At 51.1% G+C, this 63,028-nt stretch overlaps 6 protein-coding genes and 1 long non-coding RNA gene across 14 annotated transcripts; 3 read left to right on the top strand and 4 right to left on the bottom strand.

The window, feature by feature from the left end:
• Positions 1–672: 672 nt before the first annotated feature.
• On the top strand, positions 673–2,529 carry LOC139180612 (uncharacterized). Its single transcript, XR_011564844.1, has 2 exons — positions 673–1,131; positions 2,363–2,529. It is a non-coding gene; the product is annotated as an uncharacterized lncRNA (long non-coding RNA).
• A 399-nt stretch (positions 2,530–2,928) lies between these two features.
• On the bottom strand, positions 2,929–14,327 carry PSMD13 (proteasome 26S subunit, non-ATPase 13). Its single transcript, XM_070782520.1, has 13 exons — positions 14,018–14,327; positions 12,687–12,765; positions 8,050–8,084; positions 7,913–7,968; positions 7,646–7,689; positions 7,376–7,462; positions 6,730–6,901; positions 5,666–5,745; positions 5,464–5,589; positions 5,028–5,090; positions 4,346–4,426; positions 3,988–4,104; positions 2,929–3,418 (listed from the first exon to the last, which is right to left on the bottom strand). Exons 1-13 carry the CDS (start codon positions 14,110–14,112, stop codon positions 3,323–3,325), a joined length of 1,131 nt encoding a protein of 376 aa, XP_070638621.1. The 5' UTR covers positions 14,113–14,327; the 3' UTR covers positions 2,929–3,322.
• A 71-nt stretch (positions 14,328–14,398) lies between these two features.
• On the top strand, positions 14,399–37,564 carry SIRT3 (sirtuin 3). 6 transcript variants are annotated; one of them, XM_070782523.1, is made up of 7 exons: positions 14,399–14,526; positions 21,761–21,949; positions 22,039–22,271; positions 24,752–24,852; positions 34,040–34,201; positions 35,362–35,571; positions 37,066–37,564. In XM_070782523.1, exons 2-7 carry the CDS (start codon positions 21,903–21,905, stop codon positions 37,087–37,089), a joined length of 777 nt encoding a protein of 258 aa, XP_070638624.1. In that variant the 5' UTR covers positions 14,399–14,526; positions 21,761–21,902; the 3' UTR covers positions 37,090–37,564. The 6 variants fall into 6 exon arrangements, with proteins under 6 accessions (XP_070638624.1, XP_070638622.1, XP_070638623.1 ...); XM_070782521.1 differs by lacking the exon at positions 14,399–14,526 and adding an exon at positions 15,012–15,146; XM_070782525.1 differs by lacking the exon at positions 14,399–14,526 and adding an exon at positions 15,030–15,118.
• Positions 37,565–38,104: 540 nt separating this feature from the next.
• On the bottom strand, positions 38,105–43,638 carry RIC8A (RIC8 guanine nucleotide exchange factor A). 2 transcript variants are annotated; one of them, XM_070782519.1, is made up of 10 exons: positions 43,429–43,632; positions 43,087–43,134; positions 42,411–43,001; positions 41,834–41,925; positions 41,213–41,363; positions 40,308–40,403; positions 40,078–40,222; positions 39,860–40,004; positions 39,374–39,493; positions 38,105–38,964 (listed from the first exon to the last, which is right to left on the bottom strand). In XM_070782519.1, exons 1-10 carry the CDS (start codon positions 43,510–43,512, stop codon positions 38,844–38,846), a joined length of 1,593 nt encoding a protein of 530 aa, XP_070638620.1. In that variant the 5' UTR covers positions 43,513–43,632; the 3' UTR covers positions 38,105–38,843. The 2 variants fall into 2 exon arrangements, with proteins under 2 accessions (XP_070638620.1, XP_070638619.1); XM_070782518.1 differs by lacking the exon at positions 43,087–43,134 and having other exon boundaries at positions 43,429–43,638.
• Positions 43,639–43,815: 177 nt separating this feature from the next.
• Positions 43,816–49,598, top strand: BET1L (Bet1 golgi vesicular membrane trafficking protein like). Its single transcript, XM_070782529.1, has 4 exons — positions 43,816–45,345; positions 46,500–46,591; positions 46,831–46,887; positions 47,015–49,598. The coding sequence occupies exons 1-4, from the start codon at positions 45,327–45,329 to the stop codon at positions 47,180–47,182; spliced, it is 336 nt and encodes a 111-aa protein (XP_070638630.1). The 5' UTR covers positions 43,816–45,326; the 3' UTR covers positions 47,183–49,598.
• A 1,058-nt stretch (positions 49,599–50,656) lies between these two features.
• On the bottom strand, positions 50,657–54,253 carry CIMAP1A (ciliary microtubule associated protein 1A). 2 transcript variants are annotated; one of them, XM_070782527.1, is made up of 7 exons: positions 54,071–54,252; positions 53,548–53,664; positions 53,167–53,367; positions 52,606–52,707; positions 52,307–52,428; positions 51,387–51,527; positions 50,659–51,000 (listed from the first exon to the last, which is right to left on the bottom strand). In XM_070782527.1, exons 2-7 carry the CDS (start codon positions 53,654–53,656, stop codon positions 50,911–50,913), a joined length of 765 nt encoding a protein of 254 aa, XP_070638628.1. In that variant the 5' UTR covers positions 53,657–53,664; positions 54,071–54,252; the 3' UTR covers positions 50,659–50,910. The 2 variants fall into 2 exon arrangements, with proteins under 2 accessions (XP_070638629.1, XP_070638628.1); XM_070782528.1 differs by lacking the exon at positions 53,167–53,367 and having other exon boundaries at positions 50,657–51,000; positions 53,548–54,253.
• An 832-nt stretch (positions 54,254–55,085) lies between these two features.
• Positions 55,086–56,613, bottom strand: SCGB1C1 (secretoglobin family 1C member 1). Its single transcript, XM_070782530.1, has 3 exons — positions 56,519–56,613; positions 55,685–55,884; positions 55,086–55,250 (listed from the first exon to the last, which is right to left on the bottom strand). The coding sequence occupies exons 1-3, from the start codon at positions 56,571–56,573 to the stop codon at positions 55,218–55,220; spliced, it is 288 nt and encodes a 95-aa protein (XP_070638631.1). The 5' UTR covers positions 56,574–56,613; the 3' UTR covers positions 55,086–55,217.
• Positions 56,614–63,028: the final 6,415 nt, after the last annotated feature.

The raw sequence follows: 63,028 nt of genomic DNA on the forward strand, positions 1-63,028 counted from the left end.
GGGAGGGCAGGCGTGGGTTCAGTGGGTTAAGCACTCAGAGCCCCAGGCCAGGACAGATGACACCTTTGGCCTCTGGCAGAAGGCAGTCTGACGGCACAGGCTAACTGGGCCCCACAGATGGCTCTCTGCTCTCCAGAGGACACTGACGGGCCAGGCAGCGGTCTCCTCTGGCCACTTCCATTCTCTCAGGGAAATTAGCACAGGGTTTTCACTGCAGCGGGTGAGGGGTTGTTGCACAGAAGGAATGTGGAAGACTCTCAGCGTGAAAACAAACTCACTAAGCAGCGTTTGGTGTGGGAGGGGATGAATAGCTCATCGCCTGCAGAAGAGAAAGAGGCTTCAGCTCACACGCAGTGACCGGCAGCGCTACAGCGACCTCCCGGGGCCAGCAGGTGGTGCCGACCCAGGGCATTCAGCCCTGAGCACCTGTCCCCGCACGTGGGCCTGGAGGCAGATCCTCGAAGTGTCTTGTCTGCTCAACTTCCCCTCTGCTCCCCCGCAGCCCAGCCGCTGAGGAACAGCGGCCTCTGGGCTAGACCCGGGCTGTGCCCAGGGTAGAGCGGGGCTGCCCAGCATGTTCAGGTAGAGAAGGCCTGACCATTCAACCAGAATTCCAGCGTCAGAGAACTTCACAGCAGCTCCACAGTGCACTGCCTGCTGACTTCCCAGATATTTAGGGTTAGCTCTTAAATTATGTCACTTTTCCCTCTTGCCTTCTCAAACCAACTTCTCTGGTCCTGCTCTTTTGTTGAGCTCCTTCCCCACAAAGAAGTGAACGTCCTTTCCAGAGGGGCTAAGGCCCCCTCGGGAGCCATAGCAGGGGCTGGGCCTGGAGTTGCTGGTCTGAGGCCCTTTCTCTCACAGTTCCAAGCAGGCTTCCCTCTGCCAAGCCCTGTGACAGGAGGGGACAGCTGCAGCTGCTTCCGTGAGCTATAAAAAGCTCCAGCAACCAAGTGAGCAGAGGGCACACCGCGTGCACACCCGGAACTTCACTAGACTAAGGAGCTCAGCCCTACAACTATGCTGAGGTTGGCCCCCACCGTCAGGCTGCTACAAGCCCCGCTGAGGGGCTGGGCGGTCCCTAAGGCACACATCACTGCCAAGCCAGCCAAAACACCCACTTCTCCAAAGGTAGGTCCCACCAGGGCAGTGGGGAGTGGGGGGTGAGGGGTGGGGACCCCTACCCCAGGCAGGGCGAGTGGGTGGTCCTGAGATGTTTTCAGGATGAGGTGGGTTTGGGGCAGGAGGCAGAGGGGAGAGGGGCTTCCTTCAGGCCTGCTTACAGAGGGGATCCTGGTGCTCAGTCTCAGGAGCACCAGGCTGGAAGTGTCCCAAGTTTCCAAATGGGGTCCCTGCAGCCATCACCCGCAGGCCAGGCTCCCAAAGCTGCAGTCAGTCGGTGGGCAGGGGCCCTCTGCTCTCAGGCCCCGCTTGTAAACAACACTGCTGCCGGCCGAGGTCGGGGGGTGCCCAGGGCACCTCGCTTTACCACCTATTAAAAGCAGAGTGGGCTGCTTTGAGGGTCTGTGAGAGCCCAGGTGAAAATGCAAACCTGCGACCCTGGGGCTCCAGGACAGTCAACAACCTATCTCTATTTTAAGCATAAATAAGCCAAGGTCACTGCCCAAGGTCATAGGACTAGATCTGAACCCAGCCTTCAGTCCCTATTCTGGGCCAACATTGCTTAAATCTCTGGGGGTGAAAAGTCAGTAAGGAAGGATTGGTCTCAAACCTGGCGTCGTGATTCACTCTGGGGAGGGGTGGGGCGACTAGTCTGGGCTGTCTCAGGAGGAAACAATGAAGGTGAAATATAGCTGGTGCTTTGGAACTGGGCTCCAAGGGTGCAGCCGCTGAGAACACAGGGTGCCAGGTGGCGTGGCCTCTACGTATGTGTATGCATGCGCGTGCGCACACACGTATAGGGAATCCCACCCAGGCTTCTGAACAGGACCACCACTCAGAGAAAGGGCCCTGGACTTGTTCCAGGCAACCTGACAGCACACCTGACGTGCACAAGTCCGCAGGTAACCAGGAGGGAGGGCGCACATCACGCTCGGTGGGAAGCAGTTCAAGGTCAAGGACAGGCCAGGCTCTCAGGCAGAGGGTGGGGCTGTGATAGAAGGCCCCACCCAGAGAACAGAGGCCAGTAGGCTGTCCTCCGTTACCATGGCAGTGCTCACTGCTCACATCTTGCAGATTAGGCTATCTGGGGCAGATGGAGCGAACACTGCTGGGCCCAGGGTCCAGTGGGAGCCAAGGGGCAGGGCCGCGTGTCTAGCTCTTCACCCTGCTCTGGTTAAGCCCCAGGGGCAGAGGCAGTGGGCCTGGGCCAAGTGGGCTCATGTGTGTCTTCTCGACCCAGGAGCAGGCCATTGGGCTCTCTGTGACGTTCCTCAGCTTCCTGCTTCCTGCCGGCTGGGTCCTGTACCACCTGGATAACTACAAGAAGAGCTCAGCAGCATGAAGGCTCTGCGGGCCCCACACCTGGCACAGACAGGAAGATCAGATTAAAGCCCTCCTCTTTCCTCACGTCTCTGGTGATTCTCTGTATGTGCATCAGGCACCTCCCCCACTCCCCCTGGATGCCCAGGACTGGGCTGTCGGAAAGCTGGTTCCTATCAGCATCGGGGTACTCGGGCCACAGAAGCTGCTGGCTCAGTGGCAATGGGAAGACGCATATTAGAAGGAAACAGACACCACGTCTCCCTGAGCAACAATACAGGCAGGACTTGCTTCCTTGGCTGCTGTGCCCACCACCCTCTGTTCTGGCTCTGCCCCATGGCCAGTGTGGTCAGGGATGCCTTCTTCTCAGAGTAGACAGTGAGAACCAAAGCCAAATTTCCACCAGGTTCCATCTCCTGCTTTTTAACCACTTCAGGCATAGGCTTGACCTGGGAGCTAAGCCTAAGGAAACAGAACCATAAAAAGGACAGAGCAAGGCATTTATTACAGAAACGTCCTCAAGCTGCATTGGAGAAGCCATTCACACATGTGGGTGCAGTGGAGGCCAGTGCGGGAATGGGTGCCCTCCACCTGTGAGGGGTTTTCTTCCCCATTCCTGGAGGTACCCACACATTCCCGCTGCCTCACCTGAGCCCCAGTGACCCTTCTCCACTGAGGGCTACAGCAGCATCCACAAAGGAGGCTTTTGCCTATGGCTGGCTCCGTCGTCAATGACAGTCCTCCGTGGCAATTGGCCCAGGAAGAACAGTCCATATTCCAAACTGACTCCCACCCCCACCCCCGATTAAACGCAGGTCTTCCTGCTGCCTGGGCCACCCGCCACGCAACACCTCTCCACGGACGGGCTGAGGCCCGGGGCCTAGGTGAGGATGTCGTGGGCCTGGTGCTCCACCAGCATCTCCATGCTTTTCACGTCGGTGCACCAGAACTCCAGGCGGTCCTTCATCCCCTTGATCTGTGTGCAAGCCAGGACACACGCGTGTTAAGGCACTTGGGAATCATAGCAGCTGATGGGGCAGTCCTAAATGCCCATCTAATTCTTTAGGGCAGCATTATTAAAAAGGACATCTGAGCTGGGGGAGCTGGGTGTGTGAGATGGGATTGTCCCAGTCAATTTTTACCAGAAGGACATTAAAAAAAACTTGCATGAAAGAAAACAGGCGAGAATGGAGGAAATCCAGAGGATTAAATTTCCAGAAAATATAAATAAGACAGATTTTAGCTCAAATCACAGATCCAGAAGAATATTTAATCAGAGTACCAATTTTAAGATTAAAAGCCATCATCAGGCACAACTAGCACCGCTATCACAGTAAGCTTTGAACGCAGGGTTCAGATCTCAAGCTGGCATTCAATTAGATTCTTTGAAAAGCCCTTAGTCCATAGAGCAGTAATTCATTCTCTGAAATCTCTCATCTAACCATGCTTTATTCCTAAATGGCTTCCATCCAAATGAAACTAAAGACAGCACAGACACAACCCCAAACACCCAGGAAGGTGAACTCTGTATTTCAAGCACATTACCTGCTGCAAATCCAGCACGCGGGGCTGCACCCAGGTCATGTGAACCCGCTTATCCACCTCGTCAATACTGCCTTTCACCAGCCCCACCGAGAGGGCCTTCATTACCAGCAACTCCACCTGCGCATAGAGGGGCTTGTGTAAGACACTCTGGCGCCAACACGCACATCCCCGTGGACCCCGCCAGCTGTGAAACACGAGGGGAGTCCAGCTCAGTGTCTCTGTGACCTGAGCCTAGGGGCGGCGAGCTCACACCGCAGTCCAGAGCCCAGGAAGCAGCTCTGCTGCAGCCCCGAGTCTAAGCCACATACCTCGTTCACAGTGAAGCTCTGGGCTGCAGCCCCGAGTCTAAGCCACATACCTCGTTCACGGTGATTTTAGCGCTTCTGGCAATTTCTTCAAAAGTGAGTTGCCTATGATTGGCAGGTCGTGTAAAAGTCATCTGAAAAAAGTTTTTCGTGTGTCAGAGAACTGATAAAGATATTTTTGTCAATACTTGCTCTGAAAACATAGACCTTATCAGTACTCCAGATACTAAAATTTTCTTAGTATTAGTCACATATCTTATCTTAACTCAGACTAAGCTTCCCATTCTTAGACAAAAAGGTGCAATAGGCTTTATGGTCACTTTCTGGAACAGTCATTGATCATTTCCTGCACGAGTACTTGAGGCTGCCACGTGCCAGGGCTGGATGTGGAGCGGGCAACCCTGCAACGAGCCAGAAACACCAAGTGCCTGTGGTCCAGAAGCTTACGTTCCAGGGCAGGACAGAGGGCGGGCAGACCAGCAAAGGCAGGCCGCAGTTCTCTCAGCACAGGTGGACGGGGAGTCCCACCCTGAGCAGGGGTCACCCAAGCTAAGGCTCAAATACAAACTAAAAAAGCAAGTGGTGGCAGAGGAAGAGCAGAGGTGGCTGGGGGGCGGGGCAGGAGAACCACCACCACCACAGCTTAAGCTGCACCCCGAGGGCCTTGAGCGTCTGCAGGGCCCCACGGCTCCCGGCAGGGTCTTAGGTCACCACGTAGGCCCTGGGTCTGCTTACCTCCATGAGGCACAGTAACTGAATCTTCCTGAGAAGCTGGGCTTCGTTGGCTGCTAGATCAGGCTGTAAAGCAACGCAACATCGGTTACCTAGCCTGGGTTTGAAACTCTTTCTACAGTCGTCAACAGAGAAAAAGAAACTGGGCAGCCCCAATATTTCCCACTTTAGATCACTGAGGCTCATTATTAGCTTCAAGTGATTCGAACTTCACTTTTCTCAGGAAATTATTACAAGAGTGCTTAGCTGAAGACCCAGGATTTTCCAAGACAAAGAATTCACAAAGTAAGATTTGTGCCACTGTCACGAACACCAGGGGGCAGGACCACAAGGCGTATGCTGGTGTTTCGAGAGGACTCTCGGCACAAGCAAAGGCAGGAAGGGTGAGGGTTAGACAGCAAAGTGACCCCAGGCGCACAGCCAATCCCAGGGGACTGACCTGCTGGCCCCAGGCGGTCTTCAGGGTCTGGAATCGCTCCACGTTGCCGCTGTTGAAGGCATAGAGGGTGTCGATCAGCCACTGCCGGTCCGTGTCCCTCAGCGACTCCAGCACGGGGTGCATGAGCTGCGAGGACAGACATGGTCGGCGACAGCAGCTCAGCCTCCCCGGGCTCAGGAAGCTGTGCCCCCGGTCCACGTACCAGCTCGCCAAAGTTGAAAACTCCGTCGCCAAGAAGTCCCGCCAGTCCCAGCGTGAAAGCTCTCTCCTGCTGCTCAGACACTACGGCGGCAACACAGCTCCAGTCACACTCCAGGCCTAAGACTCAGTTCTGTTTTGCGCAGAATTCTCCCATAAAAAACAAACTGTTTTCTGTAATGGTTATATTACAAAGCCGTAACATCAGTTATCTCGTTTTAAGTACTGGACTGACTCAGACTGTACCTGGAACCATATATACAGCTTTGGTAGGAAAGGCATTCGTTGCTTATTTTTACCTAACTGTATGTGAATCTACTTGTGTTTTCATTATATCTTCTTCCTGGGGGGGTGTGCTCCTCACCCCGCTTGCCTGCTGTGGAAGCAGCACGGTTTCTTATCCAGCTTAGAGCCACCACGTTTAGCCTCTTTTGACTAGAATTAACCTACATTTTGTCCCCTTATTCTTTTGACCATATTAGTTGCTTTTTCCAATACAGTTTTCTTGAAATGTAGCAATTAAAACTGCACTAACAATTTTAGGAGCTGCTGAGCTCCTTAGCTTCAATGGTATACTGTGCAGCATCTAATGCATGTTAAAATAGGGTAGAAGTTCTCTTGTAAACACGTGTTTCTTGCACTATCCCCAAAGTCGCTGGTCAGTTTTCTTCCACCCCCAAACCCTTGGGAGACGTCTGCGATTTGCTGCCCTGGGTGCAGCACTTCTGCTTCATGACTAAAGTCCCAGGTTCAGGGCCATCACGGCGCCTTGCCGGGGTCAAGGCGTCCACATCACTCTGCCTCTCCCTGACGCAAACCACAGAAAGGAGCAGTTCCGGAGCAGGGACAGTGAAGGGGCTGTGAGGGTCGGCCTCCCTGTCAACGAATTAAAGGCTGAAAACAAATGCGAAAACTAAGGCTCAAACAACGCTTCCGAGCACATGGGCTTTCTTCTAGAAGAAATGCACACATTTGGGTAATTTCTGAGATCAGGTGCCTCAGGCATGTCACAACTGCTAGGTCATGTGAGCGAGCTCCTCATGTGACACAGCCCTTTGGTCATGTTACCTGGCAGATCCTTGATGTCCACACAGCCCAGAAACCGCAGAGCGTCTTTGTAGTAGGACGCGTGGTTTCCAATCGTTTGATAGTATTTACTGGAGAGGTCGTAGAAACGACTGTGAACGGATGTCACCCCAGGGAGGTTGCTGAGCATTTCCTCAACATCTTCGATAGTTTCCTATACACAGGAAGCAAGAATGCTTTCTAACTTAAACGTTTATCAAGTGACGTATGACAAGGTGAAAAGCATAAGCCACAAAGACTGATAAATTTGGCTACATTAAAATGTAAAACTTCAGTTCATCCTGTGTGGTATCCTGCTGGACGTACGTGCTCACAAGGGAGAGAACTCTGTTTAAGGGTAACAGGCATCATATTAGCAACTTATTCTTAAGCGGCTTTGGAAAAAAAAAAAAAAAGAACCTACAAGCACACACACACAGCACAGACACACACACACACACAGCACAGAATGGCGGGGCAAAGAGGAGCGATGTGAACAGCAACCTGAGGTGAGGGCAAAGGAGGGTCTTCTGTGCTATTTTGCAACTTTCCTGTAACTTAAAATTATTTAAAAATAAACGAAGAGGAGCATTAGGATTCCCCCCTTACAGTTTTAAACGACCATCAATCTGTACTGTGGCAACCTCACCTTTGTAACCTGCAGGTCACCGATGTTCAGCTTCAGAGCTCCAATCGCGGTTTTGCACAGGATCACCGCCTCGTCACTACTTTTCACCTAAAGACATCAGAAATGAGGGACCTCAGAAGTGTGGGCAGTGGAGTAACAAGGAAGGTGTCTGCACACTGACTTAACGTGCATGACTACGGACACACTGGTCTCCAGAGTGGTGAACAGTGGGCACAGACACAGGCTGTAATTCACATGTTTTAAAAGATCTGGCTCAGACGTCACGTTTACCTTCTCACGAGTCTTTTCCAGAAAACTAAGAGCCACGTTAGGATCTAGAAAAGAAAGACCAAAGTCAGAAGCATCGCCAACAGAGTGTCTTGTTGAACCTGTAAAGTATCCATCTTTACAGGTGGGATAACCTTTAGGCTTAGACCATAAAATACAAAACTCAGAATTTTATGTCTATTGAAATCCAAAAGCTCAATTAACTTATACTTTGAGATCATTTTAATTATCATTAGAATCTGCTCCTTTATGAAACAAAGTGAGACTCACCAGTCATCTGTCTAACTACATGTAGAATGATCTCTACCAGGGACAAAGGATTCACCCTGAAATAAAAACCCAGTCTTTGAACGTCAACAAATCAATGTCTTCATTTTCAAAAACAAAAACAAACAAAAGAATTTTACCTGTGTTCAAATTCACTGATGAAGTTTTCATAAAGCTGTGGAACCAAAACATGGAGAGTAATTATAGGATGTCTTTCATTCTGCAAAATCAAGACTTCAGACACTAGCATGATACCCATCACACAGCAGGCACTGCCTAAGTATGTGCTGAGTAACAGAAGACCCAAATTGGGGCTTATTAAGCTCACATAAATGATCACCACTAGGGACTTCCCTGGTGGTCGAGGCATTAAGAATCCACCTTGCAACGCAGGGGTTATGGGTTCAACCTCTGGTTGGGGAACTAAGATCCCACATGCAGCAGAGCAATTAAGCCCATGTGTTGCAACAACTGAGCTTGTGCCACAACTAGAGAGCCTGTGTTCCTAAACAAAGATTCTTCAGGACTCTAGAAAGACTCTGAGTGCCACAACTAAGACCCGACACAGCCAAATAGATAAAAGATTTTAAAACGATCACCAGTGAACTACTGAAAAAAGCTAGAGTTTTTTTTTTTTTCCCTAGCGTTTAGAATTAGAACCTTGTCCCATGAGACTCTCCCAAGGACCAACTCATCTATTTGTCCTCCAAAGTACTCTGAATAAAACAGACTATCAGTTTGAAAGGCTCACTAACTAAACAGAAGTCAGAAAGTTGCAGGCTAATTATGTCCCATTATCCAGTATCACAGTCACTCAGCAAACACTTGAGCACTTAACTGAGACTGTTTACTAAGTACTACAGCACAGAATGTGTCAGACGAAAACCGAACTTCTGAGGAGCTTCTGGCCTAGTGGAGAAGCCAGACTTGGAAACAAATGGCAACACTGTGAGTTACAAAGCAAGGAAAAAAAGCACACAGCTGGATTAGCCCATGAAAGAGATTGCCAAGGTTATTTCAGAAACTGATAGTTGAGCCTTAAGGAATGAAGAGCAGTAAGAGGTGGACAAATTTGATGTGACGGGGTAGTTGGGACACCATTCCAGACAGGAACAAACATACGCAAAAGCGCCAAAGAAATTACTGCATTATGTTTCAGAAGCGCTTCAGAGGGACGCAGAGACTGGGCCTCGGTCTCTATCCTAAAGTCAAAGCTATACCAGTCTGCATTATGTTTCAGAAGCGCTTCAGAGGGACGCAGAGACTGGGCCTCGGTCTCTATCCGAAAGTCAAAGCTATACCAGTGGACACGTACAACCACATTTGTATTTTATACACATGGCTGGATGCAAAGAGGACGGGAAGGAAAAGGACTGAGGAAACAGAACAGCTTGAGGCCATGAGTAGTCATGACAGAAGAGACAGGAGCAAAGGCAGTGAGGATGACAGAGTGTCTGAGAAATCTGCAAGTGAACTGCAGACCTGCTCAGTGTGGGCAGGTCACACAGAGGGGAGCTGCTGACAACCTCTGAGCTCACAGCTGGGCAACAGGGTGGCAAAGGGAGTGCCTCGTATGGGCAAAGCTGGGAGAGGGAACCTTCAGACAAGTCAACTTTGGCTAAGGAGCATTTAAAGTTCCCCTGGGTATGAAGACTGAAAAATGGAAATGTCTCTGTGAAACAAAATGTGGTTAATACATATACACAATGGGATATCACTCAGCCTAAAAAATGAAAGTCCTGCCATCTATGACAACGCAAATGAACCTTGAGGGCATTACGTGAAGTGAAATAAGTCAGAGAAAGACAAGTACTATTTAACCTCACTTACACGTGGAACCTAAGAAGCTAACTCATACAGAAAGCAGAATGGTGGCTGCCAGAAGCAGGGGTGGAGGTGGAACAGGTCAGTGCGCAAACTCCTGTCTATAAGATACCTAAGTCCTGGGGAGTGCAGCGCACAGCACGGCGACGACAGCTAACCGCTCTGCACCGTACACCTGAAGGTTGCTAGGAGAGTGGATTTCACAAGTTCTCATCACAAGAAAAACAAATCAGGAACAATGTGAGGTGATATGCTAACTAGATTCACTGTGGTGGTCATTTTGCATACATATGTACATCAGATCATTACACTGGACACCTTAAACTAAAACAAAGTTCAGTTCAGTCGCTCAGTCGTGTGTGACTCTGTGACCCCATGAACTGCAGCACGGCAGGCCTCCCTGTCCATACCAACTCCTGGAGTTCACCCAAACTCACGTCCACAGATGTCAATTATTTCTCAATAAAACTTAGGGGGAAAAACGAACCTGTAGCAGCCAGTTAGATATTCATATCAGGCACCTAGCAAAGAGTCAATGTAATAAAGTGGATTTTTCATTACAGACAACAATTTGAAAGATACCTTTATCATTAAGAGGGAGTGTTTCAACTTCTCTGATATGTTATGATTTATGAAATTACTTAAAAAAAAAAGCTCTCTAAGGCAAAAAGTTCACTAAGTCTAGAAAGTCAAAATTATTTCTGGGGACTGAAAATTCATGACTACTACTGATGAAATAAATTTATATTAAACACTAAAATATATAAACTTAAAACTGAATAAAGAATACAAACAATTCATATTTTTAAGCAGGACAAGAAAAACCACGTGCGTTTCTTGCTCTGGGCCTCCTGCCCCCTCGTGTGCACTGCGCATCTGCACTAGGGCGCCTGCTCCACCACAAACACCGATGCTTCCTTTCTTCCCACAGTGTAACTTCTTAAGTGAAGGGCGTGTTTTTCCAGCTCTGTAGTGGTCAAGGGGACTTGCTGCTCTCTGTCTACGACCCTACCTGGCCGTGCATCCTTGATGGACTGTATGTAAAGTATCAGGACGTCATTCTGACGCACTGCCCTGTGTCTCACATGTGTATGACTGTGCTTTTGACCGGGGCTTGGTTTCTACCCTAACATGTTGCATAGTTCTCTGAGCATTCTGAGAGTCTGTCTCCCAGGTTATAACCCTCAATTTGGCTCAAATAAACCCCCCCTATTCCTTTTTGATGATTAATTTGCATTTTTATCAATACTATCTATCTGAGAATGAGGAGGGCTGGGGCCCAATAATTTTATTTTGTCCAAGGAAATAGCAAACAAATCTACTGACCTAAATATGATGTCACATTCCCAAGAGGCTGAGCAAATATTTTGCTATGAGGTGAAAGTGATTTGAAGATAAGAAACCAAACAATAGAAATGAGCAAAAAAAAAAAAAAAAAAGAGCAGTTATGAGTTATCCACTACTAAGATATAGAACCTTAGGGAATAACTATTGAGACAGCTCTAATTTATCATTTTTTCACATAATCCAGAAGATAGCATGGCCAGCAAAATCTCCAGGCTTACAGAAGGTTACAAGTTCCTTTGAGTGGTAAAATGTCAAACCGATAGACATAAACCACAAGAAAACCTTAGAAGTCCAGATGGTGGAATGTCAAAGTGGTAAGCCTCACTATAAGTACCATTAAAGCAAATAACTGAAACAATCATTACAAACTAGCTTTCAGTTCCAATGCATTTATACACCTCTGATTCATTCAGAATCCAAGAGAAAGGCATCAAGGAGAAAGATATCAGGAAAGATTTCAAAGAGTAGTCCCAGATCAGTTCAGTCGCTCAAGTCAAGTCCAAGTCTCTGTGACCCCATGGACTGCAGTAGGTCAGGCTTTCCTGTCCATCACCAACTCCCAGAGTTTGCTCAAACTCATGTCCATCAAGTCAGTAGTCTGCTGCTGCTAAGTCACTTGAGTCGTGTCCGACTCTGTGCGACCCCATAGATGGCAGCCCACCAGGCTCCCCCGTCCCTGGGGTTCTCCAGGCAAGAACACTGGAGTGGGTGCCATTTCCATCTCCAATGCATGAAGGTGAAGTCGCTCAGTCATGTCCGACTCTCAGTGACCCCATGGAACGCAGCCTACCAGGCTCCCCCATCCCTGGGGTTCTCCAGGCAAGAACACTGGAGTGGGTTGCCATTTCTTTTTCCAATGCATGAAAGTGAAAGTGAAGTCGCTCAGTCGTGTCTGACCCTCAGCGACCCCATGGACTGCAGCCTTCCAGGCTCCTCCATCCATGGGATTTTCCAGGCAAGAGTACTGGAGTGGGGTGCCATTGCCTTCTCCGAGTCAGTAGTCTACCAGTATACAAATCTGGGCAAAGGGAGGGGTTTGTGGGGTGGAAAGCAGGGGATCTGGGAAAGGCTCCGGCAGACTGTGTTTTTCTGTTGACAAAATTCTACAAGGCTCTATTAGAGGCAGCATGGTACTAAGCAGCATTCCATGGTACTGAGCCTCCCACTCCCAGTGAAGCACGTCTTCCACACTGTCCAGGACAGTGTTGAGGGAAACAAGCAGAGTCAGTGGGGGAGGGGAAGAGGAGCGATGGCAGTTGTAACATCTGTCGACAAGTACCGATGTCGACAAGGCTGGGATTCTAGAAGAAGCTAGAATGTCTATGTTTGAATCTTCCTTTGTCACTTATCAGCTGTGATCTATGACGAGTCACTTAAGCTCTTGGTGTCTGCCTCTACATAAGAAAAACAGAACAGCAGTAGTACTAATCTACCAATGTTGTTATGAGGAGTAGATGAATAAATGTGTAAAGCACTCAGAATGGTACCTGACATAAAGTGATTGCTGAGTAGACATATATATATATAATTGAGAAGTCCACCTTTTATTTTTAAAAAGTACCTGAGCATATTTAAATACTGTGACATGGCATGGCAAATCATTTACCTTAATGAGACCATCTCCTTGGGCAAAGCAGGGGTCCTGCACAAAATCAAGCACTTGAAGTGTCAGCTGATGCCACAACCTGAAAAACACAAGGCTCTTGAGACCTACAACCTAACGCCAGTCACAGACGCCATCACCTTCGATGGTCCTATCAGATAACAACACTCGTCGTCTCTAATGTTTACCACAAGAAAGCTAGAGCACATGCTTTTTAAAGCTTAGTTCTTCCCCTGTCTCTGCCACTCAATGGTTACGTCACCGAGAGATCCCTTTCTTTTCTCAGCTATAAATGGAGAACATCTTTCTAGATTACCTCAAAGGGTTACTGCAAGCCTTGACTGGAAACAAGAAGTTTGGAATCATATGTATGGAATTTGAAATTCTGGCTCTTCTACTTAGTAGCTGACTACCTCAGGGAAGGAGCTTAAACTGAGCTTCAGTTTCCTCATCTATGAATAGGATGAAGGACTGAATGAGCTAATACAGAAAATCTCTAAAACAATGACATAGCGCATTTGAAACCAGAGGCTAATTCTTAAGAATGCAAGTAAAATGCACTAAAAGTACAAAGGGCTACATAAGCAATTATTTGCCAAAAACCAAGATTTTTTCCCCCCTCAAAATCTGCTAATAGCAGAAGGCTGCTATCATCAAAACACATAGTGAATATCCATGCAAAAGACACAATGCTAAAGGCTAAGGTTGTTAACAGGGGAGCATTACAAGAGCTGTGTTTTCCTGTGAAAAATCACTAACCCACGGCTAACATTTTATTCTGTATTTAAAAAGAGGTTGTTGTTTATCAACTGATATTGTTCTGAAATTCATCCTGTTTCTAAACAAACCCACACTCTAAGATCTTTCTAGGTGCACAAAGCCCAATATGAAACGCAAGGGAAGCAGGGGCCATGGCACGCGGAGAAGGGGTTGCACGCCACAACCACTGGTCACTAGTGGCAGAATCAACAGGGCAAAAAAATGCACTGGTCTCTGGTTTGTCTTGTTTCTCCAGACTGCTGAGAAAAATAACAGTAGGTTATGACAAGGCTAAATGTAAGATATCGGTATCTGTTCAGTCACAGGTCCAGAAGGCAGTGAACGCTAGATCCCAAAACCCAGTCTGGCTCTCCTCCTCAGTCCTGTGGGATGTCACCCTTTTCCCTCCTCGGTCCTGCCTTCCGGGTCCCTCAGCACACCTTCTCTGTCTAGCTTGTCCCCATTCAATCCACACGGGTCCGAGCGCCCTCAGTCCACCAAGATCAAGGCCCACCCCGTCCCCTCTGTCGCTCTCCTATCCCAGGAGGCCCACGGCCCTTCGGCTCGGCGCTCACTTCTTGGTGTAAAGCTCCTCCAAACGGTGCCACACGGCGGCCTGGCCGGGCCCGGAGCTCTGACTCTGTTGTAAGAAGCCGGGTACGTCCTTCATGACTGCAGGAACAACCGGGGAAAGGAGTACCGCGGAGATGCCAGGGCGAAGGGGAGGCCGCCGGAAGTGCTCACTCACTTCCGGCGCTGCGTCACGCGGGGCAAGCTGGGAGTTCTATGCTCAGCTTTAGGCGCCGGCTGGTTGTCATAGTAACCGAGCCTCTTGGCTTTGGAGCCAGTTCTCTCCAGGGTTTGTAACGGATTTCCCCTCGAGGCTGGCCGTGCTACTGAGGCATTGAAGAGTACGGGCGCCTAGGTCGAGCTGGCTTTGTGACCCAATGTTCTTGATTCAAGTGAGGTTAACAATGCCACCTTCCTAGTAGTGGCTTGCGAGGACTAAGTATAAATATGATGCCTGACCACAAAAAGCGCTCCCCAAAGTGTTAGTTCTCATCTCCATCTCAACAGAAAAAAGGTGAGAGCGAGGGTAGAGAATGCAGGTTCCAGGTTTGGTCTTGGGAACCAGAGGCTGGAACGCAATAGAATAGGAAACCGCCCCCACCTGACGTCCACCTCCACCTGGGCTGCTGGGACGGGGAAAGAGAACGTGAGGCTAGGGTAAGGGCTCGCGAAGACCTGGCGAAGGTGCGCTTGGAGGGGCGGGACGAGCTGAGCGAGACGGCCAGGAAGGACGCGCAGGAAACACGCACAGGGGCGGGGAAAGAGCGGGAGGCTAAGGAAAGGGCGCGCTCGCGGGGGGCGGGGCGCGCTCGCGGGGGGCGGGGCGCGCTCGCGGGGGGCGGGGCGCGCTCGCGGGGGGCGGGGCGCGCTCGCGGGGGGCGGGGCGCGCTCGCGGGGGGCGGGGCGCGCTCGCGGGGGGCGGGGCGCGCTCGCGGGGGGCGGGGCGCGCTCGCGGGGGGCGGGGCGCGCTCGCGGGGGGCGGGGCGCGCTCGCGGGGGGCGGGGCGCGCACGAGACCCCTGGGCACCTGACATTGCGCACTGCGGAGAAGCATGGCGTTGTTTCCTCGTTCAGCTGTTCCAGCCCTCAGGTTCTGGGGCCTGCGAGGTGCGCGGGCGTGGACCCGCTGGCCTCGGTTCGTTCCGGGCGGGGGCGGCTGCGGTGCCGGGCGGGGCCCAGGGAGGAGACCGATCCCCTCAGGCGAGCAGGGATGTCAGGCCCCCCTGTGTGGTCAGCGGGACGATTGGAGAACCTGAAAATGGCGAGTCACGGCTCAGGCGGCTCTGAAGGGCGTTCTGGAGTCCCGGACGGCAACGGTTTCTCGTTTCTTCCCAGGGGTATTTTGGACGTGTGTAAACAACACTTAATGTTCATTCTTGACATCCGGACCCCGTTTTAGTTAGATTCTGTTCTGTACCTTTTTTTTTTTTTTTCCACTTAACGTGTTTTGGGGTTACTTCCATTCTAAACTTAAATGCTTTCTCAGTCTTTTATGCTAATCTGTAGAATTCCATTCTTTGGACGTTTCATACTTAATTTAATCAGTCTCGTGTTGAAAATGTTTCTAATCTTTAGTTATTACAAATAGTGCTGTGTTGAATAACCTTGTTCGTACTCCACCTTTTGGATAAATCTCTAGTAGTGGAACTCCTGTGTCTACATTTTATTGCCCCACATAAACGTCGTGCAATTAATACTCCCACCAGCGTATGTTCATACCCTTCCTCAGGTTCATACACAGGAATTGCACATTTTGAATCCTTGTCTAGAAATCGGACGTACAAGTGGAAAAATCTTAAGACCATAGTTGTTAATCACAGTTGTTTGGAAACTAACTTCATGCCCAATAATGGACAAGTATTTCAGTAAATAGTGGTACATTCACTTAATGCCTTCTTACACAACTACCAAAAATACTGAAGAGTTTTAATAAAGAGATACCAAGGAGGAGTCTTTCTTTCATCCAAGAAACTTATCATCTACCAGACTGTTCCAGGTGCAGTGATGGAGCAGGGGTCAAATTGTTGCCTCCATGGAGCTTATTTCAGTTTCAGAATCTGCAGGCAGTTGTGTGGTTGGGGCATGGCTAAATAGTGACCCTATCAATCAGTAAATCCTTGCAGCCCAAACTGGAGGCATGAAGGTACCTGAGAAGAGCAGTTTGCTTGCACAGGCTGTCTACAATTTGAAATTTCTGCCCTTTGAGCTTGTATCTTAGGGGCTCCTGTTTGAAGGTGTCCTTTGTCTCCATTTCCCAAGCAGCAGCTGTGCTTGCTCCTCAGCTTACCCTACTCTCAGTAGATCTCATTCCATGGAGCATTTACTTTAAGTCATACACCTTCAGTATTTTCTAGACGTTTGGTTAAATTCAGTCCATGTGTTTTTCAGTGGCGGACATTTTACTTGTGTAAATGAGAAGTACACATTAAGTACCCTAAGTGATACCTTGCACTCGACTAGGCACTCAACAATGGGTTTTATTTCAATACCAGCGAGCAACTTTTGAGTTTTCCACAGACACCAACCGGATGTCAAATGTAACTGAACTCTGACTCCGTCAGCCTGGAGACAGCACCAGGTTCCGCAGGTTAGGGGCTCAGTCCCATAGGACGGACATCGCTTCAGCCACTGACCCAGGTCCACTTGTGCTTCTGACCCACTGACTACAGGTCGGAGCTTCCTGTGACCCCTCCTCTGATGTGATTAATTTGCTAGAGCCGCTCACAGAGTTCAAGAAACCGGTGTACTTAGTAGATTGCTAGTTTATTATAAAGGGTATTAAAAAGTATGAATGAACAAGCCAATAAAGAGATACCCAGGCTGAGGTTTGGGAGAGTTCCAAATGCAGGAGCCTCTGTCCCTGTGGAGTTTGGGGCCTGGCACGTGGAAGCTTTCTGAACCTCTTGTTTTTGGGTTTTCATGGAGAATCCAACTCTCTAATTGTGGTTGGTTTCCCTGGCAACCATACCCCATCCTTAGGGGATTTCCAATAATCACCTCATTAACATAAACTCAGCCTAGTTGTAAGAGGCTTGTTATGAATAACAGGACACTTATTTCACTTCATAGCTCTGAAGGGATTTCAGGGCCTGAGGCCAAAAGACCAAATACTGTAACAAAAGGTGTTCCCATTGCTCTTAGGAAATTCTAAGGGTTCTGGGACTAAGACTGAAAATATATATTGTTAGATATAGTCAAAGCTATGGTTTTTCCAGTAGTCATATATGGATGTGAGAGTTGGACTATAACGAAAGCTGAGCGCCGAAGAATTGATGCTTTTGAACTGTTTGGAGAAGATTCTTGAGCATCCCTTGGACTGCAAAGCGATCCAAAGAGTCAATCCTGAAGGAAGTCAGTCCTGAATATTCATTGGAAGGACTGATGCTGAAGCTGAAACTCCAATACTTTGGCCACCTGATGTGAAGAACTGACTCACTGGAAAAGACTGAGGCTGGGAAATATTGAAGGCAGGAGTAGAAGGGGGTGACAGAGGATGAGATGGTTGGATGGGGTCACTGACTTGATGGACATGAGTTTGAGCAAGCCTTGGGAGTCGGTGATGGACCGGGAAGCCTGGCGTGCTGCAGTCCATGGGGTTGCAAAGAGACACAACTGAGCGGCTGAACTGAGCTGAATAGATACATATAATTCTAAATCACAGTATCACAACTTTCCTCTGATTCCTTTTGTATTCCCCATAATTTGCATTTGGAAGGAGCACAGAAATGTTTGGTTGAGGACCTTAGGTGAACAGATGTTCTTGACGCCATGTGAAGTGGACATTTAATAGCTGTGGTTGTAGCCAGAGCCATCTTTTCCCTTCCTAACTATGGTTTTCACTGGAAACCCCCCTTCGGAGATTTCATTGATGTACACTCAGGAGAGCTGCCTTGTCTGGTGCTTTTATGGAAGACTTGGGTGGAGGAGAACTTTCCTCAGAATCCATGGGCATCTCTGGAAGAGCATGGGGAGGAGTGGGAAAGCATTGTTTCTCTGCTGTGTTTCCTGTACTTTCTGCTGGGAGATTTACAGCTGTGGGTTTTTTCAAAAGACTGTTGGAATAAGCTCTGGCTCCCTTGCTTTTGGCTTTGGCAGCCAAGGCTCAGGGTGCTGAGTGACTTAATGAGGCAATAGTGACTAGGGCTCTGACTCCCCTTTTGGTGCCCTCAGCCCTGCCTTCCCTTGCCAGTTCCTCTTTCTCATTACATACTTTTCTGAGGCCTGTTCTTTGGAAAACCAAGATGATGGTTTGCCAGGAGAGGCATCACAAGTGGACTGAGTGGCCAGTGAGCTCCTGAGTTGCACTGTCATTGACTTCAGAGTGGACTGTGCGAGGCAGCTGTGCACTGTTACTTCAGGAGGGCAGGGGTGACAGGCCCTAAAGTGAAGAAGGGGAGCCAGAGTTGTCACTCTTCAGAGGAGGGCAAAGGTGACTTCTTACTGGGTTGGGCAGTGGCTTTATGAAGGAGTGGCCTTGGCTCTGGGAGATTCTAGACATGCTGAGGGGTAAAAAGGTCTTTTCAGGTAAAGGAGCTGGGTTTAGAGTGAGTACAAACCAGGAAAAGAGAGGTCTATGAGAGGGAGTAGTGGGCCTGAAACTGTCACTGGGGTGGGGTGTGTGGTGCTAAGATGCTCTGGCGCTGTGGGGTCCGAGGGCATCAGGGAGAACCTCAGCAGCAGGGTGTGAGCAGGTGAGTGTGCAGATTGTGCAGGAGCGAAAGGAAAACCAGAGACAACGGGCAAACAAAGTGAGCTAGGACCACACTCCTGGAAGATAAGCTCTGGATTGTCCTGGCCTGGATCTGAAGATACGCCTTTAGGGTGCTTATTTCTTACCTGTGTCACAAATGATAAAATAAATACTCTCTTCCCTCTTTTTGTGTCTGTATTCACTTCAGATTTATCAATCATTTGGGGTGGGTTTTCGTTTCAGTTTGTTTAATCTCTTCCTGTCAGGGTGGAGGGGTCTATACTGAGGGCCGAAGTCCTAGGTGTGGGACATCAGGGCCTTCTGGAAGATGGGCGTGGTGGCTGCCAGCCTTGGGGTGAGAGGCAGATGCTCTGTGGAGTGGGGCTGGCCGTCTTGAACTCTGGACAGGTTGCCAACATGCTACCAGCAGGTGATGAAGTTGTGTAGCTCAGGTAGATGCCAAATGAGGCCCTGAGAGCAGATCAGGCAGTCTGGCGCCTTCAGGCCCGCACTGGGCTCTGCCTGTGCGCCCTGCGGCTGCAGACTTGCCTCAGGTGGACGTGTCCAGGTGCTGCGCCTGTTGTGCAGCTTGTGTTGTCTCTGTCGTCTTTCTGGTGCTTCCTGGTTGTGGAGCCTCTTAGTCCTGATGCCTCTCCGAAGCCTGTGGCATCTTTATTGTGTGTTTTGCTCTTTTTCTCTTGTGGAAGACTATCTCATACTCCAAACAGTTAGTATTGTGAGTGTCTCAGCTCCTGGCTTCTGCAGATGACCTGAGACTCCTGGAGTTTTGCAGGGTAACCCCCAGCTCCAGTCGGCTCTTGCCTTGTCTGGGTTGTTTCATATGTTTGGCTGCTATAAAAAATGAGCAGCCTTCTGAATGGCTGCGAACATAGAAGATGGAGGCTCTGCAGCTGTTTGAATCCCTCGGTGTCAGGATATGAGTGTTTCTTTTTCGAATGGTGTCTTGAACCTACTTAATTAACATTCTGTTAATATTTGGCAAAGATGGGTACAGTAAAGGACAGAAATGGTATGGACCTAACAGAAGCAGAAGATATTAAGAAGCGGTGGCAAGAATACACAGAAGAACTATACAAAAAAGAGCTTCATGACCCAGATAACCACGATGGTGTGATCACTCACCTAGAGCCAGACATCCTGGAAGGTGAAGTCAAGTGGGCCTTAGAAAGCATCATTACGAACAAAGCTAGTGGTAGGCGATGGAATTCCAATGAAACTATTTCAAATCCTAAAAGATGATGCTGTGAAAGTGCTTCACTCAAAATACCAGCAAATTTGGAAAACTCAGCAGTGGCCACAGGACTGGAAAAGGTCAGTTTTCATTCCAATCCCAAAGAAAAGCAACGCCAAAGAATGTTCAAACTACCACACAATTGCACTCATCTCACATGCTAGCAAAGGGATGCTCAAAATTCTCCAAGCCAGGCTTCAACAGTACATGAAATGTGAACTTCCATATGTTCAAGCTGGATTTAGAGAAGGCAGAGGAACCAGAGATCAGACTGGTTTGATCATCATCAAAAAAGCAAGAGAGTTCCAGGAAAACATTTACTTCTACTTTATTGACTATGCCAAAGCCTTTGACTGTGTGGATCACAGCAAACTTGTAGAAAATTCTTAAAGAAATGGAAATACCAGACCCACCTTACCTGCCTCCTGAGAAATCTGTATGCAGGTCAAGAAGCAACAGTTAGAACTGGACATGGAACAACAGACTGGTTCCAAATTGGGAAAGGAGTACGACAAGGCTGTATATTGTCACCCTGCTTATTTAACTTATGTGCAGAGTACATCATGTGAAATGCCAGGCTGGATGAAACTCTAGCTGGAATCAAGATTGCCAGGAGGAATATCAAGAACCTCAGATATGCAGATGATACCACCCTTATGACAGAAAGGGAAGAAGAAATAAACAGCCTCTTGATGAAAGTGAAAGAGGAGAGTGAAAAAGTTGGCTTAAAGCTCAATATTCAGAAAACGAAGATCATGGCATCTGGTCCCATCACTTCATAGCAAATAGATGGGGAAACAATGGAAACAGTGAGAGACTTTATCTTTTTTGGGGCTCCAAAATCACTTCAGATTGTGACTGCAGCCATGAAATTAAAAGACATTTGTTCCTTGGAAGAAAAGCTATGACCAACCTAGACAGCATATTAAAAAGCAGAGATGTTACTTTGCCGACAAAGGTCTGTTCAGTCAAAGCTATGGTTTTTCCAGTAGTCATGTTTGGATGTGAGAGTTGAACTATAAAGAAAGCTAAGTGCCAAAGAATTGATGCTTTTGAACTGTGGTGTTGGAGAAGACTCTTGAGAGTCCCTTGGACTGCAAAGAGATCCAGCCAGTTCAATCCTAAAGGAAATTAGTCCTGAATATTCATTGGAAGGACTGATGCTGTAGCTGAAACTCCAATACTATGGCCACCTGATGCGAAGAACTGACTCATTGGAAAAGACCCTGATGCTGGGAAAGATTGAAGGCGGGAGGGGAAGGGGATGACAGAGGATGAGATGGTTGAGTGGCATCACCGACTCAATGGACATGAGTTTGAGCAAGCTCCAGGAGTTGGTGATGGACAGGGAAGCCTGGCGTGCTGAAGTCAGTGGGGTCACAAAAAATCGGATGTGGCTAAGTGACTGAACTGAATATTTGGCGTAAAGTCTGAGATGTTTAATTTGCTTTAAATGTCACTGAGTATTTGTCACATCCTTTCTATGTTAGGGTGTATGGCTCTGCAGAGAGCATCCCCAGATGTCTTGGCTCTAGCTTGAGCCTTCACTAGCTTTTGATAACAGGAATTGTGAAATGATACTTTTCTGAATTGCACAGTTCCCATTAACCTGAAATTTTTGCTCCCAAATAGATCTAGATTTCAGAGTTTCTGTTTTATCCCACGATAAGAAAGATGGTCGTTTGTGGGGTGGGAAGGAAGTGTAGTCATTCTTAGTGGTGGGGTTGGTGGAAGGCAGACATTGCTCATTCTTGCCGGCATCAGCTCGATTATCATCGGTTACCTGGCTGCTCTCCTTTTCTATCAGTATTCCAGGTGGAGGATGGTCCATATCTTGTTTTGCTGGTGCCTCAAGTGACACTGGAGGGGGAGACCACAGTCAGAAGAAGTTTCTCCTGCAGGACATCGCTGAGCTGATTAAGACCAGAGCCTGCCAGAAGGTGGTGGTCATGGTGGGGGCCGGCATCAGCACACCCAGCGGCATCCCAGACTTCAGGTGCCTTGCACTCCCAGAGCTCGTCCCACAGCTCCCTCCACTCCCTGCTGTCTCTTGAATGGCTCAGAGCCTCTCGCTTCTCTCTGCAGGTCTCCGGGGGTTGGCTACTACAGCATCCTCCAGCAGTACAAGCTCCCCTACCCTGAGGCCATTTTTGAGCTCTCCTTTTTCTTTCATGACCCCAAGCCATTTTTCACTTTTGCCAAGAAGCTGTACCCTGGGAACTATAGGCCCAATGCTACTCACTACTTCCTCCGATTGCTACACGAGAAGGGGCTGCTTCTGCGGCTCTACACCCAGAACATCGACGGGCTCGAGAGAGGTGAGCCTTGCTCCTGTTCCACACCTTTTCGCTCCCGCAGGGAAGGCTCAGGTGCCTGTTTCTAGGTAGCGCTGAGGCCTAGTTCTTATTCCCCATCCTTGTGGCTGATTTTGACCCAAGAAGTTTTGCCATCATCTCCAGCAAAAATGTCCTCTTTGTGTTTTAAGTATCACTGTTAGGACCTCATTGGTGGACCCACTTTCTAGGTCGTGAGTTTGGGATAGAGCTAAAGTTGACATTGGGAGCTTCTGGTTTTGTTGATCTGATGGTTTTCTTTTTTCAAGTTTTCATTATGGAATTTTTTAAGCACACAGTGAGATGTATGTGATGAATGCTCATGGCCTCGTTATCTCATCATGGCCAGGCCTGTTTAACCTGTGTCCTACCCCCATCTTCTCTCACCCCTGAGTATTTTGAAGCAAATACTCTTTATCATAAATTTAATCTATAAATCCAGCAATGGGTATCTTTAGAAGGTAAAGACTTCTAAAACACAACCGTGATATCATTATCACAGAAAGAAGTCACTAACAGTTCCTTAATATCAAATTCAGTGTGGTGATTTCTTGACTGTACCTAGATGGTGGCCACGCGCAGTGACTCGTGGGTCATGCTGACCTCTGGCCGTGCGCCCTGGAGAAGCAGTTGCTGGGCCTTTTCTTTTCTGCAGTTGCTGACAGGCAGCTCTCAGCAAGCCAGTGGCAGCTCAGCCAGGCTACAGATGTGTTGTGAATTGAAAAAGAGCTGTCTCAACTCCAGAAAAATGTTTACTTGCTAGAAGGACTCTACAACTTGGAACCGCATAGGCAGTGGGGATGATCCCTTTCCTGGAAATGCAGCAGCGCAGGCTTGTGGGAAGTGGGAGCGTGCGGCTGTGACCTTCACATGTGTAGAGTGGGGACGGTGGGGACATGGCAGCAAGAACCAGGTCTTCATACCAGTGGCCTTCCAAAGCTCATGGTGGTAACAGAACTTGCACGATAAGTCACCTTTTGTTTGTTTTTCCACAGGTTTTGGGAAATGTATTTATATTAGCAGTATTTTCTTACTCTTGGTGTCTGTAGCATAGAAAATGTTTTTCTTGGTTGGGTGTAATTTGATCTAGACTTACGTCAAATGTTTTTCTACTGCGTTTTCACAGGCTTTTTTTTGCTATTCATTAATTAAAAAAAAGTCCATACATTAACATGAATCAGCCATAGGTATATATGCGTCTGCTCCCTCTTGAGCCTCCCTCCCGCCTCCTGCCCCTATAGGTTGCCACGGACGCCCAGCTGAGCTCCCCGAGTCATACAGGGAGCTATAAGAAGGAATGCGTCTGAGAGCGGGTTCTCACCGGCGGCCCAGTGTACAGTAGTGGCGTGTGTGTTTCCATGCCGCTCTCTCCATCTGTCCCATCCTCTCCTCCTCACCCTGTGTCCCTAAGTCTGTTCTTTATGTCTGCATCTCCACTGCTGCCCTGTAAATAGGTTCATCAGGACCATCGTTCTGGATTCCATATACATGCATTAATATACGATATTTGTTTTTCTGATTTACTTCACTGTATAATAGGCTCTAGGTCCATCCACCTCGTTAGCACTGACTCCAACACATCCCTTGTTATAGCTAGTACTCCACTGTCTGCATGTACCACAGCTGCTTTATCCACTCGTCTGTCGATGGGCATCTGGGTTGCGTGGTGCAGTGAACATTGAGGTACTTGTGTCTTTTCAGTTATAGTTTCTCAGAGTTTATGCCCAGTAGTGGGACTGTTGGGTCATACGGTAGTTTTATTCAGTTTTTTAGGAATCTCCATATTGTTTTCAATAGTGGCTGTATCAATGTACATTCCCACCAACTGTGTAAGAGGGTTCCCTTTCCCCTACATCCTCTCCAGCATTTATTGTTTGTAGATTTTTTTGATGATGGCCATTCTGACTGGTGTAAGGTGGTATCTCATTGTAGTTTTGGTTTGCAGTTTTTTAGTTATGAGTGATGCTGAGTATCTTTTCATGGGCTTCCCTGGTGGCTCAGATGGTGAAGAATCTGCCTGCCATGCAGGAGACTGGGTTTGATCCTTGAGTTGGGACAGTCCCCTGGAGAAGAGAATAGCAGCCCATTCCAGTATTCTTGCCTGGGAAATCCAATGGACAGAGGCTTCTGGTGGGCTATAGTCCATAGGGTTGCAAAAAGTACCAGACACAACTGAGCAACTCACACACACACACACACACACACACACACACTTACGAGCTATGTTGATAATTTTTTCCACGTGCTGTTAGACAGACTTTGTTTTAACTGTGATTTGGCTCCTTGTCAGAACCTCGTCACGGAGCTTATTCTGATCAGCGGGCTTTTGTCTGTGGGCTATAGAGGTAAGGCTTCCACGGAGGGCTGAGGCTTCTCCTGGGGGCCTGCCACGCCCAGAGGTGACACTGAGGGGCTTGCGTCCCCGCCCCAGAGGCAGCAGCACTTACCTTCAGTTTGAATTTCAGCATCTGGCATCCCTGACTCAAAGCTCGTTGAAGCTCATGGATCCCTTGCCTCTGCCACCTGCACCGTCTGCCGAAGACCCTACCCAGGGGAGGACTTCTGGGTAAGTTGTCACAGAGACTTCTTTTCCTCTGCACTTCTCACTGGGAGTAACCTTGAGAAGTGGTATTTTATAAGCATTGTGTTGGAAGGACAACAGAACAGTAATACTATGAAAATGATTTTCTTAAATTTTAAAATAAAAAATCAATATTTACTTGTCAAAATTAAGGCAGTACAGACAACAAGGATTTACTGTACAGCACAGGGAACTATATTCAGTATCTTTGATAACCTATAAGGGAAAAGAATAAAAAGAATATACACACATATGTGTGTATAGTTGAATCACTTTGCTATCAGCTGTACTTCAGTTATTTTTTAATGTGCAAGTCCTAACTCCCAGTATCTATAAATACAAACTTACTGGGCCATAGGATATTTGTAGATTAAAAAAAAATTAAGCAAATACAAAATATGTAGGGAAAAGTGAATCTGCCTTCTGACACTTCCTGTAGCCCATTGGATATGTGTGTGTATATATAAACATACATGCATATTTCTATGTACCTACACCCACACACAATTAGTTTTTTCCATTAATGGGATAACTAATATTCACATTGCTTTGTCCCTGAGCAAAATTTCATAGATAACCTTGTGTCAGTAACTACAGCTCCGATTACTGTTTTTGGTTAACTATAGAGCGTTGCTATTGTTCATTTGCTATGTCGTGTCTGACTCTTTGTGATACCGTGGACTGCAGCATGCCAGGATTCCCTGTCCTTCACTATCTCCCAGAGTTGGCTCAAACTCATGTCCCTTGAGTCAGTGATGCCATCCAACCATCTCATCCTCTGTTGCCCCTTCGCTTCCTGCCCTCAATCTTTCCTTGCCTCAGGGTCTTTTCCAATGAGTCAGTTCTTTGCATCAGGTGGCCAAAGTATTAGAGCTTCAGCTTAGCATCAGAGCTTCCAATGAGTATTCAGGGTTGATCTCCTTTAGGATTGACTGGTTTGATCTCCTTGCTGTCCAAGGGACGCACAAGAGTCTTGTCTAGCACCACAGTTTGAAAGCATCAATTCCTCAGAGCTCAGCCTTCTTTATGGTCCAACTCTCACATCTGTACATGACTACTGGAAAAACCATAGCTTTGACTATATGGACTTTTGTTGGCAAAGTGACGTCTCTGCTTTCTAATACGCTGTTTAGGTTTTTCATAGCTTTTCTTCCAAGGAGCAAGTGTCTTTTAATTTCACGGCTGCAGTCACCATCCACAGTGATTTTTGAGCTCAAGAAAAAAAAGTCTGTCACTGTTCCATTTTTTTCCCCATCTATTTGCCGTGAAGTGATGGGACTAGATGCCATGATCTTAGTTTTCTGAATGTTGAGTTTTAAGCCAGCTTTTTCACAATACAGAGCCTTGATGTACTCCTTTCCCAATTTTGAACCAGTCCATTGTTTCATGTATGGTTCAAACTGTTGCTTCTTGACCTGCAAACAGGTTTCTCAGGAGGCAAGTAAGGTGGTCTGATATCCCCATCTCTTTAAGAATTTTCTACAGTTTGTTGTGATCCATACAGTCAAAGGCTTTAGTGTGGTCAGTTAAACAGAAGTAGATGTTTTTCTGGAATTACCTTGATTTCTCTGTGATACAACGGATATTAGCAATTTGATCTCTGGTTCCTTTGCCTTTTCTAAATCCAGCTTATACATCTGGAATTTCTCTGTTCACGTATTATTGCAGCCTAACTTGAAGGATTTTGAGCATTACTTTGCTGGCATGTGAAATGAGCGCAATTGTATGTTAATTTGAGCATTCTTTGGCAAAGCATTTCTTTGGGATTGGAATGAAAACTTAATCTTTTCCAGTCCTGTTGCCACTGCTGAGTTTTCTAGATCTTCTGGCATATTGAGTCTGGCTAATGTTTTGTCAATTTTGTTTATCTTCTCAAAGAACCGGCTTTTAGTTTTATTAATCTTTACTATTTTTTCTTTCATTTTTTTTCATTTATATGATTTATTTCCATACTAACTTTTTTTTGTTCTTCTTTTTTGAGTTGTTTTAGGTGTAATGTTAGGCTATCTATTCGATGTTTTTCTTGTTTTTTAGAGGTAGGATTGTATTGCTACAGACTTCTCTCTTAGAACTGCTTTTGCTGCATCCCGTAGGCTTTGAGTTGTTGTGTTTTCATTGTCATTTGTTTTCAGAAATTTTTTGATTTCCCTTTTGATTTCTTCAGTAACCTGTTGCTTATTTAGAGATGTGTTGTTTAATCTCCAAGTGTTTCTTACAGTTTTTTTCTTGTAATTGATATCTAGTCTCGTGGCATTGTGGTCAGAGAAGATGCCTGATATGATTTCAATTTTCTTAAATTTACTGAGATTTGATTTGTGACCCAAGATATGGTCTGTCCTGGAGAATGTTCCATGTCCACATGAGAAGAAGGTGTATTCTTCTGCATTTGGATGGAGTGTCTTGAGGAGATCAATGAGATCCATCTCATCTAATGTATCCTTTAAGACTCATGGTTCCTTATTAGTTTTCTGTTTTGATGATGTGTCCACTGGTGTGAGCGGGGTGGTAAAGTCTCCTGCTTTTGGTTTCTGCCTTTACGTCTGTTGGTGTTTGTCTTACGTACTGCGGTGCTCCTGTGTTGGGTGCAGAGGTATTTACAGTTGTTATGTCTTCCTCTTGGGTCGATCCCTTGATCATTATGCAGTGTCCTTCCTTATCTCTTGTAATACACTTTATTTTAAGGTCTGTTTTATCTAATATGAGGATTGCTCCTCCAGCTTTCTTTTGCTTCCCATTTGTGTGGAATATATTTTTCCATCCTCTCCCTTTCAGTCTCTGTGTGTCTTCAGGTCTGAAGTGGGTTTCTTGGAGACAGCATATGTATGGGTCTTGTTTTTGTACCCATTCAGCCAGTCTGTGTCTTTTGGTTGGAGCATTTAATCCATTTTCCTTTAAAGTAATTATTGATACGTATGTTCCTATTGCCATTTTCTTAATTGTTTGGGGTTGATTTTTATCTTTTTTCTTCTATTTCTTGACTATATAAATCCTTTTAACATTTGTTGTAAAGCTGGTTTGGTGGTACTGAATTCACCTACCTTTTGCTTGTGTGAAAAGCCTTTTATTTCTCCATCAATTTTGAATGAGATCCTCGCTGGGCACAGTGGTCTTGGTTGTTGATGTTTCCCTTTCGGTACTTTAAACATATCCTGCCATCCCTTCTGGCCTGCAGAGTTTCTGCTGAAAGATCAGCTATTAAACATATGGGATTTCCCTTGTATGTTACTTGTTGCTTTTAATGTTCTTTCTTTGAGTTTAGTCTTTGTTAGTTTGATTAGTATGTGTCTTGGTGTGTTTCTCCTTTTGTTTATCCTGTATGGGACTCTTTGTGCCTCTTGGACTTGATTGACAATTTTCTCATATCCTTTCTTTTTCTCTTCTTCTTCTGGGACCCCTATAATTTGAATGTTGGTGCATTTGAGATCGTCCCAGAGGTCTCTAAGACTATCCTCAGTTCTTTTCATTCTTTTTACTTTATTCTGCTCTTCAGAAGTTATTTCCACCATTTTATCTTCCGGCTCACTGATTCATTCTTCTGCTTCAGATATTCTGCTATTGGTTCCTTCCAGGGAATGTTTAATTTCAGTAATTGCGTTGTTTGTTCCTGTATGTTTATTCTTTAATTCTTCTAGGTCTTTGTTAATTGACTCTTGCATTTTCTCCATTTTGTTTTCAAGGTTTTTGATCATCTTTGCTATAATTATTCTGAATTCTTTTTCAGGTAGTTTGCCTATTCCCTCTTCATTTATTTGGACTTCTGTGTTTCTAATTTGTTCCTTCATCTGTGTAGTATTTCTCTGACTTTTCATTATTTTCTTTTAACTTATTGTGTTTAAAGTCTCTTTTTCCCAGGCTTCAGTGTTGAATTCTTTCTTCCTTTTGGTTTCTGCCCTCCTAAGGTTGGTCCAGGGGTTTGTGTAAGCTTCCCATAGGGTGAGATATGCGCTGAGTCTTTTCTTTTTGTTGTCGGTTTGTTTTTCCTCTGCTGGGCAAGGCTGAGTGAGGTGGAGTCCTGTCTGCTGACGGCTGGGTTTGTACTTTTGCTTTGTTTGTTGCTTAGATGCGGCGCCCCGCACAGGGCGCTCCTGGTGGTTGGGTGATGCCGGGTCTTATGTTCAGGTGGTTTCCTTTGTGTGAGTTCTCGCTATTTGAAACGCCCTAGGGTTAGTTCTCTGTTAGTCTAGCGTCTTGGAGTCAGTGTTCCACACCAAAGGCTCAGGGCTTGATCTTCAGTGCCGTCTCAGAGAGGGCCTGGATGGAGGAGGACCGGCAGGCCAAAGCCGGGGGCCTGTAACACACAGTCTGGGAGAGTTCCCACGTGGATGCTGGAGGACCTCACACAGCGGCCTGGGCTAAAGGCAGGCAAGCACCGTGTCTCCTGTCCTCTAGACAGTGGTTCATCCAAGTGTGATCGCCAGACCTGCAGCCTTGGGCTCCTGTGAGCACGTGTTGGTGTCCCTGTGCTGTACTTTAGATTCCACATACAAGTGATATCATATGGTATTCAGTTTTCTCTGTCTGACTTCGCTTAGTATTATGATCTCTAGCTCCATCCATGTTGCTGCAAATGGCATTATTTAATTCTTTTTAATGGCTGAGTAATATACCATCGTGTATATATATACCATATCTTTTTAATCTTAGAATGGCTTTTTTTTTTTTAAGTAGAGTAAGGTAGAGTGGAAAATCTTAAATAAAGGTGAAACTGAAATAATGACATGGCACAGAATCCTGTCTTTTTTTAATTGAGATGAATTCACATAACATAAAATTAACCATTTTAAAGTCTACACTTTATTGGTATTTAGTATTTTCACTGTATTGTGCAAACACCACCTCTGTCTACTTCTGGAGTATTTTCATCACCCCCCAGGAAAACCCTGTATCCAGTAATCAGTCAACCTTAATTCCCTCCCTGAACCCAAGCCCTTAGCAACCACAGATCTTTATGATTATTCTTATTATTTTATTGAAGTATAGTCAAACCAGTCAATCCTAAAGGAAATCAACCCTAAATATTCATTGGAAGGACGGATGCTGATGCTGCAACTCCAATATTTTGGCCATCTGATACATGAAGAGCCAACTCATTGGAAAAGACCCTGATGCTGGCAAAGACTGGGGGCAGGAGGAGAAGGGGGCAACGGGCTGAGATGGTTGGATGGCATCATAGACTCAATGAACAGGAGTTTGTGCAAACTCCAGGAGATGGTGAGGGTCAGGGAAGCCTGGCGTGCTGCAGTCCATGGGGTTGCAGAGAGTGGCCACGACTGAGTGACTGAACGACAAATAGCAGTAGCTGGTTGGCAGTGTTGTTAGTTTCAAGTGTACAGCACAGGGATTCAGTTTATACGTGTGGATCCCTTTCAGACTCTTTTCCCATGTAGGTTATCACAGATTATGAGTTCCCTGTGCTATATAGTAGGTCCTTGTTGGTTATCTGTTTTATGTTTTACATTTAGTAGTGTGTATATTTTAAACTCCTGATTAATTCTCCCTACCACAGTTCCTCATTGGTAACCATAAATTTGTTTTTGAAATCTGTGTCTTTTTTTGTTTTGTAAATAAGTTCATTTGTATCATATAAAAAATTGGATTCCATATACGAGGGACACTACCTGATACGTGTCTGCGTCTGACTCAGTATGATAATCTCTAGGTTCATCTATGGTGCTGCAGATATCATTATTATTCTTTTTTAATGGTTGAGTTATATTCCGTTTGTGTGTGTGTGCCACATCTTCTTTATCCATTCCTCTGTCATTGTGTCAGTGTTTCATTTAGGTTGGCGATCATAATTTTGCCTTTTCCAGAACGTCGTCGAGTTGGAATAACACAGTGTGCGGCCTTCTCGTTGACTTCTTTCACTTAGCGTTATGTATTTAAGGTTCCGCCATGTCTTTTCATGGCCTGATCGCTGTTTTTTTTTTTTTGAGACTGAGTTGAAAAAGTTGGCTTAAAGCTCAACATTCAGAAAACTAAGATCATGGCATCTGGTCCCATCACTTCATGGCAAATAGATGGGGAAACAGTGGAAACAGTATCAGACTTTATTTTGGGGAGGCTCCAAAATCACTGCAGATGGTGATTGCAGCCATGAAATTAAAAGATGCTTAGTCTTTGGAAGGAAAGTTATGACCAACCTAGATAGCATATTTAAAAGCAGAGACATTACTTTGCCAACAGAGGTCCGTCTAGTCAAGGCTATAGTTTTTCCAGTAGTCACGTATGGATGTAAGAGTTGGACGGTGAAGGAAGCTGAGTGCCCAAGAATTGATGCTTTTGAACTGTGGTGTTGGAGAAGACTCTTGAGAGTCCCTTGGACTGCGAGGAGATCCAACCAGTCCATCCTAAAGGAGATCAGTCCTGGGTGTTCATTGGAAGGACTGATGCCGAAGCTGAAACTCCAATACTTTGACCACCTCATGCAAAGAGTTGACTCATTGGAAAAGACCCTAATGCTGGGAAGGATTGGAGGCAGAAGGAGAAGGGGATGACAGAGGATGAGATGGCTGGATGGGCATCACTGACTTGATGGACATGGGTTGGGGATGGACTCCGGGAGTTGGTGATGGACAGGGAGGCCTGGCGTGCTGTGATTCATGGGGTCACAGAGTCGGACACGACTGAGCGACTGAACTGAACTGAATATTCCATTGTCTGGATGTAACACAGTTTGTTTATCCATTGGCCTACTAAAGGACACCTTGGTTAATTCCAGGTTTGGTAATTATGAGTAAAGTTGTTACAAACATCCACATGCAGGTTTTCTGTGGATGTGTTTTCAGCTTTTTGGGTAAATACCAGGCACTGTGACTGCTGACCCTGTGCTAAGACTGTGTTTAGTCTGTGTCTTCCAAAGTGGCCGCCCCATTTTGCATTTCTAGCCACAGTGAATGTGAGTTCCTGTTGCTCTGCATCAACAACACTTGGTGTTGATTTTGGCCGTACTTGTAGGTGGATAGTGGTATCTCATTGTTTTAATTTGCAGTTTCCTAGTGACACATAACAGAGAAGGCAATGGCACCCCACTCCAGTACTCTTGCCTGGAAAATCCCATGGATGGAGGAGCCTGGTAGGCTGCGTTCCATGGGGTCGCTGAGAGTTGGACATGACTGAGCGACTTCACTTTCATGCATTGGAGATGGAAATGGCACCCACTCCAGTGTTCTTGCCTGGAGAATCCCAGGGACGGGGGAGCCTGGTGGGCTGCCGTCTATGGGGTCGCAGAGTCGTATGGGGTCGCAGAGTCGGACATGACTGAGTGACTTAGCAGCAGCAGTAGCAGCAGTGACATATAATGTGGAAGTTGTTTCTTATACTCATTTGCCATCTGTATCTTTTTTGGTGAGGTCTTGGGCCCATTTTTAAATTGAGTTGCCTATTTTCTTATTGCTGAGCTTTAAGAATTCTTTGCATTATCAGATTTGTCTTCTGCAAGTATTCTCTCCTAGTCTGTGACTTCTCTCATCCTCTTGACGTTGTCTTTCACAGAGGAGAAGTTTTTCATTTTAATGAAGTCTGATTTACCATGTTTTCCTTTCCGTGATCATCTTTTTCCATATTGTATTGGCTAGTCTGAGTCTCCTGCTTTCTGTATAAACTTGGGAAGCACTTTCGCTCTTCTCTGACTATCTGAGAGCTCCTGTCTAGGGGGTTTCGCGCTTCACTTTGTCTCCATGTTGTTGTTCGGCCCTCAGTTGTGTCTGACTCTTTGTGACCCTCTGGGCTTCTGTAGAGCTTTCTGAATCTGTAGTTTGATATCTTCTTCATTTTTGCTTAAAAAAACCCAAGCCCTCAGTCATGGTAATTCCTCTGGACAGTGGCTGCCCCACGCATGTGGACCTTGTATTCCCTCTTTAGACCCTGGGTTAAAACCTCTGAGATGGGCTCACGCTCTGCCCAGAAGCCTTGGCCACTCTTTTCTGCATCCTGTCTTGTTCCCCTGGGTGCTGCATTCTGAGTCTTCCTCCTGATCTACTTTCCAGTTGATTGATACACTGTTCTTCCATAGAGGATAAAGCCCCTCCACTGAGCTTTAATTTTCAGTACTGTACATTTTATTACTTCAAGTCCTATCTGGTTCCTTTCCAAATCCACTGCAATACTTTGTATAGCTTTTTATCTCCAACAAGTATTTCAAACCTGTCCTTTAAAAAATTTAAGCATAATACAGTTTTTATGTGGATCTGCTAATATCTAAAGTCTTTGAACAGTCTGTTTCTTTTGTCTGTTGTTTCTGCTGCTCCTTACTGGGTTCAGCCTGCAAAAACAAATTTGCATTAGCAGTAAAGGTTTACCTTATAAGGCAAGTGTCTTTTCCCTTAGTTTCCTCTTCTGATGTCTAGCCCAAGCATGAACAAGTGTAGCAGGATATGACGACTCACACTGCTCCACCGTGGCCTGCAAGTAGGAGGTCTGTGGATGGTGTTGAGAGTCGTGACTCCAGCCAGTGAGTTCAAGCTGACCTGAATGTCTTCAGGGCTAAGGTCACGTCAGGATCGCTTCAGCTGAAATCAGGGACAAATTTATACAGTCGTTTTCACTGACTAACACCTGTTGTAAGCCAGATACCTACAGAGTGCTGCTGAGGACTATCTAAGTAGTACAGTTGACTTTGAACATGGGTTTGAACTGTGTGGGTCCACTCATACGTGGATTTTTAAGAAAATAACTGTGAACTCTGGGACTATATGATCCACAGCTGATTGAATCACGATACAGAACCACAGATATGGAGGAACCATGTGTACAGAGGGCTTAACCTACATTTTGTGCAGATTTCAGTTGTGCAAAGGGTTGTTGCCCTGGCCCCTGCGTTGTTTGAGGGTCGGCTGGGTTTTCTCACCAGCTGAGTGTCTCTGACAAGCGCTCCTGCAGAGTGCAGAGCATAGTGTTCAGTGTGTCAGATGTCACGTAGTATCCAAGATCTGCTTTCAAATACTGCGACCTCAAAACAAAAAACTTACTGCCATCTCCCCAGACTCTGGGGGCTGTATGAGATAAAGCTGGCAGTGTTAATAGCTGCTGAAGCCGGGTTCTCCATACACAGGGCCTCACTGTGCTACCGTCTCGCTGTGGGGACTGTCTGACGCGTCCTCAGTGAGAAGTTGGTTTTCCCTTTTCAAGTGTGCCGTGTGGCTCCCTTGGCCCACTCTCTCCGTGTCACCAGGCCGACGTGATGGTGGACAGGGTCCCCCGCTGCCCCGTCTGCTCTGGCGTCACGAAGCCTGACATCGTGTTCTTCGGGGAGCCGCTGCCTGCTAGGTTCCTGCTGCATCTGGCTGACTTCCCCATGGCAGACCTGCTGCTCATCCTTGGGACCTCCCTGGAGGTTTGTCAGCAGGCCTAATGGTGCACAGATGTGTGGGGAGGAGGCTAGCGAGACAAGGCAGAGGAAGTGAGGGCTGGTGGGACACTCTGGGGCCCTACCTTTGGAATATGAGTGGATTCATCATGTGAGGAAGCAGTGGTGTTCCAGGCCGAGAGAGCAGCAGTCTGCGTGGGAGGACGGGGGGAAGGAAGGTGTCCAGAGTGTGGGTGGGCACGACGCGTGAGGGCAAAGATGTCAGGCAGGAGCAGGCTTCCAAGGTCACATCTATCACAGAGACCGATTTTCTGTAGAAGCAGTGAAACCAGGGGTGTATCTGGTCATCCTTGAGATCAGAGAGATCTGGGAACAGGATGAATTGAGCACATGTCCAGGAGGCTGAGCATAGTCACACTTGGGGACTGTGCGAGATGGCAGGGGGAGGAGGGCTGGACTTCGAGCCTGGCGTCTCGAGGACTTTAAGAGGGAGGTGTCTGTCTCTCCTGTGGGAGGTCAGGGCCTTTGCTGAGGAGTCTGGATTGGGGTTGCTGAATTCAGTTCTGCACATGCGTTTGAGGTGCTTGGGAGATGCATCTGGACTGGACGTTCAGGAAACTTCTAAAGGCTGTGATGAGACCCTGAAGGCACTGTGCCTGACTGGATTCAGGCACTACGGGGGCAGAGGGGCCAGAAAGACCTGTGCCCAGGCCTCCAACCAGCTAGAGACCCAGAGCTGTGTGTGTTTTCCCTGAGTTTGCCAGACCCTGTTGTAGCGGGTGCCTCGGGAGCCCCTCAGTGGCGGTCCCTCTGAGGGTCGGGCACTTGCCCTCAGGGAGCAGGAACAGATAGATGGGCTGTCATGTCCCTGGCGAGCCGGGAGAAGACACTGCGTGGATGGGGAGGGCAGGTGAGATGGTGTGGGTGAACTTCAGCAGGGAGACTGCAGGAGCCAGGAGAGCAAGGGGCGTGGATGAGAGGCAGGCTCCGGGGAGGGGGAGACGCAAGGATGCTGAGACCAAGCAGCAGGAGCGCTAGCGCAGAAGTGAAGCGGTGCCGGGTTTTCTCCGTATCCACGGTCTCACCTTGGTCAGGCAGTACCTCCAGGGCCTCAGGGACTGTGGTACAAAGGTCCTGAGGGCCTGGGAAAGTGGGCACCCGCTCCTCATGTTTGGGCAATTTTTCAGGTGGAACCTTTTGCCAGCTTGTCCGATGCTGTGCGGAGCTCGGTGCCCCGACTGCTCATCAACCGGGACTTGGTGGGGTCCTTGGCTAGGAATCCTCGGGGCAGGGACGTGGCCCAGCTGGGGGATGTGGTCCATGGTGTGAAAAGGCTGGTGGAGCTTCTCGGCTGGACAGACGACATCCAGGACCTCATCCAGAGGGAAACTGGAAAGGTATGGCCTGCTGCACGGTCACAGGAGGGGTCTCTTCTGCTCCGGGGTCTGGTTGACCTCGAGCAGAGCCCTGTTTGGCTAACACTGTCGCAGTAACAGGTAATGTTGCTGTTAACTCCACACCAGGCACCTCCGGGCCGTCTGTGTGCTTATTACTGGGGTGCTCTGATTCTTATTCCCGCCATTTAGACATGCAGAAACTGCCACCTCGTGCCTGCTCTGAGGGCCGATGAGGGTCCAGGCCCACGGGGCTGTCGTTCTACAATCATCACACTTCAGCTCTTTGTACCCTAAGCTGAAGGAGCACCACACGGCTTCAGGCTAAGATGTGGTTCTCAAGTTCTCTGAACCAGTATGGGATGATGCTTTTAGGACAGTGTGAGAGCCATTGACTTATCTACTGGCGGTAGTAAGCCAGAGCCTTCATTGCTCTAGATATCAAACCTCCTACAAGTGAAGTTTCCCATGAGAATCAGTTGGCATGCATAGCCTTCACGTGAGGGGTTATTTTCTACAGGGGCAGCATTACACGTTGAAGCCCGTCTCTCAAGAGGATTGTTCACGGTTACAGCCGGGTGTAGCACTGCCCCAGGTGGACCTCACCGGAGCGCTCACGGCTTCGTCTCGGGAAACCTCCCTGCCTTTGGCTGTGCCCTGCCTCAGGGCTTCAGCGCCACGGGTCGGCCCTTTCATCTCCACTGGCAAAAGCCCCCAGCCTCTGGCTATAATAGGCTATTTTCTTACCGGTTTGGACCAAAGTGAGCATATGAGGCTTTCTAAGGCTATGAGAACTTGCAGTGTATGTTTTCATGGAGTTAGACATCATTGCCCCTCAATCCAGAGTCTGGCTCTTAAGGATTAGCTAAAGGGTGGTGTCACTTCTCAGTTCATTGGAGGAAATAAAGACCATCGTGTCTGTCACACTGCTGTATCACCTAGTAAAGTCCAGCTAACACGACGCTTTCACTTTGTCTCCAGAGGAACAGTAGCAGATGCCTCACTCACAGGGGAGTAGAGGCCTCGGTCATATCCACTTGGCAGCTTACACAGGAGCCTTTCCTTACCTAGGGACTGACTTCCTCCTTTCATATAGTCACAAGTCAAGTAGTCGCTATGGGCTTTTGGAATTAGTCCTAAAGGATTTGACCTGAGCCATTTTCTAGTTCCAGAGAAATTTGTGTACTGTTATGATTTTAGGGGTTTATTTTAAAAGAGTTGCTGCCCAAGAGTAAACACTAAGGGGTGAATGGAAGTGAAAGGTGGATCTCTTCCAAATAGTGAATGTTCTTGAGCACGTGCGCCTCAGTATGTCTGTACTGGTTACTTAAGCAAAGCCCTACTAGCCGCCCAGTTTTGCCCAGCCCTGCTTGGCATCATCTTAACTTGGCTGCATAGCATTTGCAGACAGAAAAGCTTCCGTTTCACGGAACTTTGATTCCAGGCCCTCGCACCTGCCCAGTGTTTTCAGTAACCGACGTCCTCTTTGTGTTCCAGTTTGATGGCTGGGACAGACTGTGAGGAACGCCTCTCACACCAGAGGTTACTTGGGAGTCACCGCCCATTTCTGATGAAGACTTCTGCTTGAAGAAGAGCTCGGGCACGTTTACAAATTGTGGCTGAACCAGGACACGCAACCTGAGGCTGCCCCTGGAGTGTCTTCCTGGGTTGTAACCCCGTGCACTCAGGGCCACTCGCCACAGATTAATGGCGCTGCCTGGGCTGACGTTGCTGTTTAACTCTTCACGCTGCTGAAGCTCTCAATGTCAGAAGCTTTCTCCTGATGGCGAATCTCTTGAATCAGACTGCCTAGAACCCCAAGTTGGGATCCATGTGAAGGGCAGGATCAACATCTGTCCACTGGGGTGAGCAGCTGCAGCCGCCTTCTGGGAGTGGGTCTGGGTCCCAGGTAACGCGCTAGTCTTCTGGCCTCTTTAGTAGGCTTATTTTTAGTCTGTCCTTCTTTTCCGGCATGAAATAAATTTTAATGTAGAAACTGGGCATCCCTTCATTTTTGTCACCTAAACGGGACAGGAATGTGGAAACTTCGAGGTGTGGGTGTTTCTCCTCTACTGCCTGAGGACTGAGAACATCTGTCCCTGAATTCATCCACAGGCCCTTCAGATCACCCCACACACCCTTGTCCCTGATGCCTTTCACGTCAACCCCAGAAACTCATCTGTTTCAGACCATTCTAGCAGCCTTCCCGCCCAACCAGGCCTTTTTCCATTAATGCTGCTTGAATTAACCTCTAAGACAGAAGGCATCGCTCACTTGTTAACAGCCACACTGCTGTCTGGGCAGAACCTACTGGGATCTTCCTGCTTTGGCACAGGCCCTGTCTGGGGCTGCCCCCAGGCCCAGCTCCTGCCCCTCAGTGTTCCGTCCTTCTTGGAGTCTTATCTCCCCATTGGATCCCTGGGCTAGAGCCCCCTGGAGCAGATTTCACTGACAAACTGCTCAGGAGACCTGGTGGCCTAATACATGAGTGGTCATCCAGGAAAAGTGCTGGATTTTAAGAAAGACATAATTCTACTTCTACTTAACGTGCCTTTACTTGATATTCTGCACATAGATTCACACACACGCATGCGCGCGCACACACTCTTGCCTGGAACTATTTCAAAAAGATGTTTTCATGAAGCTCTGTGGTGCACAACAGAAATCTAGACTTATGGTTTCAGGAGAGACATTTTCCTTCATATATTTAATGATCTAAGCCAGCAGGAAGGATTGAGATTCTCAGAGCCACTGATACTTGGGCACTGAGCCAGGAACAAAAAGGCTAACAGCTTTTACAAGAGGCTAACAGCTCTGCTCTCAGTGGGGACAAAAACAGCAGATCAGAAGTGTGTTTCTGGCATTAGCATATCAAGTTCCAGCAGGTTCTTTGCCCTGTGAAATGCGGTACCTGCTCAACACCAGCTCTGGGCCAGCATGCTGACTGTGCTCATGCCTGTTCCCATGCTCAGTCCCACCCTCCCAAATGCATGTACACTTTTGCCTTCAGTTAAGCCCTGCCCTCAGGCACACACAAAAGAAACCACTTCATTTACAGGAACAAAGACCGGGTTCCCAGAGTTCTAGCAGGACAGGAGCCTCACAGTCCTACAGAGAAGAAAACGGACCAAAGGCAAATCATGAATAGAACTTTGGAAGTAAAGAGAAAGGGACCTCCAAGCTGGAGGGAGGGGCGTAGCTTCCCCACGTCCTGGCCCCAAGGACACCTCTGGAAGCAGCACCGGTTCTGAAGGGGAGCAGAAGAGCGGCCATTCTCAGTCAGGGTCCGAGTCAGGGTCCGAGGAGAGCTGCCCCTCCATGGTCTCACACATGGCGTCCTGCAGGGATGTGAGCTGACCCCGGGGACTCATCCCCATGGGCTGGATGACCCTGTGCCTGTGGGAAGAAGGCGTGGTGGGGATGGGAAAGGGGGCCTGGAGGTGGAGCAGAGGTTCCCCCACTGTGACCTGCTGCTTCCCCAAGCTGCTCCTGTGGCCTGGGGAAACCTGGAGGGGAGCTGTCTCGGTCAGGCCCAAATCCTCACGGCTACCTCAACTCTGAGACTTGGGCAGTCTCTTACTGTCTCTGGGCCTCAGTTTTCATCAGTTGAAAAATGGACATAATACTTACCTCAGCCCTAGCCTTTTTTTAGAGAACTTTCTCCAAGACAGAGGATTTCCAACATTAGTAACGCAGTCTTGCCAGAACCTAAACCCCACTCCAAGCCCACCTCCTCGGCTCGCACGACGGGGCACGGGGCGCCCTCCTCTGCCCCAGCCCCAGCCCTCCTTGCCATGCCACGCACCTGGAAAGCTTGTCGAACATGTTCACCAGCTTCATGGCCTCGTGCTCCTTCTGCTCCTCTGTCATGCCTTCCATGGGGTTGGGAGGCTTTTCCTCTACCCTTCCAGTCACTGGGTTTATGCTGTTTCCCGAGAGAGAGGTGTGGGGAACGCATTAGTGATTCCAGGGCTGGAGGGCTGCGTGGGGTGGGTGGAGTTCCCATCTTCCTGCCTGGGCCTGGAATGGTGCCAGGAAGGCAAGGCAACTGCAGAAGGACCTTCCTCCAGGAACAGCAGGTCACCAGCTCCTGCTACCTGGTCCCCCACATTGGTCAGACCCCTTCACCGTGTTCTCAATGGAACACCCTGGTGTTAGAATATGCCCTTAAAAACAGAGGCCTGATTCTGCAAGGGTTTACCCATCGGTCACCCTTATCCCATCTACCCTGCAGGTTCAAATGGGTGCGGGAACAGGGATGGGGGCATTGAGTAAGAGTCTCAACATATACCTGGCCTTGGCTTCCTTGTACTCGTCCGTGTCTGTGTCCTCGTCCTCCGAGTACTGGCCCTCAGGCCGGCCCCCTGCCATGAGGCCCCTAGCAGCCAGGAGGCCAGCGGCATTTCCATAGCCCGTGTACTTGATGAACCGGGGCACTGAAGGGCAGGGCAGAAGTCAGTGTGAAAGTGTGACTGGGGAGGGGCAGGCGGGGGCAGGCCCCCAACTCACCGCTCTCAGAGCACAGGACAAACAGGAACTCGGCTGCCACCCTCTTCACGTCAGTGTCCAGGTGAGTCATGAGGCGAACTAGTTTGTTCCGCAACAGCTCCCCCACCTCAGGCCGGGTCCTCACGTCCCGCAGTGGGGGCAGCACCTGAGGAGGTAGCTGTCTCTGAGCCTGGGCCTGGAAGGACCAGGGTCTCCAACCAGGGCCCGGCCACAGCCCGTCTGCCCCATACCTGGGCCTTCAGGAACTTCCTGGCGGGGCGGTGCATGCGGGCACACTCCGTCAGCACGCTCAGCACGGGGGCCACGCTCTCCTTCAGCCTGTGTGTCTGCAGAGGGGCCTCGGTCACTGGACTGGGCCCCCCTTACTCAAGACCAGGGGGCCAGGCACCTGCCCCAGATGATCCTGGTGGGAGGCACTCGGGAAGTGGCCCAGCTGAGGGACCAGGAGCGAGCCGTGGGTGTCTGTATGAGCTTCAAAAAGAACAGGCACAGATCCTAACTCAGAAGGCATTCGTACGTCGGGGCAAATCATTTAACTACTTTCCCCACCTTTAAACGAGAGGGGGTGGAAACAGCGTGTTTAAAGTCGTTAACCACCAGCACACAGGACAGCCCACAGAGCACTGAGTCTTGAGTCTGCCACACTCGAGCCCGCACGACGCCTGCAGACTCCCAGAGAGGCTGGTCAGAGCGCCGGCCAGCCAGCGTCCCGCGGTGCAGCTGCAGGGATCAGGGAGCCGCTGGCTCTTAAGGTCCCGTGGGTCCTCTGAGGGAAGCCAAGGCACAGCTAACGCTCATCTCGAGGGCTGCTCATGCACAGTGACATTCTGTGTCTAGGGTCGCAGAGAAGGACGGGGAGTGTGGTGGCGCTTCAAGGGGGAAGGGGTGGGGAGCTTCTCAGGACCCCTCAAGAGGATGCACAAAGAGATCTGAAAAATGAGTACTTTGCCAGATTCTGAAAAGTTGTTTCCACATGCTTCTCAGGAAGGAAGGGTTGGCTTGACCATGAAGTTGGAGGCACTGCCTGAATCACACTGGGGAGCTGATCTCCCCTCACCAGTGTGGACGGCAAAAACTCAGTGACCACAGCAGCCAGGAAAGCCTGGGCCAAAGCCACAGTAGTCTCCCTGCCCACCTGATGGAGACGCTTCTCCATGAAGCTGAGGAGGACACGAATCACATCCATGTTCACTCCTAGGAACTCCAAGGAACCTTCGTGTGGCTCCAGCGTGAGAAGAACATCCAGACACTTGACAGGCAAGTTCCCCAGGAGGTTCACTGCGTGGCTGGGGGCAGATGAAAGGGGCACTTGGTAAATACAACTCCCTGCTGCCAGCTGCCAGGGACATAAATGCCATGAACCAGTGTCTGGGGGCCCAAGCAGGAGAACCAGGCACCAGAGCCAAGGGTACTACTTCCTGCAGATGCCCAGCCTACCACATACCTAGGTTGAGGCAACACAGCTCAAACTGAGAACCAGCCTAGGCACAGGCCACCAGGAACGAAAGTGAAGAAACATACTACCCTATCGATACCACAGTGCCTGCTGCCCCTACCCAAGGCCCCCTGGCACCTTCCTGCCTTGGACTCACACCTCTGATCCTAGACCGTTAAGTGCTGGAGCGCCCCAGAAACACACTTTTGTCTGGTCCCACCCAGAAGGATGAAAACTCTCTAAGGCTGGGAACCAGCACAGAGACCTGTGAGCAGACCACCGCCACTCCTCCCGCCACCCCGCATGGCAGGCACCCCTCACCCGTGGAGCTCCTCTGTGCGGTCTCCAGCAGCAGCAAGCATCACGCAGTGCCGCAGCAGGGTGCCCAGGTGCCGGTACAGGGCAGCGTCTTCCTGACCAGACAGACAGGAGTTCCTGTGAGAGAGAGCCCCACTGGCCCCCACTGCTGCCAACTAGAGTCTGCCTTCTGGATGCCCCTGAAGACCACATGCATTACCTCTGCATCTCTACTGTACACCCTGCTGCTTGTCCTCTCCCAGGAGACCTCAAGAGAACTCTCTTGGTTAAGAATATCAATGGATCCCCTTGGGACACAGCTGCTCTGTGCTTTAGCCCCACACTCAGTCTCACCGTGAAGAATCTCAGAGCCTCCCCCGGACACCACACAGCCGTCCAGCCAGGCTTCAAGAGCCAGTTATGCTCTCCAACTCCCTCAGAAAACTTCCGTGAGACCCGTCCAAGATAGGTGTGCCCTGCTTCTCTCGACTGGCTAACTAAGCACACCTAATCCAGAAATTTGAAGGAACCCAGCAAAGAAGCATGTGCAAGAAATGTCCAAGTTGTTAAACTCCACCCACAGGTTGAGGTCAGCCCTCACCTCATCCACCTCCCTCTTGATGGAGTCGAAGGTGATGTTGAAGAGCACTTTGAGGATCTCCATGGCTCGCTCAGTCTCCTGGGGAGGCAGGAGCTCAGGGTGCCTCTCGCCCTCAGTCATTCCCAACGTCAGCTCCAGCGCCCTGGTCAGCAGGCGCACTCCCTGCAGCTCCTGAAACAGCTGCTGGCGCACGTCGGTGCGGAGTGCAGTTAGCAAGAAGAGAAGACGCAAGTCAAAGAACTGGACGTCGTGTGGGAAGCTGCTCTGGCGGCACAGTCCTACACGCTCTGCAAGCCTCACCACTAGCCCCGCCTCTGCCGCCAGCGCCTGTGCCACGGGGCTGCTTAGCACGAGGTTGCACAGGCACTTAAGGGACTCAAGTACAACATCCATGTTCAGCGGCTCAGGGACCGACCCCTGGGAGGCGGAGATGCCAGCATAGCAGGCAAGAGCCTGCAGGCTCCGGCGACTGGTGAAGGAGTCCAGGCAGCTGCGGTCCCTGGACAAGATGCGGATGCTCTGCAGCCAGATGACGCGGCGGGAGGGTGGCAGGCCCTGCTCCAGGACCGAGACAAGCAGCTTCGCCAGTCTCTGTGGGCAGGGAGAAGAGCCGTTCCACCAGGTCCTTCTACCTGGGCCACCCAATCATGCCCCTCTACCTCCGGTGAGCACCCACCTTCCTATCCTCCTGTTGCGCATCATCAAACGTGAAACTCTGGGAGTTCTGCAAAGAAACCCAGAGGCTCAGAAGGCACAGGCCTACCGCGGCAGAACCCGGGTTCCGCGGATGAGGGCCTGAGGCCAAAGGCACCTCTATGAACAAATGGCGCCCCAGCCCCACACATCAGCACCCTAGCAACTCCTCAGAGAGTCGGTGCTCCTCCCCATCGCTCTCCCTTCCACCCTCAGCCCCTTGCCACGCTCACCACTCTTGCCGCCCCTCCTGACGGCCACGCGCGCGGGCCCCACCCGGCCCCACCTCCTCTCTGCACGTCCCAAATCTACAACTCCCGCTCACCTCCCGGTTGTACGCGCGCAAAGCTTCCATAACTACGTCCTCCTCCCCCGTCTCCAAGGCATCTGCAACTGCCCGGGGCTCCATGGCACCGCCAGGACCCGATGCCAGGGAAGCCAGAGGATCCCGGTTTCGCGATTCCGGGCCAGCGTCTGCCCGCCCCGCCCAGGCTCGGCGCGCGGGGGAGGTCTGGACGGGGCGTGCGCGGCGCCGCGGGGCGGGGCCTGGACTGCGCGCAGGGGAAGCCGGGACGGGGCGGGCACCGAGCTCTCTGGGCTGCGCGGCGCCTTAAAGGGGCGGGGCCTGGGCTGCGCGCGTGGGAGGCCGGGACGGGGCGTGCGCGGCGCCACAGGGTGTGGCCTGGGTGTGCGTGGGGGAAACCCGGAACCTGCGGGCGCCGTGCTCTATGGGGTGTGTGGCGCCTTAAAGGGGCGAGGCCTGGAACAGCTGGATAGAACTTGAAGGCTTTGCTGCCGAGTCAGCTTTGGCCTTAAGCTCCGGGTCGGTGATCGTCCGACCTATGGGCCGGAATCGCCCTGAACCGAGCGGTGAGCCTCACTCCTTGGGCTAGGATTCCTGACCGGAGAGGGCCTCAGCCGCGCACCTCTCCATCACATGCACACCAACACCCCTCTTGATGCACAGAACGAGTGAAATGTCCAGGGAAAAGTCGAGGGGGGAAGGACTTTACAACCTCCGGACCACTTGGTTTCTAAACAGATGTTTGAGTGCCTACTGCATGCGAGGAGCCGGGATGCGGGTGAATAGAACCCACAGGTCCCTGCCTTCTTGGCGCTTATGTGCCAGACGTGAAGACCAAAACGGGCAAACAGGACAACGTTAGGCAGCTATAGTGCTGTGATTGAATAAGAAAAGGGGCTTGATGGGCTGCAAGGAGATCTGAAGAAGTGCCAGTTTTTGCTGAGACCGGAGCCCAAGGAGTGAGCCAGGAAAGGCTCTGAAGGAAGGTTTTGCAAGGCAGGAGTGGCCAGTGCAAGGGTGGGAATGGCCGTGGTGGGAGAGAGAAACATCATTGTTGGGGCTGAGAGAAAAGAGAGACTGGGGAGGGAGGTCAGGATGAAGACCGTCTGATTGTGTGCGGTGACTTCACTGCTGTGTGAGCCGGCACACCTGCTGGTCTGCTTGGACTGTTCCTTTTGAAAAGCGGAGATGATAAAAGTTCCCATTTCAGTGGATTGTCGAGTAAATGACACAGCAATTGCTCCATTACGATGGGTGGGTAACTTATAAATATAATCCATCCACCGGGCAAGAAGGCTTTGTTAAGCATCTACTTTGTCACGCCCCTTGTCAGCACCGCGTGCAAGGCCAAAAAGCACTGGCTCCTACCTTACCCACTTCCCTCACGCTCCCACCCCTCTTCTTGGTTTCTTGTTTTCTTCGGAGGGCTTCACTCCTGCGACTTCTGCACCGCTCGCTCGTTCCAGGCACTTTCTAGGCACTGATCTCCAGTTTGTCCTGCCGGCAGTAACTGGAACCGGGCTTCCCACCGAGTTCGCTCCAGGCCTCAACCCCCGCTGGGTCGCGGCGAGGAGCCTCTTTGGCCAGGGAAAGGCCCGTGTGCTCTTCCCGGTTAGGACCCGGATACCGCCTTAGGCGGGAATGGCTGCTGGAGTGTCTGTCGGCACCATAGTTGCCTCTAAAAACACAAATCATCCGGAAGTCCCGAGAGTAAACGCCAGCCCCATCCCCAAGTCAAACGACGGAAGAAACGTCAGATCCTTCTGGTTCCCACCGCCGAGTCCGTCGGCCAGATCTCGGCCGGAAGTGGGGGGCCTGAGGCGGAAGGGGTGGGGCCGGGAGCCCCTTCCGGCGACTGCGCCACGTCCGAGGAGGCTGTAATCGAGCGGTGACAGACCCCGGGGTCGGAGCTGGACGCGATGGCGGACTGGGCTCGGGGTGAGCGCGGAACGGCGGAGGCGGATGGCTACAGGGCTCGCCGGGGCCGACTCCGCTGCCCTTAGGAACTGCCTTCGCCTTTCTCCGCGCCACTAGGTGGCGTTGTTGGGAAGACCCTGCGGGCGGGCGTAGTTTGGGAAGGGCGGCCAGGGTGCAGCCCGCCGCGCTGTGGATGAGTCGCTGGGTCCTTGTGGGCGCTCCTGCCCAACTGCTGCGTGAAAATGCGGGGTCCGGATGCCCGCAGTCCCCACCCGTTCCGTCCCTGGGAGATGACTCTGCACAGGACCTCGGCCGGGTCTCCTGGTCGACGGGTCCCGGAGGCTAGGTCCCCTCGGAGTGAGAGCTGCGCGTGATAGGAGGGCCCAAGCATGCCTAGTACCCCACTTGCCCTCTGGGAGTCTCTCTTTTCACCTGCGAAGTGGGATGCTGATTCTTGTTTCGCTGGGCTGTTGTGACTTTTAAGGAATTAATGGTACAATCGGTTGGTAGGACTTGTACACCTCTTATTTTGGGGTTTGCAAATATCCATGGTTCCTAGACTGTGCCCGTTTTTGATGAGTCTCCTTGAAGCATCTGGCCCGAGGCAGATATGCATTCCGAACTTTGTGATAAATAGTTCTCACCAGCCTTATAGGATGGTAATTCTGAATCACCAGGCCCAGCGCCTGTCACGGGCCAGGTTTCAGCAGGTACCAGGCTCTGGGTGACACACAAGACCCTGTGTGGGATCAGTCTCAAGCCCTGTTAGTCTTTCCAAAGTCTTTACCGGAGCTCGTTGGGGCTTATTTTGAGAACAGGTTCTGTGTACCTTGCTAGTGACATCTGCGGCGGGATGGTACAGGTTCTGTCACAGAATGTCTGAGAGCACTGGTTGAACGGAGCCCTTGGGAGGTGCGCGCCCACCATCCCGGCCTGGCCACGTGCCCAGGGCCTGTGCTGGCACACACTGCTGTTTGTACAGTCTGTCTCACGTGTGAAGTGTTGGATCCTGGGCCAGTGTAGGACCTGCTCAACAGTCGCACAAAGGCCCGGTTCCCTTAGACACCTGACTGGGCCAGGTGGGGTTGGAGTCCGAGGCCACAAAGGCTGAGGTACGGGGTCACGGGGATGTTCACGGGCGGAGTCATGCTTTCAGCTTCTCTCTCTCCTCGCAGCTCAGAGCCCTGGTGCTGTGGAGGAGATTCTAGACCGAGAAAACAAGCGGATGGCTGACAGCTTGGCCTCCAAGGTCACCAGGCTCAAATCGGTCAGTGGTGGTCCTCTCCTTTTGCCTCCACCTGGCACCCTGGAGGGGGGATCGGAGGGCGGTAAAGACCTGGATGGGTTTCAGGTAGTTCCGTTCTCCTTGTCCCATCGTGGCACACTTATCTGTGTGCGGCCCAGGTGGCATTTGGATCTCCTGATCCCTGCTGGTCTTGTTGGGGGTCAGGTGCTGGTCACTGTGTTTGTCCTGGGCTGACCCTGTCCCCTCTGTGTCCTGACCAGCTGGCTCTGGACATTGATAGGGATGCGGAGGACCAGAACCGGTACCTGGATGGCATGGTAAGGGCCTGCGGTTTGCAAGTGTCGCGGTCAGCTCAGCGCCCCACCACCTGCTTTGCAGCCCCATCTGTGTGTGTTCGCTGCGGAGTCGCTGGCCTTCGTGACAGTGTTGGAATTTCTCCCCCAGGACTCAGATTTCACAAGTATGACGGGCCTACTCACGGGGAGTGTGAAGCGGTTTTCCACAATGGCACGATCTGGGCGAGACAACCGGAAGCTGCTTTGTGGTGTGGCTGTGGGCCTGATTGTGGCCTTCTTCATCCTCTCCTACCTCCTGTCGAGGGCAAGGACGTGAGCCAGTGGGAGCTGGCTTCTGTGGGTGCCTGGGGCAACCAGGATCTTCCTCTGTCTGGTGTTTTGGGCTCCAGAGAACTTGTTTGCAAAATACTCCTTTGAAATGATGATCATGGCTTAGGAATCTTCTTCCTGCGTGGTTGGGAGCCTCTAACCCAGTGAGCTCATGTTAACTGGTTCTGTGTGTGCAAGGGCCCTATCCCTATGGGGTAGCCAAGGCCCGGCTCCCTCGCCACCTTGGGCTCTAGAAGCCCCAGCTGTGTTGGGTCCAAGCAGAGCATCTGGGAATCCTGGACACGGCCACCTGTGAGCAGCAGTCCTTCCCTCGGCCCTCAAGGTTCTGAACGTCTCAAGGCTCCTCTACGCTGTCTTGGTCTGGATGAGGCTGTGTCTGATGTTTGAGTTGCCTGGAGCTGACACAGGAAGGGGGTGTGGCTGTGAAGCTCAAATCATTGTTGTCACCTCCAACTGAGTGTCCTCAGCCCGGATATTGCAGTTTCTCTGGCCAGGGCTGCTGGTCATCCATGAGCCAGAGAGATTCAAAGGTGCTGCTGAGTGGCCTCTTCCTGCCCTCCAATCCCACGACTGAAACCAGACCCTCAGGGATGGGCAGGGGGATGTGGATGGAGGAAGGAACTGCAGCCTTGGCTGAAGACTTGGGGTCCAGATCCTGGCAATTTCCCAGCTATGTATCCAGGAGCAGAAACTAATGTTTTCATGGGATTCAGGATCTACCCAGCATCAGAGATCTGTTGCCAGGAGACTAGATCTCTAGAGACAGGTCCATCTGACATTTAAGAGTCAGGCAAGGTGTGAGGCGGGGCTTTTATTGGTGTAGGCAGGAGGTTTCTGGATAATGCCTTTTCTTAGGCCCTATAGGTCACTTTTTGAGGGTTTGTGGGCGGTTTACACTAAGCTAACCCTAGCCCTGCAATGTCTGCCCACCCCGCCCTGGGCCCTCAGTGTCCACTTGGTCAGTCCCCTGCTCCTATGAACTGAACTAACAGGCCCAGCCAAACCAGTGGCTGCTTTGTACCTGACTGTGAGTCCCCAGTCTCCTTGTCTTCCCCTAAAAACCCTCGTAAGAAACAAGTCACTGGCTCTGTCTTTCCCGGTTCCCGTTCCCATCTCTTGGTTACGCTCCTTACTCGGAGGACTGGTGGCGCACTGTCCAGCTGCCCGCACGCTCGTGCCACGGGTGGTGTATCGGCTCCTCTCGCCACCTCGCGCTCTTCTCTGGCCAGGCGGACCTCGCCTTCTGGCCCTGCCACTCCTGCTGCTCCTCCTCCTCTCCTTTGCTCCGTGCCCAGCAGGCCTGGCCTCTCCTCAGACCCTTGCCACGGAGCCCTTTTCTCTCCACTGCACTTGGCTGGGCCCTTGGCCTTCTGTCACCATCCCTCCAGTGTGTGCTTCTCACATAGTAAGGTTGGCTCACTTGCCTCAGTGTCCCTGGGGCCTGGGTGTTTCTCTGTCCTCCTTGACATTCCTCCACAGGCCCCTGTGGTCATGCCTTGTTCCCCATTCTTCTGTGTGCCACGGCTTTGACTTCATCCTCTGCCCATCTCACAGTGAACCTAGTCATAGGGACTTGTCCACTGGTCACCAGGCTCAGAGCTGTACCCATATAGTGTCTCCATCTGATCACTGCAGGCACAGCAGATACCCACAGACCTGAACTCCGTGGCCCCTGCCTTTTCTCGGCCTGCTAGCCTTGTTTCCTGAGAAAGTGGCTCAGCCAGGGCAGCCCTGCCCCGCTGCCCTGCTCCAAAGCAGACCAGGAATTTGGAGTTCGTGTTTCAGGGTGGTCTTTTCTGAGGAAAGTGAAAGTTGCTCAGTCGTGTCTGACTGTTGGTCACCTCATGGACTGTAGTTCATGGAATTATCCAAATAAGAATACTGGAGTGGGTAGCTTTTCCCTTCTCCAGGGAATCTTCCCATCCCAGGGAACGAACCCAGGTCTTCTGCACTGCAGGCGGATTCTTTACCAACTGAACTGTCAGTGAAGTCCCTTCTATGAGGAGGACTTGGCCGTCTCTGCTGTGTGTTTCCGCTCAGGCTGCCATCTGTGCCTCCCTGCTTCTCCATCTCTATGACTCTTGGTAGCCTTTCCAGCTATTTGGGGTCTGGGTATTTGTTTCTCTGTGTTAGATGCATTCCTGAAGCGGGCATGGAGCTCTGCTGTGCTGTGTCAGCAGGGTTTCCTGTGGGGCCTTCACCCTCCTCCTCCTCAGCCCTGTACACTGAGCACCTAATACTGTGGATAAGTGGGGGTTGCTGACACTGATTGCTGAGACCATAAAACAGAAGGACTTGAGGACCTTCAGTGTCAGGTGTGGACAAACAGCCAGGCTCTGTCCTTTAAGTCAAAGACAAGGCATTTAGCAATAAAAACTTGAAATAAACAGTATCAAAGTAAACATGGCCTTTGGTGTTTTCATTTCGTTGGGAGCTTCAGAAAGTTTTGTCTGGAAATCACCCTGGTCTACAAACTGGCCACAGGCACTGGTGGTCTTTACTCCGCTGCTCTTTTTCTGGGCCCTGCTCTGCTCCTCACTCATCCCCCTGGGCAGGCAGATGTGGGCTTGAGAATTCCTGCTCCTGGACCTTTCTTTGCCCAGGTTTCTGTGACTCAGATGGAAAGATGATAGCATTGCTGCTTCAGGATTAAGGGAATGTATGTGAGTACTTAGAACGAGTAGCCTGCCATGGTCACAGCTCGGTGAGGTCAGCAGTTGTCATGTGCTTTGTACAGCTGCAGGCACAGGTGCAGCAGGGCTGGGGTGTGCCGGCCTTGGACTCCAGGGTACCCCCCTGAAACACCCCTCTTCATCCCCGCTCGGACAGCCCTTCCCTGTCCACACCCTGTCCACACCTCCTGTGCTTCCTGTGTGCTGTGTAACAGACCACCTGCAGGTGTAGTCGCAGTGGGGTTATGTCTCATGGGGACTGCTTGTGTTTGAGACAGACGGTTCTCTCTGCTTTAGGATGTTAGTTACAGCCTTTTGGAGACAAGGCTGGCACTACCACCCCTGAAAGCTCAACACACGTCTGCAGGTGGTTGCAGAATGGGAGCTGAGGGCCCACCTGGCTTCACTGCCTTGCTGTGTGCTGAGCTCACGCACAACGTGGTGGCTGATGGGAGGATGAGCAAAGAGAAGGGGGGTGTCCAGGCAGAAACCCTTTGTATGTTGAGTGGCCTGGCTTCAGAAGTCAAGTAACAGCATGATTATTCAGGATGGTCACAGGCTCTATTCTAGAATCCAGGGGAGGGGCACAGACTCCATATCGCAGCAGCGAAGAGTCAGTCTCACAGGGAGAAACCATCTGGAGGGACCGTCTGGAGGATACAACAGAACGTGGAGGGCAGGGATGGAGGCAGAATGAGCCCTTCTCTCAGCTCAGATCCCAGGCCCTGGAACCTAACATGGGATGGTGTGATCGACTATGGGGGCCTCTTTCTGGAAAAGCTGGATCCTCCCCCAAGAGAGACCATTGCTAGTAGAATCCATGATTTTATTATATATCTGGGCACAGCAAGAAACAAGGTTAGCAAATGGGAACACATAGAAAAAATAACTGATTGCAATTGTCCAAAGAAGCATGCTCTGCCCTCCAGGGCCAGGCCAGCTGCAGCCCAGCTGGAGGAGGAGGCACCCACAGCCCTCAGCTTGGGGAATCCGTTGGTGGGGCGACGTGCAGAGGCTTCCGGCAGTAGGGGCGGGGCCGGGGCTAGTCCACGTCCACGACCAGGGGCGTCATGTAGTCAGAGTGTTTGATGCCAAAGGAGACGACAGGGGCGCAGGGCCTGGTCATCGTCACCTGGGAGAGGAGCGGCGGTGAGGAGCCGGCGCCGCCGCCCCACCCCGCAGGCTCTGCCCTCACGGGCCGGCGCTGCCGACGGTGGTTTTGCTGTAGCCCTGGAACCCTGGGCCAAGGTGGCCAGCAGGAAGTCCACTCCGCCAGGCTTGACTGCAGAGCCTGGGTGTGGTGAGCGCTTGGCAGTGCTCACCATCCTGTGTCTGGGGGTCTGGGAACACCAAGCCCGCCAGCGGGGGAGAAGGCTGCTGCTGGAACGCACGTGTCCTGAGGGTACCCGGCCACCGTGACACTTGCAGGCTTGCAGGCCCTTCCCCGCACCACCCCTCTGAGCCACGTCACCCCCACCTGCTCCCACCCCACCCGTCTAGGCCGTGCTCTTGCCACACCTTCTCAGGGCTGTGGGCTCCTGGTCCTGGCTTTAGGGTCTTGTCCCCTGGAGGCTCCACCCGGGCAGCCATGGTATACTGTGGAGCCTTGAACTTAGTCACCTGGACATCAGTCTGGCGGTAGGCTGCGGGACCTGGGGTCTGCAAAGTGAAAGAGGCTCAGACAGGCTTGGCCTGCCAGAGCGTGGGGCCTCCAAGGGCAGGGGCTGGCACCAGACACTGGGTTTCAGGCCCCAGGTCACTGTGTATCTGTGTCCGGGGCCTCTTCTGTCTCCAAACAATGGCCATACCGTGGGACAGCGCTCCAGTGCTGTGGGCCCTGCTCTGTGTGGACGTCACTCTCTTCAGCCTCACCATGGCAACGACACCCCAGTCTGCGCCAGCCCCAGACTTTCCTTTCCATGAGTGTGTGTGAAAGAGGCCCCTTCCCAACTGGGGACGCAAGGGCCATGGGCTGGGCTGGTGAGGTTGGCAGTGCTGTGATGCCAGCCCAGGCTCCCAGGCACACAAGCACCTCAGGGCTTGGCGCTGGTTATTTCTGGAGCCAAGCCCTCCTCCCCCAAACACGTCACAGCTCGTTTTCCTCCTTCTGCTCAGCTTCTCCCTGCGCGCTGCGCTGTCTCAGACTCTCCTCGCCTTTCAGGCAGCGCCCACGTTGCTTTCGTCACTCCTCAACACTGTCAGCCTCCTGCCCGAGTCTTAACCTTTCACCCTGTCCCCCGTCTGCCCCTCCTCACCTCTGGAATGTAGCCCAGTGAGGGTGGGGCCAGATAGGTGGCAGGCTCCCAGAGGAGGAAGAGCTTCAGAGTTTCAGGAGGATGGGGGCCAGGCTGGTAGGCCCTGGGGTCTAGGGGAAGGGACCAGACGGGCCATCTCTCTAGGGGGTAAGCAGTGCTGTGCCCCAGCCTGGTGACCCTTGCCTTGTGCAGGTCGTCGCTGAAGCTGCCCAGCTTGCTGCGGCCCTTGATGGAGAAGGAGGGCTGGGAGACCTTGCCGATGGTGTGGGGACCCATCACCATGGGTAGCATGTAGGCTGCAGGGCCTGCAGATGCACCAGCGTCGAGTCTCAGGCTGGACAGAACCCTGTGCCCGATTCTCCACTGGCTTCTTCCCTGGGCTTTCCACCTCCAGGAGACCAGCCATCAGGGTGGCCCCCCTCACCCACCCTACCCAGGGTCCCCAACCCAGTCAGCCATGGGCCACCGAGGCTGCTGCGGACCTGGGGTGCTGTCCACTCGGAAGGTCTTGGTTCGGGCAGAAATGGAGTGGCTGGGCGCCGAGTCGAACACATGCTTGGTAGATTTCTCTGGAAAGTAGTCGCCTGGGATGGGGTGGGGGAAAAATGTGGGTGCTGGAGGGTAAGGACGATCCTACAGATCAAAACAGGTGATCAAAACAGCCTGGCGCTGGTCAGCTCAAGGAGGACCCCCAACGTGGCAGGTGTGGGGCCTCGGGCCCCAGTGAGAGACAACCGTGGTTTTGCAAGGGGTGTCCGGTATGAAAACTCTGGTTGCAGGAGTTAGAGAGACAGGGGCCTGGAGAGCGAGTCTGATGTGGGCCTGGTGTGGTGACTCAATCAGACAAGGAAGGCCCTCAATCAGAGTTGCGCACCAGAGTTTCAGAGGCTGCACTGGGTCCCAGCTCCCCACCAGGCCCGACGTTGCCCTGTTGTGAGGAGAAGGTGGGTTGGGAGGGTGAGGACGGCTGCACCCCTCACTCACTCATGCCCCTAGGTTTGCAGAGGCTTGGGCAGGGCTGGGGCTGAGCCAGGGGCCCTCACCAGGGCCAGGGGTCAGTGTGGTCTTTGTGTGGTAGCGCCCCAGGATGGAGTAGGCGGGGCCAAGATCCTTGCCAGTCCTCAGTATCTTGGGGTTCACGCTGTAGCGGGGCCCTGGGGAGCAGTTCTCTGCCAGGAGCATGGGAGCCCCACGGAAGCTGTAGGCTGGTGCACGCAGCTTGGTGGGTGTGTGCTTCACAAAGCCTGTGGGGCAGGGATTCTGAGCGGCCTGGAACCAGACCGTGCGCTTCCCCCCAACCCCCCATCGACCCTAGAGGAGTTGATGGGCTGGGAGTGAGAGAGGAGCCCAGGCCCACCCCAGGCCCACCCCAGACCTGGCATCTGTTTCCCCTGCCCCGCCCTCCCAGAGTCCCAAGGGCTTACCCGTGGTGGGTGGAATCAGGTACTTGGGTCCAGGGCTGCTGTAGAGGGCCATGATGGGCCCCCGGGGACGATGGGGCCTCCAGGTGCCCACCCATACCTCCTCCGCCATGACTGGCTCTGTCCGTGGATGGGAGGGTGACCGAGTGCTGGAAGGCCTGGGCCCTCCACCCCCGTCACTGCCTTTGCCTGCCTGATGGGCAGAGCTGCAGGCACTGTGCCTCTGCAGTGGGGTCTCGACTTGGGGCCCAGACGGAGGGTCACTGGGAGCCTCTGCTTAGAGCAGTGGGTTGGCTCTGCTGCACCCCCCCAAGAGGAGGAGCATCAGAGCCTCACAGACAAGCCCACGAAGCTCTCTGAGTGCTTGTGGACCTGCCCACAGCGGCTCTGAGGGGGTCTGGGCAGGTTCCTCCTGCTCAGAGGACTCTGAGTGTGACTGGGTAAGGAGCAGTGGACAAAGATGGGGAACTTCTTGCATGAGACTTGCCCTGGAGTGGGGAGGGGGCCGCTCTGGAGGGGCCCTCACCTCTTCGGTCTGGGAGCAGCACTCAGAGCGACCTATGGACTGAGCCTTCTCAGAGGTGGTCCCGTCGCACCAGCCTTGGTGCCAGGGTGTTCCAGAAAAGGAGCATGGAGAGGAAGGCCTCCCCTCTCCCCCTGGGGGCGTCAAGAATTGGGGAAGTGTCCCTGCCTCTGAGCTCTAGAATGTGGCTCTGTGGGATGGTGGATTCTAGATCACTGTCTATGTGATGGAGACAATGGCCTCAGCCCGCGAGACCTCTACCCACACCATGGCTGGCTCAGGACCAAGACTTTTCTTTGCTCTTCTTTGCAGGGTTCAGGGTAGAGTGCAGAGGACCGGCACAGTGAGGCAAGGAGTAAGGTTGTTAGGGGCAGAGCTGAAGCTGCTCAATCCTGCCCCCAGTTGAGACTACTGGCCTGGGGAAACTGAGGCACAAGAAGGCTGTTGAGGGTCCAGGGATCCAGGAGAGGGCAGGCCTGCCCTGGTTTGGGGGCAGGTGTTGGCATGGGGAGCTGCTGAGGGGCCTTCCTCTGACACTGCTCGCCCCGACCACGCGGACCCTGAGCGTCCTCACCGGCAGAATCCTCCTGGGGCTCCAGCTGGGACTTTGTCTCTTTCCTTGAGTAACTTCTCAACCCCGGACCCATGTCATGTATGCATTGTGCACATTTATTGTCTCAAAATGGTAACCTTCAGACGTAGAGCGCCCCCACCCAGCCTGTACCCTCAGCCCTGGCCACTGCCTCTCTCTGGGGCTCTCTGCCGCTCCTTGCTCTGAGCCCCTGCCCCTGCGTCTGCCTCTGCAGAGCTTCTTGTGTCCAATGCCTCCCTGCATCTACATGTCTGCCTACACGCTGGCTTGCTTTGTCTACTTCCTTACAAGGGAGTCTGCCTGGACTTTGGTTGGTGGGTCTGCCCTCTATGTGGGGTTACTTACATATGTGTGCTCCACTCACATGACCCTGTGTATGGGAGTCTGTAGTGTCCCTGAGGGTGGGGAGAGAGAGGAGCCAGAGCCTGAGCTACAGGAGGCTTTATTGATTGGACGACTTGAGGATAAATTCATGCATATGGAAGTGGTAGGGGTGCTGTCATCATGGCTGCTTGTGTAGCTGGTCCCATGGCTGCTTGGAGCCACATCTGGGGTCCACTAGGCATCGTCCTGACCGCCCAGCACTTGCACCTGCAAGGCAGATGCGTGTGGGCCAAGGGCCTGGTGGCTCCACGCCCAGTGATCAGTAACTGGAGAGCACAGCCCCATCAGGCAAACAGGCCCAGGCCTGCCTCTGCACACTGCAGCCAGTCCCCTCCCAGCCGCTGGGGAAGCAGGGTGTGTTCATGTGCTTGCATGTGTGTGCAGAGGTGAGCGTGTGCGTATGCACGTATGTGCACGTAGGGGGAGGCTGAAGGCTGATGTGGGCGGTGAGGTCTGGGATGTCCTCCTCTGCTGGCGGAGGTGGGGAAGGTGTCTGTGGGATGGTGGGGCGTGGGGTTGCTATACTGGGTGCGCGATGAGGGGCTATGGCATTTAGTCAAGGGCCTAAGGAATAGGGCTGTGGGTCCTGCCAGGGTTGCAGGCCTTTAGGGAATGGGTGCCCCCCACCCCGGCCACAATACCAGCAGCTTGACCAGCTCCGCCTTGTGCATGGGCTGTAGGCCGTCTATGCAGGACTTGAGCTCTTCCATTGCTGCCTTGGCATCTGCATTGATGTTGTACCTGCTCAGGGGCCCCTCATAGAGCTCCTCCGTGGACCCCACCAGCAGCGTTTGCAGGAAGTCCATGAAAAGCTCTTCGGTGTCTTCCCCTGTGGCCAGCCCTGTATTGCGGGGGTGAGATGATGCCAGGACAGGACTCTTCCCAACCCCAGCCCCAGACTTCCCACCTCCAGCCTCAGTGGTTCTCCAGACCCTCCCCATCAACACCCACCCCACCTGCCCCAGATTTTCCTCCACAACATCCCCCAATTCCACCTGCCCTCAGATCCCTCCCGTTACCCTAACCTCAGCTGCCTCTTTTCACTCTGGGCTCCCTGGAATCACTGAGGAAGGAAAGCCAAGCCTCTGATGTGGTGGGAATTTCCCCTTCCTGTGAGGTTGGCTTACCTGGAGCTTTGATTGGGGTCAGGGTCAGCCTGAGTTGGGCTGAGTTGGTGACATTGGGCTTGGTGGTGACACAGGGGCTGAGACAGAGGTTGAAGCTGGGCTGGGGTTGGGGCCAGTTGGGATCAGTCTACGGTTGGGGTAGGGTTGCCTGGGGACTGGGGTCAGCAAGGGCACCAGGGTCGTTGCCCATGTCCACGTTCTGTGATGGAAGTGGGTCGGGGTGCCTGAGAAGGAGGGCATCAATCACTGCAGGGCCAGTGCCTGGAGATCTAGTTTCCGAGGTTCCCACCTGCTCCTCTGGCCCCAGCCTCCCGAATGTGCTGGAAGCCCCTGTCAGTGCAGACTCACCGCAGGTGCAGAGCACAGTGAGAGCTGCTAGCAGGAGGGCGCTGCTTCTCTTCATGGCGCAGAGCGGCGGTGACTCATGAGCTGCCTTGCTGGCTTTATGCCTCACAGGCCAGTCTGGGGGGTGGGTCCAACCTGCTTGTCAAGGCCTGGCCAGTGAGAGCACAAGAAGGGCAGCTGGGGGTGTGTCCTCACCCCCTGCCCTTAGTGGGTGCCAAGCAGCAAGGGGCCCAGGGTGCTCTGTGAGGGCTGGTTGGCAAACCGTTTGGGGTGCCTGGACATACGTAGGGGGGCAAGGTGAGCCTGGTCAGTGAGGAAGGAAGGGACGCTGAGCGCCTCTAGCCTTGCTTGGCTTGTGGCTGAGAGTGGCAGGCTCTTGGGCTGGGCCCAGGCCCAGGCCTTTCTTTTGGAGTGGAAAACCCCCTCCACTCAATGTGCTTCGTGGACCAGTACTGAGCTCTGAGCCCTGAGATAGCCTGAAGATCTCCACTGGGGAGGGGGTGGGTGCAGAGGGGTGGGGCACTCCTGAGGGCTTCCTGGGTCTTACAGATTGAGTGCTGGGAGATGGGCCCAGGGCCACAGGAGGCCTGAAGTGGGCAGCAGCCTCCAGGGAACAGAGGGTGGGCCTGAGAGTGACCGAGCGGCGAGGAGCTGGACTGTCTCTGAGGCCTGGTGTGATGACCAATATCACTGCGGGGAGCAGGGAGGGGCTGCTCTGACTTAGCTTCCTTCGGTGGTCCTCCAGCCTGGGGAAGTCCAGGGTCTGGGGGAGACAGTCCAGTGCTGTAATGGAGACATGGGCTGGGCCGCCTGGGCCCCTGACCTGATCTCCCAGGAGCAGCGCTGACCCTCCTGCCCGGGGCCCGGCCCCTCTTCTCCTGTCCCATGCTGCCACCTGGCGGCCCATGGCATCCAGCAGGACAGCCCACTCTCCCGCACGGTCTCTGCAAGGACCCACGGTTTCCGCCCTACCTGAACCCGGGGACCCTGCTCAGAATCGACTCGTGCCGTCACCAGGCCCCCAGGGCGGCTCCGTCCGGGTTGGCCACCTGCCCTGTTTCTCTCCCTGCCTCTCACGTGCCTCTAACTGGTCCTGAGTCTGTCACAGACCCCAGACCCTTGTCCTGCATCCTCTGAGCACTTAGAGCTTCTCATCCATTTGGCCGTCTGTTTATCACAAGCAGTCTGTAATCCCCTTGCTAACGTGAAATGAAACCCATAGATGATATAACCTACTTGTACACATAGTTCCAAGAGTTGAGGAGAAGCAACCTGTAGTGAAGTCATCTGTAACAAAACAACGTGGCTGTACGGGTGAGACTGCAGTCAGCAAATGTGAGCCCCATCCTGTCCCCACGGCCCGAAGGATCTAGTCAGTGGGACAGCCCTTGCTCTGATTGCGCTCCGATGGACCCATCACCTTCTTTAACTTTGTGGTCCTCGGGCTGCTTGCCAGGTCACCTGGAGAGACGTTTAAAAGTGCTGTCCCTACGGCTTCGACACGGTGCAGACCCATGGAAGCAGGGTCCCTGGGGTGGGGCCTGGATCCCTGTCCTTCTGAATCCCTCCGGCCCCAGCAGAGAGGGGCCAGCATCATTCCCCTTCCTCCACTTCCTCCCAGTCTCCAGAGTGCTGTGTGTTGGTTTGATATGATTTCAAATGCACTTTTTATGATGTAAGTGAAGTTGTTTTAATATACTTCTTTATGACAAAGGCCAAAAGAGGTTGTTTTGGAAGTAAAGTTGATTTAAGAATGAAGCGAGCAGTGTCAGGATCATTCCCTAGCAACAGGCCATGGAATGTCGGCTCCTGGCTGGCTCCTGACTCTGGAGAACCTCTTAGAGAAGCCACACCTCAAGCAATAAATAATTTCAACTGAATTTGGACTTTATTCTTGTCATCTCCCCTTCTGCGGAACAGCAGTGTAATTAATTTATCATTTGTTTGGATTATGTTATTTCTTTATTGGTTTATTACAAGGAAACATTATCCTGCATGTTACTGGCTTATGCAATTGTTATAATTTTGTGTTAAATAAACTATGGGCAAAGACAATCTCAGTCTCCAAGCATAATTTGCTGTCCACTCCCAACAAAATAACTCCCCAGACTGGTGGAGGATGAGGTGCCCCCTGTACTACCTTAGGACTGCTGATTTTCTTTTTCAGCAAACCCAGCCCTCTGGGGTGACATGCTATTCAGTGGTGCTCCTGAAGCCCTTCACAGGCACTGTCAGTTACAGATCCCCAGCAATCTCTCACAGTTGCAGAGGATTCGAGCATCTCGATTCTGTCTTGCTCCGCTTACTCCTCCAGGCACCATTCTTGGTGACTTTGCTACACACATAGCTAACCCATCTCACCGGACCCTCATCCCCCAGGCCTCACCTCCTGTGGTCTTGCCCTCCACACACTTCAGTCAGTCACTGTCAAGGTTATTCCCTGGTCTCTGTAATACCGATAAGATAACTGCACTCCCTTCTCAATTTCCATTTTAAGTGCCCCTGCCTCTGGCTATGTCCCATCCCTCAGCTTGCTGCGTCTGGTGCCCAGCAGTTACTTAGAAACTGCTCTGGTGAACCTTCACAGTCCACCTGGCCTGGATCTCTGGGCCATGGCTAGGAACCTTTCTTCAGTCACACCAAAACCCTTCCCCTCGCACCCTCTTCCCCAGCACTGGCTGGTGCCACCTCTTTCTCTCCTCCTGCCCACTCAGCAGGATGTGCTGACCTCATGCTAAGACCTTGCCTTGTGAGAGAGGACCTGTCTTCACACACACCAAAGACAATCCTCCTCCATCACTTCTCCCCAAATAAAGGCTTTGTCATCTCTTTCTGCAGTATCATGTCTTTATCTCTACTGCATCATCCTCATCGACATTTACTCCTGCTATAACATGACTCATCTGTAAGCCAAATACAGCACAACAAAAGCTGCCCCGTAGCACCGGCGCTGGGGGGCTTCCTCTTGGCTCCTCAGACCACTCTCCACTCAACTTAATCTCACTTGGAGCCCCAGGAGGCTCCCAGTCTTCTGTTTTCAGGTTGGGTTTGGCTAATGGGGAGCAAAAAGTAGACTCTGCATTCATCAACACTTTAGGCATGGATCTTCTTTTGATGGAAAATTACAGTCAAAATGTTCTTTAAAAAGACCCCACCGGATTCTATCAATCCATAATTTGCTCAGTTGGAATTTTCAGAGATGTGCAAATACAAGATCATATTTGTTAAGTTATGAAACTCATCTCCTCAAACTTTAAAGTCTCTGTTCTTCTAGTTTTTGAACATTTATTTGTGCCCTATGACTTTAGTGCCCTCATGAAAGTATGTGACATTCAGTTCTGGCATTGAAGATATCACGTTGGTAAGTCAGACTGTCTGATTCATGTTGTGAATGAGCCAGAGGCTGAAAGTGGCTGTTTTTCTTGTAGAAATACTGAGAGTTCTTTCTGTAGTCAAAGTCTCTTAGTACGAATCCTCCCCTGGATAACCATCATATCTGAAAATAGTTTAGATCTCATATGGCTTAGAGCTAACAGTTTGGTTGGTAATAAGGCTAAAACTTAATATATGTTTTTTTACATCATCATAAGGGCAATGGCACCCACTCCAGTACTCTTGCCTGGAAAATCCCGTGCACGGAGAGGCCTGGTAGGCTGCAGTCCATGGGGTCGCTGGGAGCTGGGTACGACTGAGCGACTTCACTTTCACTTTTCACTTTCATGCATTGGAGAAGGAAATGGCAGCCCACTCCAGTATTCTTGCCTGGAGAGTCCCAGGGACAGAGGAGCCTAGTGGGCTGCCGTCTATGGGGTCGCACAGAGTCGGACACGACTGAAGCGACTTAGCAGCAGCAGCTGCATTCAAACTACATATATCTTGGAACAATTGCCATCTTATCAATAACTGTATTCACCAAGTTATAATGAAAAATAATGAAACCAAGCAGGACCTTGTGGGGCCCTCTTGGCTACAAAAGCCTTTCCATGTCCCCTGTTTCTTTTCTGTAGGAAAAAGGCTTCAACCTCCTAGACCTTCTCTGAATTCCAAAGGACAGATGCAGTTACTGATTAGGGAAGGGAGGGAATACAGGAGTAAAAGAGGAGCAGTCAAGTAACAATAGAGCAGCAATAAAGCCAGGTCCTGATTCCTCCTTGAGAGATGGACTTAACATATCTTTGAGTTCTTCTGCAGGAGCTAAGGCCCCCACCCAGGTGGAGGATGGTAAATTCTTGCTGAATGCAAGATTCCTGGAGCACCACTGTGTTACCCCAGAAGAAAGTGACGTACTCTGCAGCTCTCACCCTTTAATTTGCCTTTAAAAATGCCTCCCCCCAAACCATCTGGGAGTTCCAGTTTTTTGAGCATGAGCCACCTGTTCTTCTGCTCTGCTCTTGCAATAACTTTTCTCTGCTCCAAACTCTGATGTTTCAACTTTTTTGTCCTCACTATGTGTTGGACATACAAACTTGGATCAACAGCAATTTTTCAAGTCAACTAGGAGTCCGTATCCATGGTGGGTGACCCCAGACAGGGAAGCCCCTTCCCTGAGTCCGCAGTAGCTACTGGAACTCATTTCGTTCCAGGGAACTTGAAGGGATTCTTCCTGACAGGCACTGGCCTTCCAGACATGAGACTGTTTGAGGCCAATAAATATCCTGAGCCACAGTCCATACTCAGAGTCGTTTGGGGGCGAGTCACTCCAGTTTGTGCCGGCTAGGAGTTCTACCTGCTCCATCTGAGTTCATTCCATGAGAAAGGAGCCACTCTGGGTTCCCTTTCAGGAGCTGGGCCTACCTGTTTGGCCACCTCCATCTGGGAGTGGGAGTGGAATATTCGGACGACACCTCATCTGATCTCTTATCTGAACCATGGTGTTTGTTGTCTGTAGCGTGTGTGTATCAGTGCCTGCTCTGGCTGGCTGTCATGTCCCTGGTAACGGAGCTCGAGGGTGATGACACCAAGATGTTCTTCCCACCACATTGGCTTTGCTCACAGCAGAGCACTGGTTGGGACTAAGGCTTGTTCATCTGACCCTGTCTCAGATGGGGCATTGGTTGGTCATGTGACCCCGTCTCAGATGGGGCGTTGGTTGGTCATGTGACCCCGTCTCAGATGGGGCGTTGGTTGGCCATGTGACCCCGTCTCAGATGGGGCGTTGGTTGGCGTTCTTGCTTTCGGACTCAAGCTTGGTCTTTTGGATTCATCTCTGACTGATGGGGTGTTGGTTGGGAATCTCCCTTTCTGGGTGCTGGGAACTGTGACCTTTTTATCATTATTATTAATTATTGATTCAGTTTTGGTTGTGTTGGGTCTTCACTGCGCGGGCTTTTCTCTAGTTGTGGCAAGCAGGGGCTACTCTCTGGTTGCAGCATGCAGACCTCTCACTGCCGTGGCTTCTCTTGCCATGGAGCATGATCTCCACTGCAGCGCCCGGGCTCAGGAGTTGCTGCTCCCGGGCCTAGAGCACAGGCTCGATAGTTAACACAGGTTTAGCTGCTCTGCAGCACATGGGATCTTCCCATATCAGGGATCGAAGCTGTGTCTCCTGCGTTGGCAGGCAGATTCTTTACCACTGGGCCATCAGGGAAGCCATGGGAACTGCTGCCTTGAGAGACTGTTCTGCCCTGGTTTGATGTTTATTTGATATTTGACAACACTGGTAGTGAAAAATAGAGTGTGGGTGATCAGAGCTCTGCTCCATCCTGTAGTCCCCTAGGGTATACTTTGCAAAGCTGGGAAGATCTTCAGCTATACTGCTATGAATAAAAGAAATGGTATTTTATTGCAACCCTACTCATTACTCCTTGGGATCTGGAAAACAATGGTTCTAAATTATAACACCGTCTTTCAACCAAAAGACACAGCAGGATGCTTGACTGCATTTCAGCTTGATTTTCCAAAGGGTACTGTATGAAGCAGATCTGCTAACGGTGTGGGGCCTGACTGGACTGTGCGCTTGCGTGGCCTGTGCTTCCCTGAGGCCCGCAGTGACTGAGTGGTAGCTGATGGGAGCCGGGTCTCCCCAGGACCTGCCAGGAGGTGGTGCTGTTGGAGGAAAAGGTGGGGAGAGGCTTTCTGTGCCTGCCTGACTGCTGGGAGTCTATCCTTAGAGGATCCAGGAGGGGAAGGAATTGATGCGGACAACTCTGGGGTCTCAGCCAGCTTGTGTCCGTGGTACCGGCAGGGCGCGTTGCTCTTTGACGTGCAGTGTCCGGTTTCCCGCTCCGTTTATTGAGGGGCTGTGCTTTCCTCGATGTGTGTTCTTGGTTCCTGTCTTGTGAATTAACTGACCACACGCCCGTAGGTTTATTTCTGAGCTCTCTGGTCTGCATGTCTGTTTTTGTGCCTATTCAACACTGTTTTGGTGATCACAGTGTTGTGATGTAGCATGAAGTTAGGGAACGAGATGCCTCCAGCCTGTCCCGCCCCCGGCCCCGCCTCCTCAAAATCCCTTTGGCTATTCAGGGTCCTTTGTTGTTCTCCACAGATGTGAGGATGGTTTATTTTAATTCC

This window comes from Bos indicus, chromosome 29 (genome assembly GCF_029378745.1).
Source record: "Bos indicus isolate NIAB-ARS_2022 breed Sahiwal x Tharparkar chromosome 29, NIAB-ARS_B.indTharparkar_mat_pri_1.0, whole genome shotgun sequence".
NCBI classification, from domain to species: Eukaryota; Metazoa; Chordata; class Mammalia; order Artiodactyla; family Bovidae; genus Bos; species Bos indicus.

What these genes read in the sequence shown, in the direction of transcription:
- BET1L (XM_070782529.1), top strand. An exon ending in AGGTCACCAGGCTCAAATCG is followed by an intron (nt 46,592 to 46,830) that starts GTCAGTGGTGGT and finishes TGTCCTGACCAG; the next exon opens with CTGGCTCTGGACATTGATAG. An exon ending in ACCGGTACCTGGATGGCATG is followed by an intron (nt 46,888 to 47,014) that starts GTAAGGGCCTGC and finishes TTTCTCCCCCAG; the next exon opens with GACTCAGATTTCACAAGTAT.
- SCGB1C1 (XM_070782530.1), bottom strand. Translation starts at nt 56,573, where the DNA reads ATGAAGAGAAGCAGCGCCCTCCTGCTAGCAGCTCTCACTGTGCTCTGC. An exon ending in CACTGTGCTCTGCACCTGCG is followed by an intron (nt 55,885 to 56,518) that starts GTGAGTCTGCAC and finishes CCCGCAATACAG; the next exon opens with GGCTGGCCACAGGGGAAGAC. An exon ending in CGGAGCTGGTCAAGCTGCTG is followed by an intron (nt 55,251 to 55,684) that starts GTATTGTGGCCG and finishes TCTGCCTTGCAG; the next exon opens with GTGCAAGTGCTGGGCGGTCA.
- RIC8A (XM_070782519.1), bottom strand. Translation starts at nt 43,512, where the DNA reads ATGGAGCCCCGGGCAGTTGCAGATGCCTTGGAGACGGGGGAGGAGGAC. An exon ending in TCAAGAGGGAGGTGGATGAG is followed by an intron (nt 41,926 to 42,410) that starts GTGAGGGCTGAC and finishes CTGTCTGGTCAG; the next exon opens with GAAGACGCTGCCCTGTACCG. An exon ending in GGAAGTTCCTGAAGGCCCAG is followed by an intron (nt 40,223 to 40,307) that starts GTATGGGGCAGA and finishes CTACCTCCTCAG; the next exon opens with GTGCTGCCCCCACTGCGGGA.
- CIMAP1A (XM_070782527.1), bottom strand. Translation starts at nt 53,656, where the DNA reads ATGGCGGAGGAGGTATGGGTGGGCACCTGGAGGCCCCATCGTCCCCGG. An exon ending in CCTGATTCCACCCACCACGG is followed by an intron (nt 53,368 to 53,547) that starts GTAAGCCCTTGG and finishes CCTGCCCCACAG; the next exon opens with GCTTTGTGAAGCACACACCC. An exon ending in CCGAGTGGACAGCACCCCAG is followed by an intron (nt 52,429 to 52,605) that starts GTCCGCAGCAGC and finishes GTGCATCTGCAG; the next exon opens with GCCCTGCAGCCTACATGCTA.
- PSMD13 (XM_070782520.1), bottom strand. Translation starts at nt 14,112, where the DNA reads ATGAAGGACGTACCCGGCTTCTTACAACAGAGTCAGAGCTCCGGGCCC. An exon ending in AGTTACTGTGCCTCATGGAG is followed by an intron (nt 4,427 to 5,027) that starts GTAAGCAGACCC and finishes AACTTTTTTCAG; the next exon opens with ATGACTTTTACACGACCTGC. An exon ending in GCGTGCTGGATTTGCAGCAG is followed by an intron (nt 3,419 to 3,987) that starts GTAATGTGCTTG and finishes GCTTGCACACAG; the next exon opens with ATCAAGGGGATGAAGGACCG.
- SIRT3 (XM_070782521.1), top strand. Translation starts at nt 15,064, where the DNA reads ATGGCGTTGTTTCCTCGTTCAGCTGTTCCAGCCCTCAGGTTCTGGGGC. An exon ending in AGCGGCATCCCAGACTTCAG is followed by an intron (nt 21,950 to 22,038) that starts GTGCCTTGCACT and finishes TTCTCTCTGCAG; the next exon opens with GTCTCCGGGGGTTGGCTACT. An exon ending in ACCCAGGGGAGGACTTCTGG is followed by an intron (nt 24,853 to 34,039) that starts GTAAGTTGTCAC and finishes CCGTGTCACCAG; the next exon opens with GCCGACGTGATGGTGGACAG.